This window comes from Bos taurus, unplaced genomic scaffold (genome assembly GCF_002263795.3).
Source record: "Bos taurus isolate L1 Dominette 01449 registration number 42190680 breed Hereford unplaced genomic scaffold, ARS-UCD2.0 Super-Scaffold_1723_ScbfJmS_2085, whole genome shotgun sequence".
Lineage (NCBI taxonomy): Eukaryota > Metazoa > Chordata > Mammalia > Artiodactyla > Bovidae > Bos > Bos taurus.
The window spans coordinates 5,524,059-5,596,147 of NW_020192292.1; the positions used below are offsets into that span (position 1 = coordinate 5,524,059).

Consider the following 72,089-nt stretch of genomic DNA (forward strand, 5'->3'; position numbering starts at 1 on the left):
AAGACTTGACATGCTGCAACTAAGACCTGGCACAGCCAAGTAAATAAAAATCTCTTTTTAAAATGTGGAATGACTTATCCAAGGCCATATTCACAAATATTTAGACTCAATTCTGTTCTGTGTGGATCCAGACCACTGTCCTCACCAGGACACAGCACACACTGCCTCCCATGAAAGCTGCGTGACAACAGAGCATCAAATCTCTGCTGTGTCATATGGCATTTGGATGCATTCTTTTGAGTGTCCTGCCAAATGTAGTATTTAGGAGCCCTTTCTTTGAATGATTCAACAAAAAACACTTTTTGAGGAATTGAAAACTACATTTATTGATATTTGTATTTTAAAAACTCAAGGAAAAAAGGGATTAATGAGAGTAAGTTGAAATAAATCAGCAAGTGTGAGGCCTGGATGGGGGTAACATGTGGGCAGGGGCAGCAGCAGATTGGTTGGGTCAAAGTGGTCCAAAACATGGTGTTGTCAGTAGTTTCGCATGTAATCACATGCAGGGTAAATTATTCACATCAACCAAATTAATGAAAAGCCAAGGTGTGAATCAGAACATCAATTTAATTCACAAAGGGAAATAGTCTAATAGATCAAAATATTGATGTGATTGATTGATATATTGGTTGGTCAATAACCCTCTAGAGAATATAATATAGAAGGCCTAATTATAATAATAAAAAAAAAAAGTGGTCTGGTGAGCATGGAACCAGCAAAAGGGAGTTTGCTGGCTCATGGGAACGATACATGTCTGTAAGCCTGGTGCAGCCCTCTCCACTATAGCGATATGCCAGTTGAGGAGGCATGATGCTCGTGTCTTCTGGTCTGAGCAATTTCTTCCTTAGCCATGAACAACACTGGAGACACACCAATGAGTTTTCTTGAAGACACTATTCGCTCTACTTGCAAACTGACTGTCAACTCACCTGGCTATATGTCTGTTTTATTGGTTATAATAACATGCCCGTTTGCCTTCATGGAACCATGTTTAGTCAAACCTCCATAACAACACAATTACAAGTCCATAGGAAACTACTCTGATGGGTCATTCCTTCCATTATGTATTATTTTAATAATGTGACTGTCTGAGAGGAACTTTTCCTCCAAGATCAGGCACCTTACTTTATCTCTGTGTGATGAAAAGGTTGCCCAAGACCAAACTGAGAGCAAGTCTGGGTTTGATAGGTGCACAGCAATAAAACAGTACAACGCTTCCTTTCCCTCCTTTAATGCCTATGTAGGGAAAAGGGGAGAGAAAGAGAAAAAGTGATTTGGGCATTAGGAGGTGGAAAGGATAAAGGATGCAGGAATAAGGATATTGAAAAAGAAGTAGTGTTTCCCATGACTTTTAATCTCTCAGCTGCTCCTGTGTTCTTCCTGAATGAATGTGGGGCTGGCCTTATGATGGACTAGACCAAGTATCCTGGATACAGATCCAATAAATTTTAACTTGGTGGGGGGATGTTAGAAAGATCTGGCATGTGGAATGCTGCTAAGGACAGAGAAGCAGTGAGTTGCTCCGCTGGAGAACTACAATGCCTGATGGGCAGGATGAAGAACTTAACTTCACAATTTGGTCAAGGGCTGGACCTGAAGGAATGGCCACAATTTCCCACCACAGTATGTTTCTCTAGTGATTACATTTTCTTATCTACTTATTCTAGTAAAATATGAAGTCTAGCTAGACTTCTCCCCATAAAGAGAAAAAGGAATATTCATAGAAGGTATACACTCAAATCTAAAGAGATGGGAAAGTGATTAGTTAGTAAAGGACCTTGTCCATGTTCAATTCCAAATATGTCAGCCTTGGAAATACATTTTTCTTTATGTGAGCTTTGTTTTTTCCTTAATCCAGTTGACATACCGGGACACCTTGGTATATATGCCATATTTTCCTTTCATTGCACACTCTTCACCCCAGCTAATAATTCCAGTTAAGAAACTGGTACCTTCCACTTCGGTAACATGGGGTCCCCCACTGTCTCCTTGGCATGAATCTTTACCTCCCTCATGGTAGCCAGCACAGAACATGTGACTGTAGATGCTGAACTTTGTGGATCGAAGACACGTGGCTCGGTCAACAAGTGGAACTTTCAGGTACTGGAGAATTGAGGCTGACCTCCCTCTGTTGAAGACTTTGCCCCAGCCACTCACATAACCATAACCAAATTTAAGGAAGATGTTCGTGTAGTCCCTGTCAGCAATGCAAATAGGGGTTACATAGCTATTTAGCTCTAAGGGTTCATCCAGCTCCAGGAGGGCAATGTCGTGGCTGTACTTATTAATAGATGCGTTGTAGCTGTGGTAAGGAATAGCACGGATCACATTTCGCTTTTGCTCTGTAGGTTCTGGCTTCTCGGTGTTATGCTCACCTATAGAAAATAAATGTCTTTTTGAGCCACAGTCTCTCCCACAAAGAAACACATTTTCCAAGTGTCCATCTAGCATCACTTCCTTGTGGTGGTTTAGTCACTCAGTTGTGTCTGACTCTTGGGACCCCGTGGGCTAGAGATCACCAGGCTCCTCTGTACCTGGGACTTCCCAGGCAAGAATACTGTAATGGGTTGCCATTTCCTTCTCCAGGGCATCTTCCTGACCCAGGGATCGAACCCCAGTCTCCTGCGCTACAGGCGGTCTCCTGCATTGCAGGTGGATTCTTTACTGACTGAGCCACCAGGGAAGCCCCTGTCCTTAGCTGGCAGCTTATATTCACCCACTGAAAATAAATTTCTCTTCGGTCACATATCACCTTTCACATAAAGAAGCAGATTCTTCAAGTGTCCACTTGGCAGCATTGAATTATCTGCCAATCAAGTGTCAAATACCTTATTCTTGTATTGTTACGATTTTGGTAAAACTTATTTGAGGGCCAATGCATACTTTTCAGAGCAAAAAGCCATTCAGGACCATCAGATAGATGGATCTGTTTACCCATGCTGTTTATAAGTCTCATCCTGTTCACAGGTGATAATGAATTGACTTGTTATGAATTATCTTCAGTTCAGTTCAGTCACTCAGTCATGTCTGTTTGCGACCCCATGGACTGCAGCACATCAGGCTTTCCTGTCCATCACCAACTCCTGGAGCTTGCTCAAACTCATTCCCAATTTCAAGGATTTGGACTGCTTTTTTTGAGTACAGATAATACATTCATTTAGTATTCATTCAAATGTCAATTGAGGGCAGGTTACAGCTTGTGCCAGGGGTAAGGATACAAGCACCAGTGATATGACATGGCTTTTGCAAAGGCTCAGTCTGGGGGGGAAATGGACACATCAATAGATAAGTATATTTGCACTGAGATGAGTGCTAGTAAAGGTCTGCCAAAAGAATGATGCAGAGGGATTTCCCTGATGGTCCAGTGGTCAAGAGTCCACCTTCCAATGCAGGGGGCTCGAGTTTGATCCCTGGTTGGGGAACTATCTAGGTTGGTCATAACTTCCCTTCCAATAAGTAAGTGTCTTTTAATTTCGTGGCTGCAATCACCATCTGCAGTGATTTTGGAGCCCCCAAAAATAAAGTCTGATGCTGTTTCCACTGTTTCCCCATCTATTTCCCATGAAGTGATGGTACCAGATGCCATGATCTTCGTTTTCTGAATGTTGAGCTTTAAGCCAACTTTTCTACTCTCCTCTTTCACTTTCATCAGAGGCTTTTTAGTTCCTCTTCACTTTCTGCCATAAGGCTGGTGTCATCTGCATATGTGGTGTTGGAGAAGACTCTTGAGAGTCCCTTGGACTGCAAGGAGATCCAACCAGTCCATCCTAAAGGAGATCAGTCCTGGGTGTTCACTGGAAGGACTGGTGCTGAAGCTGAAACTCCAATACTTTGGCGACCTCAGGCGAAGAGTTGACTCATTGGAAAAGACTCTGATGCTGAGAGGGATTGGGGGCAGGAGGAGAAGGGGACGACAGAAGATGAGATGGCTGGATGGCATCACCGACTCAATGGACATGAGTTTGAGTGAACTCCGGGAGTTGGTGATGGACAGGGAGGCCTGGCATGCCGTGATTCATGGGGTCGCAAAGAGTCAGACATGACTGAGTGGCTGAACTGAACTGATCTGAACTGGTGAACTAAGATCCCACATGCTGTGTGGTGTGGCCAAAAAATAATAATAAAAAGTAAGGATGGAATATGTTGGATTTTGAAAAGATGGCCTCTCTACCACTAGTTCAACTTACTTGGCAATGATCTTAATAGACTCTAGTAAAATATGATATGGGCTTCCCTGGTGGCTCAGTCGGTAAAGAATCTGCCTGCAATGCCGGAGACGGGGGTTCAATCCCTGGGTCAGGAAGATTCCCTAGAGAAGGAAATGGCAACCCACTCCAGTATTCTTGCCTGGGAAATCCTGTGGACAGAGGAGCCTGGCAGGCTACAGTCCATGGGTCACAAGAGTTGGACATGACTTACCAACTAAACCAACACCCAAATGATTTAGCAGTCATATAGAAGATCTAGGGCTGTTGCAAACAATTACCATCCCTTGTTTATTTACCTGCAACAACAGTAATTTTAACACCAGGCTTGATGCAGTGGGCTGCAGTTACAACCCATTTTTCATTAACGATGGAACCTCCACAGAATGCAGCAATTTCACCATGCAAAAGGACCTGTGGAAACAAAATGATGAATCTTACTACATAATATATTTGATCTACAACAACAACAACAAAACACGTGTGCTGTTGAGAGGAGTGAGCAAAAAGTTGGCTTCTAGGTGCTGGCTGAAGTGGAGTGTTTCTGGCAAGTGTCAGTTTTGAAGATGTCTTAGTGTTCCTGGAGCACAATCAAAAAAGCCATTTCTGAAACTGTCTTGAAGAGAATGAGTAGTGATAGCCAGTGAGCAGTGATAGCCAGGGGGAGTGCTAGAAGAGGCAACTAGGAGGAAATACTTCTTTGGATGATGTGGGGTCCTTGGATTTCTTTTCCAGGCAAGTCAGGTTCTCTGATAGCATAAATTGCTTCTTGGGGATATGGCTGGTACATTCAGAAACGCACTGACTTGACTCCTGGAGATCAAGTGATTACTGTGTTTCCTGTCCATGCACGAGGAAATCTGCTTGCCATAGAGCATTTGAAAGAAAAACTACTGACTTTTCCAGGAGATCTTTTCAAGCCCTTTCTCAACAAGAATGATATGAAATGAGACTTAATGGCTGTGCTATGCCCATTCAGGCAGGGGGCAACAGCCAAACTTGTGCACTCCTTCCGGTCTCCCCCCTACTATCTCCACCTCCCCTCACTGGATCTGTATGCTGCCCTGTCCTAAAAGATCTACTAAGCTATGTTTGATTTGGGGACAGAGATGTTTGAGCACTACCTTGAGCCTGGGTGTGATTAGATAAGAGGCCAATCCATTCTTTCATCTACACATTCATCATATAACCAGAGTGGACTACGGATATTTTCACCACCTCAATGTCTAGATCAACTTGGAGAATTTTCACTTCCTGTGTATGCAAGGGCTTTGGTCCACCTCTTCAGGAAGAAAGCTGGGAAGTGTGAACACTAGAGGGCACACTCAACATTTGGTAAACCCTTTGTGGGTACTGCTGCCCTTTTACTGAAGCACACACAGCCTCAGGCATAAGCCCATTCATAATAAACTAGGAAAAAGGGGTGGCCACTCCTTTCCAGTGTGAGTCTGAGAAGGTCCCTGGGGGCATATTCTAGTGAAGATGCTTTTTGTCCTGAATTCTGTTTATTGAACCCTGGCTAATCCTAGACACTAAAGCACTAGCCTCCCACATGGAGACCTATGGGGCTGACTCATTGCAAGCCTCTGACCCTCTTTTCTAAACACAGGTTTCCCTCTCATTCTAGCTGTCGTTTTTCATGTTGAAAAATAAAAATATAGGAAAACTCACACAACATAATAAACACCAGTTCACCCACTGTCCAGACTCAACAATGATCTTAATTTTTTTTTGAATCTGTCTTGCTCACTATGGACAAATCATTGTGCTAAGTGTTTCATGTACATTTAATACTCACAACACTTTGTGGAGTGACACATCCATACAGATGAGCAAACCGAGGTTTAGACATGCAGTTAGTTAAGATTAGTTAGTGGTGAGGCTTCTAAGCACCCAGTATTTCTCCTAGTGTGCTTGGTGGACCAATTGCATCTGGGGTGCTTATAAAATGCAGCTTTGGGAGCCCACCCAGATTTCATCAGAATATTTCCTGCGTGAGATAGGAGAAAATGCAGATCGCCAGAATATCCTTATGCATAATTAGATTCGAGAAATTCTGTTTCAGAATTTCCATGGCTTGGTGACCTTTATGTTTTAAAAGTGATTACTCCAGAAGGAGCTGGCTACATAATTTGCAGGGCTTGTTGCAAAATGAAAATGCAGGTCCCCTTGTTCAAGCTAGGAAAAATTGTCATGGAAGATACTAAAATAAAACAGTTTTGCTTTTTTTCTGTGGTCTCTCACAACCTATCATGGTGTTGTGAATTTACTATTTAAAGTTGGGCTCCCTCATGTGTGGGGTATAGCCACTGGGTGAGCACAGGCACTCACAGGTGCCCAGGGGCACTGAACAGGCATTCACAAATGCAGCTCTCAGCTGCCAGGTCCCCTCTCCCACCAGCCCTGTGCTGGTGCTCTGGTGCCATCTTCCCTTCCCACTGGTTCACTGAAGCCATCAACAGCCAATGGTGACTCCCAGGGGATTTCAACTTGCATGTCAGGATATGTTCAGTTCCTGGAATGAAGGGAGGCAAGAGGTTTGCCCCCGTTACTCCCCCTCCAAATGTGCTAGGACGGATTTCTGGCCATGTGAGATGCCATGTAGTCATGCCCCTTCCTCAAATGGCATAGAGTCTGGGCACCCAGCTTCAACTCTCTGTGTGCCTATGCTGGAGGAGGATGACAACAGTAGCTGCTGGCAGTGAGGAGGGGGCATATGGCAGTGTGCCAAAAGTTGGTGGTGCCATGGTCATTGGGCGGCTGGGGAAAGGGAAGACAGAGCTAGCCAAGGCACCAGAGGACAGAGGAGAGGGAGGTCAAGAGTCCACCCCTGCGTGGTACTGAGAGGTGAGCCTGCAATGACTTGAGGTTCCAGGTTACCAGAGCATGCATGCTCCACTGTCTCATTAAACTTGAGTTATAAAACACAAATGCAAAGCATTGAACTACAAATGCGGGACCCTTTGGAAGACAGGGCCCTGCAACTGCACTGGTCACCAGTTCTTGAAACTGGCCCAGACCTCAGGTGAGTATCCTCACCAGGCGAATTTACACAACACTGTTCTTTACTGGGCCTCATGACTACAACTGAATACATCTGCTCAAGTGACAGGAGTTAAGCATTCTTATACAATGATATAATGGTGCTTATCCTCTATATTAGAGGCGAATTGGACATCTCTCAGCTTAATGGGCTAGTTAGGCCAGAGTGAATGATAGCCACAGCCTCAAGCACAGAGACTATGTTGTAGCTAGTCTGATTCCTGCCAAAGACTTGCTGCCTGGAGCTCCTACGCTGTTCTGGTGGATGGCTGAGAAATACAGTTGTGTCCTTTCAAGCCTGAAGAGTGTTTTGGCTTTTTTTTTTTTTGCCCATTCCTGATTAGTATTAGAAACTTTGGTAAACATCTTTGCCAAGAAAAAGCCCTAAAATACATTTGCATTTAAAAATATTTCAAGTGACTTTGTTTTGGAATGTTTACTTGACTACTTCAGGATCACAGCTATCTAAATGTTAGCTGTTTGGGGATGAGCTGTCTGCATGGCCAAGGACAAGTTCTTACATGACATCACTTTGGAGAACGATCGGAAAAATGGGAAAGCATATGTTCTGAGCAAGGTGTCCGAGTGCTGATTTGTCAAACATTTTAATGTTTGTCATATCCTAACAGGAGCACATTTTCTCTTTCACACACACACAGATACACACCAAACACACCCACATACATCTGCAAAATACACATTCACATATCTATTGTGATGTTCTTCACTGACAATGCCAGCCTAAAGTAATAGCTGCTCCCCTGTTGTTCCTTTTTTAACCTTTTAACCCAAACTTGACCTTTCTCTGTCATTTCGGTAAACTCTTACTCTCCCTACCTAGCCACCTCTTAACAATTTTTCTTTGCATACTTGTTCTCTTATGTATAAAGAGCAAAACCATTTCTACATGATGTATGGTTTATTAAGCCTACAGGTGTGATTCACCCAGCCCTTGGCCCTACTTCATTTTTCTGAGCACAGAGGGGAGGATCACTTTTGGCTTTTAATGGTTAACTAGACTAGTAATGACATCTGCATTGCAGGCAGATGCTTTACCATCTGAGCCACCAGGGAAACCCAGTCACTGAAATAGACTTCATCAAACCATCCTAAAGAAGAATTCTCTAAATGTTCTGTCCAAAATAGTTTTGTGGGGCCAGATGAGATTACATATGTCATGTTTTCATTTCTGCTAATTGGAACTGTATAATCTGAGCTAAGAAAAATAGAGGATTATCTTTTCAAGTGAAGATATATATATAGTCTTAGGAAGTTCATGTTATATCTTATCTTCCTCCCAATATCCACCCCCACCCACCCACCCACCAGGAGAAAGAGAAAGTTCCGGTGTATACAGATGGTAACTACTTGTTGTCTGCCATGGGGGTGTGTTCTAATCAAATGGAAAGAATTGGGTCTGGGTAGGTACAAACCACTCCAGTATTCTTGCCTGGAGAATCCATCCCATGGACAGAGGAACCTGGCGGGTTACAGTCCACGGGGTCACAAGAGTTGGACACAACTGAGCAACTAAATAACAACAATATAAAGGATTAAAGAAAGCTTAACCACTTGTGAAGAAAGCTGAGAATTAATGCTTTTGAACTGTGGTGTTGGAGAAGACTCTTGAGAGTCCCTTGGACTGCAAGGAGATCCAACCAGTCCATCCTAAAGGAGATCAGTCCTGGATGTTCTTTGGAAGGACTGATGCAAAAGCTGAAACTCCAATACTTTGGCCACCTCATGTGAAGAGTTGACTCATTGGAAAAGACTCTGATGCTGTGAGGGATTGGGGGCAGGAGGAGAAAGGGACGACAGAGGATGAGATGGCTGGATGGCATCACCAACTCAATGGACATGAGTTTGAGTGAACTCTGGGAGTTGGTGATGGACAGGGAGGCCTGGCGTGCTGCAATTCATGGGGTCGCAAAGAGTTGGACACGACTGAGCGACTGAACTGAACTGAACTGAACCATTTGGTTTCCATTTGTATTCTGGTGTCCTCAATCTCACAGAATGATCTTCAAATGATTAAACGTACAATGAAAAGTGAAAGTGTGAGTTTCTCGGTTGTGTCCGACTCTTTGCGACCCCATGGACTGTAGCCTGTTGGGCTCCTCTGTCCATGGGATTCTCCACACAAGAATACTGGAGTGGGTAGCCATTCCCTTCTCCAGGGAATCTTGCCCACCCAGAGATCGAACACAGGTCTCCTGCATTGCAGGCACATTCTTTACCATCTGAGCCATGTAGCTCAGCTTAAACATACAATGCTGCTGCTGCTGCTAAGTTGCTTCAGTCGTGTCCGACTCTGTGTAACCCCACAGACGGCAGCCCACCAGGCTCCCCCATCCCTGGGATTCTCCAGGCAAGAACACTGGAGTGGGTTGCCATTTCCTTCTCCAATGCATGAAAGTGAAAAGTGAAAGTGAAGTCGCTCAGTCGTGTCCGACTCCTAGCGACCCCATGGACTGCAGCCCACCAGGTTCCTCCGTCCATGGGATTTTCCAGGCAAGAGTACTGGAGTGGGGTGCCATTGCCTTCTCCGATACTGATGGCTAATACGGAACCTGAGGCCCATGATAAACCGAAAGAGAAAGACCAGGCACATCCCATCCAGGACAGACAGATCGTAACTCAAAGCAGAAGAGGAGGGTGGAGCTCTTGGGGGCAGGTTCACGCATGCTCAGAATTATTGGCTGGCAGGGTCAAGTGAATAGGACCAAAAGCAAGTGAGATGTTTAGAAAGCTGAAACTCAGTGCTGCTTTCTCCAATTTCTGACTTTTAAGCTGTTGATGAAGGTAGTCTTGTAATATAGGTGTTGCGATTTCCCTGTTTTCTCTAATGTTCACATATTTCATAGCTTCCCTTTGTAGCTCTATGAAATTCGAGTTCTGTTTTAGTCGCTCACCCTACCAAGGATATACCGACTCTAGGAAATAGCCTTTCTGTTCCCATATACTGCAGTCAACCCTCTAGCTTCCTCTCTCGGCTCCTGAGTGGCTCTGCAGAGTACCCGAGTTCTCCAGGGACCCTGAACCCAGAGCTGGGCATCTGGAAGGAAAATGCAGGTAACTGGTCTCACCCCTCTGCTTCTCTCTCAGACCCTCTGTCACTGTGATGCGGGATTAGAGGTCAGAGATCGGTCAAGTCTGCCTGCGCCTTTGACCTTGGGGGTCGGAGGTCAGAGCAGCCGGAAATGCAGGGGGTTCTGGGAAGCGCCTGTGGCCAACCCGCTGCATCTGCAGCGGCTTTGCCTCCAGTGGGCAAGTTGAACCGAAAGCCCTATAATAAGGTAAACATGCACGCAGCCGCTGACAGCCGCGCAAAAGGTGAGCTCGCTTCTTAGGGTCTCAGAGCGGGGGCGGGGGGGGGGGCGGTGGCCACGGTCTCTAGCCTGCCCTGTCTCATCTCCCATCAGATGGACCCGGTCCCTCGACGGTCTGGGATGGCCTTGTCCCGCTGCTGCGGTTCTTGGGACAGAGCAGTGCCTCAAGTCAACAATTCGACGAGCATCTGCTCCACCAGATGTGCTCCCCAAGCTGCCCGGCTCCCGTGACTGACCCAAGTGGCCGGAACGGCCTTTCTTCACCGGGAACAGGGTCCACCTGCCTGCCTGGAACTTGCATCCATAAATCCTCCAAGAAAAAGTCGTCACCCCCTTGCTCTTGTGGCCCTTCAGCTCTCGCCAGCCAACAGCTCACCTAACCCTTTTCTTGAACAGGTTAGACGTTTCCAGTTCGTTCAAATTATTCGTTCAGATCAGATCAGATCAGTCGCTCAGTCGTGTCCGACTCTTTGCGACCCCATGAATCGCAGCAGGCCAGGCTTCCCTGTCCATCACCAACTCCCGGAGTTCACTCAGACTCATGTCCATTGAGTCAGTGATGCCATCCAGCCATCTCATCCTCTGTCGTCCCCTTCTCCTCCTGCCCCCAATCCCTCCCAGTATCAGAGTCTTTTCCAATGAGTCAACTCTTTGCATGAGGTGGCCAAAGTACTGGAGTTTCAGCTTTAGCATCAGTCCTTCCAAAGAAATCCCAGGGCTGATCTCCTTCAGAATGGGCCGGTTGGATCTCCCCGCAGTCCAAGGGACTCTCAAGAGTCTTCTCCAACACCATAGTTCAAAAGCATCAATTGTTTGGTGCTCAGCCTTCTTCACAGTCCAACTCTCACATCCATACATGACCACAGGAAAAACCATAGCCTTGACTAGACGAACCTTTGCTGATAGGAAACTGAACTCCATCTGGGCCTCTTTGCCAGACTACTTCACCCACGTGGTCGTGTGATTCCCCATCCCCTTTTACTGACACAGCAGCATTTTGAATCTTTTCTAGGTGGTGTTGCAACTACAGCTGTTGCTTACTTTCTCTTGATGCTTGGCCTTCAGCAGGGGTGTTGCAGTCAGGTCTGCAATCAAATCAGGTATTTCCACCTTGTAGATTAACTGTGAAATGGTGGTAGTTGGCTCATCCATAAATGGGGAGACATTCTGGTTTGTTTTTTTTTTTTTTACTGTTTTGTCTGTGTCTAAAAGTGAATTTAAACTTTTTTTTTTTTTTAATTTCCATTTGGCTGTGCTGGGTCTTAGTTGCAGAATGCAGAATCTTTAGTTAAGTCATGTGGAATTTAGTTTCCTGACCAAGGATTGAACCTGGGCCCCCTGCATTGGGACTGTGAGTTCTTAATCACTGGACCACCAGGGATGTCCCTAAAAGTGACTTGTATATTCAGTTTATCTCCTGCTTTTGAAACCCAGTCACCATTTGTGAGAAATTGGGTGCAGTGGATGTGGAGAGAGAGCTTCTCTGGTGAGGAAGGAATCAGTGTGAAAGTGTGACAGGGTCTTTCTGGAGTATCCTAGAGAGTAGGATGGCTCTTCACATTTGGAAAAGACAAGACTGAAACCTGGTGCTTGGTACCTCTGCAGTCAGTAATCTTACTTCATAAGGATGAAATAGCGAGTAAATGTGTGTGGGGATGAGTGATCTTGAACACTCCAGATGACCTTACCTAGGCTGATAGGAAGGAGACAACAGGTGCCCTCACTATTAAGTGTGCAGCAAGGAAGACATGAAAAGATTTGTAATGATGGGTCTCAAATCTAGCCCTTGGTTACCTCAAAAACATGGACAGGTGATTCTCATGTGTGTTGTCTGCAGATCACACCTGGAGAAAGCTGGGACTAGGTACCATGAGTCCACTGTTTGGTGTTTTGGACCCTAGCTGCTGGGCTTCCCTGGTGGCTCAGATGGTAAAGAATCTGCTTGAAATGCAGGAGACCTGGGTTTGATCCCTGGGTCAGGAAGATCCCCTGGAGAAGGGAATGGCTACCCACTCCAGTATTCTTGCCTGGGAAATCCCATGGACAGAGGAGCCTGGTGAGCTAATGTCCACGGGGTTGCAAAGAGTCAGACACAACTGAGCCACTAACACACACACACCCTAGCTGCTATAACAAGTTTGTTTCCTTTGGACCAGTGAGTTTCCAATTGTACAGTGTGTCAGAATAACCTGAAGGGCTTGTTTGTGCTCAGATTGCTGGGCCCTACCCCAGAGTTGCTGATTCCTGTAGGTCTGGGGCACAGCATGAAAATGTACAGTCCCAACAAGTTCCAAGGTGAATCTGATGCTACCACACCTTGAGAACTACAGCCTTGGACCAAGCCCCTACCTCTTATGCCCTGCCTGGGTCCAGTACCCCAGTTCTTGCTTTAATCCTTCCTGAGTTCTTTTAAAAATGCCTTCGAAATACTCCAGTTTCTCTGGACCTAGAGACTTTCTGACTCTGTCCAGTTCTCCCAGGGGCTGAAGCTGAAGTAGTACCCAGAGCCCCAGTACTGGTGACCTCGCTTCCAGACATCCTCGTTGCTTGTTAGAAATCCTGTTATGCCATGTCCTTGATGCCAAACTCTCCTTGGCCTTGTGTGGTAGCTGTCCCTGGATTTCTCTCTGAGCAGCTCCTCACCTATGGGAATTTCCTCATCCTACTTTGTGCTGAAACCTGCCTAAACACTTCCCTCATCCCAATAGGTCTGACTGATGTCTAGTCTCAGCCTCCCACCTGGCCCGTCCCTTTTGCACTGGGCTCCAGTTTTGACACACCATCAACACTGAGTACCTGCCAAGGGAATTGACCTCTTTCAGCATCTTCTCCACCAACCACACGACTGAACTCATCGAATGATTGGTTGCTTTGAGTGACGTTATCCCAAATTATTTCAGCCTCAGAAGAATTTTCATAGTTCGTATTGGAAAAATAGTCTCAGCACGGGTGAGCTTCTTAGAAATATGTGAGACAGAGACTCGTCCACAGGGAAATGGCACTAGACAAATGGAAAAAAAATTAGTACTCTAGTATTTCTCATTGGCTAGCAGACAAAAGTCTGGCCCATCCTTGTCATGTCTGAGAAGCAAGCCCATTGATAGTTTTTAAAAAATTGAATCAATGAATATAGTCTCAAACTAAGAGGTTAATTGCATTATTTCCATGGAAAAGTTTTCAAACGCTTCATGAAAAGGCCATTTGGCTCAGGAATCTGTCATCTTTACAGAAACAGAAGAGGTGTTCCCAAATCAAATTTCCTAAGACTTTATCTTCCCTGGTGGCTCAGACAGAAAAGTGTCTGCCTACAATGCGGGAGACCCGGGTTCAATCCCTGAGTTGGGAAGATGTCCTGGAGAAGGAAATGGCAACCCACTCCAGTATTCTTGCCTGGAAAATCCCATGGATGGAAGAGCCTGGTAGGCTACAGTCCATGGGGTCACAAAGAATCAGACACGACTGAGAGACTTCACTTTCACTTATATGAAGTCCAATGACTTCCTGTTTCTTTATGAAAAAGTTTTGTTTCCAGGTACTGTCCTTGAATGGAAGTCTGGGGATTGGTGCCATATAACCTTGATTTTAGAATTTGGTAAATGGGATGTCTACTCCTTATTGTTAACAAGATTTCATTTTTGAGGCCACACTGCATGGCTTTTGGGATTTTAGTTTCCTAACCAGGGATCAAACCCAGGCCTCTGGCAGTGAGAATGCAGAGTCCTGCGCACTGGACTGCCGGGAATTTCCAGGACTTCTTTTGTAGACCAAAATGCCTTCAAAAAATCCATTGGGGAGAGGTCATTGTGATTTAATTACCTGGCTGTTGAGTATTAACTAAATAAATTATTAATATGATTATAACCACCACATCTACCTGGGCACTGGCTACCTTTTACCTTGGGTTGGTTTATTTCCTAAAGAAAAGAAGTCATCTACTGATACACTGGGGACAAGCAGAATGGAAATTTGTAGTCAAGCAAAATCACTTCACATTTCATTTCTCACTTTCCTTTTATCCACATTCCTTATAACAGACATTTCTATAGCAACCAGCTGTGGCAAAGTATCATGAAGACAGCATGTGGTTGGGAAAACAGGAAATTAGTTCAAAATACTTATGTATAAATATAAATCATCAACATTGGCTCAAGAAAAGGGACCATTACTATTGAAAGGCAGAAAAGTTTATTTTAGGTTTGGCTTATTTATTCTGCTAAAACTAAGGCTATATTCAGAATAACACTTAATAGTTGGAGGTGGTTCTCTGTTTTTTCTCTTTCTTATAACAGAAAAGGACTTAAAACGATTTAGCTACTATGCTGTCTGTCTACACTGGAAGTTAGGTTTCAAAGGTAAAAACAGATACACACATACTTCTCCCTAGGTAGGCTAGTTTGAAGCTGTGTATGTCAAGAACAGGTAGAAGGATGGGAGACAGGCAGGTCTTTGAAGCAGTAGACTCTTTATTTTAGTGCAGTCTATATACTCTTGTCTTCTGGTTCTTTCTTTAATCTCCTCTGCCAGGTTCATTGCTAAGATAGGTATCAAACCCAGTTACAGAGGAATGGTGTGTGATTTAATGTATCAATTTAATAAGCTATCAGGCTTTGGAAATGCAAAAGAAATTATATCTAGTTTGCTTCAAAAAAGCCCTTCATTTATCAAATATAATTGATCCTGTGGAGCCTACATCAAAAAAAAAAAAAAAAAAATCCAAGTTTCTGCTGCCCTCATTTCCAGAGAAGAGCAGTGTGAAGAGTGGACATGATCTCCACACACCAGTCAGCTGTCAATATGGTGGCATGGTTGACATAACTGGGAAACATTGCTTTGTCCACTGCTGTATAGATTGACTGTGCTGATCAGCTTGACACAACTCAGAACAGATAGTTGTCAGAACTATTCTGATGCCAAGCGTGTAAACTCAGGCTGAGAATGAAGGATAGAAAATAACTTTCTCAGTGTAAACCAGCCATGCTAGGACAGATCATGCTTAAAATTCACCAGCCTTGTACTAGAAGCCTATCAGTCAAGCACATATGTATCTTCTATTTTTTTATTACAGGATTACTACATTAATTTGACTTCATGAATTATAGATATACATGCAGAAATCACACAAATCAATTGCTTCATGATATAAAGGTCAAAGAAGAAAATTGGGTGCAGAAAAGAAGATGGAAGACAATTACAGAATTTCTATTAAAAATGATGGTGCAATTTGAAAAATTAATTTGCCCATGCTACTAGTCTTTTCTGTGATTTCAAAAGGAAGTAAAAACAAGGAACGAAATTATGTAGGGTGCTAAAAGTTCAAATATGGATTTGGAAAACATATCTGCTGAACTAAAAAAACAACTTAGATTTTGACCTGCTGGTTCGCAGGACTTTTGGTCTTCTGCAAGTCGGTATCCGTCAGTACAGGAACAAACCACCTTGTTATCTGTGTCCCTTTTACAAAACTGCTTGCATCTGCCATTCTTAATGCTGCATGTTGCATCTGAAAGAAAGCAAAATCCACAGCAATAACATCAAGTAACATACAATTCTAAAAAGTACATGAAACCACTAACTCTGGTACAGATCAAATATAAGCTGGGAGCATTCGTGGAGAGAAGTTTGTGAGCCTTGAGCTAAGAGTGGGGGGGGGGGAGGATAAAATTCTTAGTATGGCATAAAAATGGTGGCAGCAATATATGTGATTTGGTATAAAACTGAAGGTGTAGATATGCTATTTTCACAAAATCATAGACTGCAGTGAAAAAAAGCTGCTTATTAGAGTATAACAGATCCCAGAAAGTACCCAGAACTTTGGTATGAGTTTTCACAAGGTGACTTCACTTGTTTAAACAGTAAACAGATCAGTACAGAGGACCTTATCAACAGCCCAGAAGCTCTCCTAATTCCCCCTTCTGGTCACTACTTCCTCCTTCCCAAAGTTACCATACTCTGACTTCTAACAAGGAATTAGTTTCACCTGTTCATGAACTTTAAGGAGATGCTCCCATTATGTACTCTTCTGTGTTCCTCAGTTAACATTTTGTTTGTGAGCTTCATCCATGTTGTTTTGTATAGTCATAGTTCATCTACATGCTGTGTAATACATTCCATTGTATGAATATTACTACCTCTGTTCACCATTTTACTGTGGATGAATATTTGAGTTTCCAGTTTTTGGCTCTTATGTTTAATGCTGTAATGAACATTCTTATACATATCTTTTGGTAACATATGTGTGCATATTTACTGGATCTGTACTCATGAGTGCAATGATTGGACCATATGTTCAGGCTTAGTAGATATTGCCAAATAGTTTTCTAAGATAATTATACAAATTTAGATTCTCACCATCAGCATATGAGAGTTCTAGTTGCTGGATATATGCATTGTTGATACCTTCTCCCACCCTGTGACTTACCTTTTCACCCTAAATAGTATATTTTGCTGAATACAAGTGCCTACTGTTAATATAGGAGAAGGAAATGACAACCCACTCCAGTATTCTTGCCTGGAGAATCCTCTGGACAGAGGAGCCTGGTGGGCTGCTGTCCATAGGGTTGCACAGAGTCGGACACGACTGAGGCGACTTAGTATGCATGCATGCATTGGAGAAGGAAATGGCAACCCACTCCAGTATTCTTGCTTGGAGAATCCCAGGGACAGAGGAGCCTGGTGGGCTGCCATCTATGGGGTCGCACAGGGTCAGACACGACTGAAGTGACTTAGCATGCATGCATGCACTGTTAATATAATCCAGTTTTTCAAAGCAAACTTGAAGCTGGCCCTGGTGGGTATGTATCAACACAGGAGAATGAAATAAGGTCCTTTAAGGGAGCTAAATGCCAAAAACACTATGTGTTGGCAATGATAAGCAGTCTAGTGGCCCATATTTTCTTTATTCTCCTATACAATCTCCCTTATTCATATAATATATCTTTCTTTGTCTCTTGTAATGCTTTTGGTCAGAATTCTATTTTATCTGAGAGTAAGATGGCTTTGCCAGTTTCTTTGTGTTAGCATTTACCTGGCAAATCTTTTTATATCCCTTTATTTTATCCTCCTGGTATAGTTTTATTTTAGGTATCTCTTTGATCAGCAGCATATAATTAGATTTTTAACTCCAGACTGAAAATTGTCATTAACTCCAATTCACATTAATTGTGATTCCTGATATATTTGGCTTGTTCCTGCCATCTTATTCTGTATTTTCAAATTCCTGTGCTTTCCCTTTGTTTCTCCAGTGCCATCTCAATAACAGGAAGTACCAGGGTTCAGGGCTTGCTAGCTGAGACCTGCTGAGTTAAGAGAAATAGGCTCTGTCTCAGGACCGATTTCTGTCTGTAGAGCAGTGCAGGAATACAGTGAATGGAAGGCACCTTCCCGTTACCTACAGGCCTAACAGCAGTAGAGCATTCAAGAGAAGTGCTTGTTTGTCAGTGCAGTTAGAATATGTGTGGCTGTGTTAGCCACCTGTTATGGGCCACCTTAGTCACCCCCAGCTTCACCCGCGTCTGTCCCAGCCCCGTTGGTGATTTGCTCTGCGTGGACTTCCCTTGGCTTCATCTAGGTACTGCCTTGAGTGGCCTGGCTCAGATCTGTATCGTGGGCCTCTGGTCTCTTTGCTTGATGCTCCCAGGTTGATGCTGAGGCCCGGGATCCCACGTGGCCTCTCAGGGCCCCAGTGCATACAACGTGATGATGCCGGGGAGTTAATGCCGCACAGGCTGAAGTGTTGACCATCGAGAGATGTATACTGGTGGACAGATTCTTTTACTTCTTCTCCTCTCTGAGACTGACTCTCCTGAGGCCAGCTCACATGGCTTCTTGGAAAACAGTCCCCAGAGACCAAGCAGTTAGTTGCAGGTGAGGAGAGATGACTCCTACTCTTGGCTCTCCTTTCCTCATTTCTCACTCCCCCATCCCTTACTCTTGCCCACCTAGAATCACACCTTAACGCATAAGCTTGTGTCATACTCTTTTTTTTTCCCTTTAGATTTCAGGCTAACAGAACGACTGTATGGTCTGTGAGTATATTACGGATTTGTGAGTGACAGATCTAAATTTGTGAATTCCATTTTATGTAGGTAGCATAGGCTAGAGTAATGATTAGTTCATGTTCCTTACTGATCTTCAGGAAATGAGGGAAGGCAAATCAACTGTTACCAGGTAGACAAAGGAACCAGCCTAAGCTTTACCCTTTGCTGCCAATAATCCACTAAGTGCAGAAGCCAAAAAGATGGCACTTGGTCTTTTTATTTATTTATTAAAGACCTTTCTCCTCACTAACGGTAGTTACATCGCTGGCTCTTCTCATGTTACTAGCAATCATTTTGTTGCTACAAAGCAATACTAGAGTGTGCAGCCAAATCAAATACCCCTGTAGGGAATGTTCAGTCAATATGAGAATGTTCGAAGTTCACAGAGGTGGGTGGCAGGTGCTGACCAGTCTGGACCTGGCCATGCACAACAGGAATGGGTAAAGTTGAGGTGCTTTTCCTGATTCTGCATCCTTGGCTAAGTAACTAGACCACTCCATCCTTTTCCCCATTTGTCACTGCTCTTTGTGGCCTAGTATGTTGCTGCTGCTGCTGTCCTGTGGCTTGGTTTGTGCACACAGTGGGAAATATTGCTGTCCGACCAGCAGTCTTTTGACCTCAAGTAAAGATCTTGAGTCTGAAAAGAAAATAACAGCACAAGGAGTTCCAGTGGAGACGTCTGTAGTCCTGCACCATGGGGACAGTCACTGTGGGACTCAGTCATCAATTGTTTCTGGAGCACTTGGACATTAGGCCCCATGTTGGGTGTAGATTCTCCCTGGTTCTTTGGTTGGTTGGTTTAGTCACTCAGTCGTGTCTGACTCTTGCGACCCCCATGGACTGGAGCCTGCCAGGCTCCTCTGTCCATGGGATTTCCCAGGCAAGAAAGTGGAGTGGGTTGCCATTTCCCTCTCCAGGGCATCTTCCCAACCCAGGGATTGAATCCAGGTCTCCTGCATTGCAGGCAGATTACCATTTGAGCCACCAGGGAAGCCCCTAGAATATCTGTGGATGGACATCTCACAGTGTCTGTTCTTCTCCCTCTATGTTAGCACAAACACCTCTAACTCCCTTCCTGCCTATAAGTTAGTGTGTTCTGCTTCATTTTACTCTGCCTTCATCTGCCATGATATATTCACAGACGGGAGAACCAAAACTGGGATGAACGATATTCTCTTTAACAAGTTTATCAACTAAACTCAAGGTATTTTCTTTTTTTTTCTACTCCATAGAAATACACAGTATATTAGTAGTGTCTGTGATTTACCAAAATGAAAAAAAAAAAGTGTTTCTGTGCTTGTTTTTCTTTCCATCTCTCTTACTGTGGGGAAATGCCTCTTGTACTCTTTAGAAGGGACAGGAATGGCCGAACTCTTACGGACTTCAATTTATCTGAAAAGGACTCAGATGGGATGTGTATCTGGGGACACTCAAGTGATCTTTATTCCAGCCAGAGGGACACAGTAGCCAGTTAATTGTTCTAACTAGAAAGCATTCCCTGAATGTTTGCACCTCTCTTCCCTGGAGAGGAGTCCAATGAACAAGAGAAGAGGAAAAAGAATAAGGTCTTAACAATGGAAATTTCCTTCCCTTTCAGACACTGGGTGAGGCCAGGGACTTGGGGCACAGATACTCCATGAACTGTGCTTTTTTTCTAGTGGCTTCTAGTTCAGTTTGAAGCAACAGCTTAAATGGGAGTTTGTATATGCTTTTGCTTTCCTCTAGTGCCTGAGGTAGAGTTTTTTGAGAGAATTCCCACTTTGTTTCTAAACTAAGCAAGCTGGGAGGATTTTACTAAACCTTGGTCAGCTGGGTTCAAGATACCCTAGAGGCTAGGGTTGTTGGTGGCTGCAGTGTCTCCACAGAGCCATGACCAAACCAAAATGTGGTGAGCCTGAGGGGCCTGAAAAGGTGCCCATTGTAGACTTAGCACTTTTGCTGTATGGACCATAGCTTCATGCACATAGCAAAACCTATCATAGCAGTTTGCTGCTTTTATAACTACATTCCTCTGGGCTCTCTGCGTCTTTTAAAGTGTCTTTATGTTAAAACTAAAGACATTTTTTTGTTCAATTGCTAAGTCATGTCTGACTTTTTGCAACCTCATGGACAGCAGCATGCCAGGCTTCCCTGTCCTTCACTATGTCCTGGAATTTGCTCACATGTTCGTCGAGTTGGTGATGCCATCCAACCATCTCATCCTCTGTCACCCCCTTTTACTTCTGCCCTCAATCTTTCCCAGCATCAGGATCTTTTCCAGTGAGTTGGCTCTTTGCATCAGGTGGTCAAAGTATTGGCGTTTCAACATCAGTCCTTCCAATGAATATTCAGGATTGATTTCCTTAAGGATTGACTGGTTTGATCTCCTTGCTGTCCAAGGAACTCTCAAGAATCTTCTCCAGCATCACAGTTTGAAAGCATCAGTTCTTTGATGCTCAGCCTTCTTTATGGTCCAACTCTCACATTTAGGAGTATTTAACATTAAACATTATTTTCAATTTTACTTTGCCACGACATGCCCTTCATTCTTAATGGAACCCAATTGAGTCTTTCATTCCATCAGCTCTAATAATTATATTATTTAAGGTGATATTCAATCAGTTTCCATAAGCTTCCAAGTAGCAGGATCAGATTTATCTAGGTCCATCTGAGTTTGAAATTGTAACCTTTCAGATGCTAGTAGCACTTCGGAGATGTTGAACCAATGAACATGCCCATAGGAAAGGGAACCCAGGCATCGGAGTGTCCCCACACTGTAAAGTCTGAGGGAGTGGGAGTCCAAGCTCAGGGTACCAGTTCACCCACCTGCATCTCCTTTTTTTCTTTCTTTTTAAATGTTTTTGCCCTGCTGCCTTTTCTTTTCCCTGTCTTCTATTCCTTTTAATCTTTTGGAACTCAAAGGAAGATGATCAATGGATTTCTCTTTAGCAATGAAAGGATTTCTGCACAGTATTAGAGACAACTTTCCCCCTTCTCTATAGGACAAGTGCAGCTGCTGCATTTCATTTTGTTTTAATGCCCTTTTCATCTGTGTCAGGTGGATTGCCATAATGCCTAAATAGAGTCCTGCTAATTTTCTACTCTTTTCCCTTAGTCATGTAGTCTGTAGTGTTGAATTCTTTCCCTAGGACTGCACCTCTATTCTTCTGGAGTTTCAGAGTAGAAAGAGAATCTGTCATTAGCACTGTATGCTTTTCACAATCACAGTACCAGTAATCCTGCATCCAGAGGTAATAAACAAATAGGTAAAGGACTTTGGGGTTTACTGTTCCAACTGCCAAAATCTCAGAAAAAAGGAAGCCTAGGCTATGCAAAGAAAAGATGCACAATGACCCTAGATTTTCTATATAACTCCAGTATATCAATTTAGTCAAATTCAGGAATGAGTTCTGAATTTTGTCAATAAATTTCACATGTGAAGTGGTTCTTATGGGTGGAGAAGAACCTATTATAAAGGAGACTTGGCCTTCCCTACCCCAATTCTGTACTTAGTTGACTTCTACTGCTTTGTTGATATTTTAGTTATGAGTTCAAATGGTTTTATTGCTCAGTTTTCTTTGCATTTTGTGGATTGCAGTTAGAAGCATGGGTTTTGGTCAGATAAATTGGAGTTCAGGTCCTGGCTGAACCGTTTACTGCTTCTGTGATTTTGAAATGTTTGAGCTGCACTTTCCTCATCTGTGTAGAATGGGGAGAATAATGGTTGTATTGAGGATGAATAAGATAGTGGAACACCATTACCAGTTCTGTGCATGCATGCGTGCTAAGTCACTTCAGTTGTGACCAACTTTTTGCCACCCTATGGACTGTGGCCCACCAGGCTCCTCTGCCCATGGGATTCTCCAGGTAAGAATACTGGATTGGACTGCCATTTCCTTCTCCAGGGGATCTTCCCAACCACAGGACTAAACCTGGGTTTCTTATGTCTCCTACATTGGCAGGCATGTTGTTTACTACTAGTGCCACCTGGGAACCTACCACTTCCTACTAGTTACCAAATACTACTGTTGCTCTTCATATGGTTTCTTGAACTCATCCTGGAAACTATGACCACAGATAAAATGAATTGATCATCTTTACAAGCTTTATAAGTATGTTTTATACAATGGAATATTATTCAACCTTCAAAAATAAGGAAATTCTGTCATATGCAACAATGTGGATGAGCCTGGAGGACATTATGGTAAATGAAACAAGGCAGTCACAGAAGGACAAATACCACATGATTCCACTTATATGATGTATCTAAAAATAGTCCAACACATAGAAGCAGAGAATACAATGGTGCTTGCTAGGAGCTGGGGGGTGGAGCAAGTGAGGAGTTGCTGTTCTCCAGGTTTCAGTTATGCAAGAGGAATAAAGTCTAGACATCTGCTATACAGAGTTAGCAATATGGTATCATAAACTTCAAAATTTGTTGAGTGTAAATCTCATGTAAAGGGTTCTTTACCATAATTTAAGAGAAAATTATGGTACATACATATTGCATTTTCCAGTTGCATCTGGTTTCAAAGGGAAATTTGGAACCACCAGTAATCCAAAGATAGTTACTTACCTAATTCACAGTTCGTTCCTTCAAATCCAGCTTGACACCAACATTCATAGGAATTAATGTCATCCTTGCACATGCCGCCATTTAAACATGGATTGGATTCACACTGATCTCCATCTTCGAGGTAGATTAAGAAGATGAATTAGCAGATGCATTGGTTAGAATACCCAATCCTTCCTTCACAGACTCATAGAGAGGGGAGCCTAATTTTAGGGTCAGAGCAGGACTTCTGACCTGGAGATCAACTGCTTATGGGATGCTCCTGTTTTCCTAAGTTTCTAAAAATTCTAATAAAGGTTTTTAGGCTAACATTGTTCTAGGAAATGGCCCTAAGGAAGGCATGTGGATTGTTTATGAAACTGAAGGGAGGAAGATGAGGGAGAAGAAAGTCTGAGTGTAGAGATATACTCAGCAGAAGGTAAGAGGAATTTTCAGTCCTTCTTTATAGAATGATGATGGAGTTACTTCTAAATAGAACCATGTTGTTTCAGCAATCATCTACGTGTTGTACCCAGCTTGTTCTATTGCATGTCTTGTAGAGCAAATTGAGCTAGGTAACAGCAACTCCACTCAGGGAACTGGCAGCCTTGGCATGGCACACATGCATCTACTTCCTCATCTCATCATTTCACTGTTAAGTAGCCAGTGATGGTTCCAAACAGCCCAAAAGGTGCTCGACTCCTGAAGGATTTTCTACTGTCTATGATTAGGTCCCAAATGGTTTGGTAAAGAGACAAACAGCTTTCAGTACAAAGAATTAAGAAAGAAAAGCTTCTGAAAATGTGCTATGTTTTTATATAGATTGGCTATGTTTCCTTCCTATCTTTCCTGAAGTTTCTACATTCGTAACATTCTGGAGAACCTTTGAAGACACTGGTCATCAGAAAACAGGAGCAAGGAATAGGTAAGAGGGGAAGGGTCAGGATGAGAAGGGAACCCTTCAGTCGGATTTCTCAGAGCTCTGCCTCAACTCGTAACTCTAAGGCAGCTTCAGGGGAAAGGGGTGAAGAGAACCAGGAGGGAGGCTGGTGTGTCCTCTGAGCAGAGGAAGAGCCCTGAAGAAAGCCAGGAGCGAGATCAGTAAGGCTTGATGTGTGAGTAACCAAAGAGTAAGAGGTAAAGATGACACAAGAATAAAACAGTGAGTGAAAGGGGGCAATTCAAGAGGAATTTCTAATGGTCAGTCATATTTTAGAGCCAAGATTACTGACTGGAGCCCTGCCTGCTGTAGGACAGCAGTAGTGTGTCTATCATGCTCACTGTCAGGAGCGTGTATCCAGGTCCCACTGGCTGAGGGCTAATAACCTTTTCTCAGAAAGAGTCCCTCTCTGGAAAATCTGCTTGTTGTAAAAATTAGACCTTGTCCCCTCTGCCCCTTGATCCAATGTGCTTTTGCACAGATACTTCAATTTGTTCCAATTCTGTGAAAACAAAATACGTTATCTCTGGTTTATTATTATTGATGTTCAGGACTGGTCTAAAAAAAACGAGCCACATTTGCACTTTATATTGCAGATGAACAGAGCTGAATTATTTAGGATGTTTCACTGAAAAGCTCTGGGCTTGCAGCCAGCTACACAGCAACTCATTTGCTGAGACATATCTTTAAAATGAGTGTCATTTTATCCTGCATTTAGTCCTCCTTTGGGTGCTTGTCTGTGTATACTTTGGGCTGAGGCAAAGCCACAGACAATAGGGGTCAAAGACAGCAAGGGAGAAGACCTTGCCAAGTGAGAGCTTCCTGTTTAAGGCTACTCAGTGGTGGTTTAATGAATGTTGCAATCTGAAGGCCGGCAAGGGCCATAGAGAAAGTGGGGGTTGGGCAGTAAAGAATTTGGCTGCTCTTCTGGGCTCCATGACTCCCCAGCTGCATGACCTTTGGCAAGTCATTTAACTTCTCTAAACCTCAGTTTCTTCTGTAAAATGAAGTTCATAATGCTTTGCTCCCAGGGATGGTGTGAGGATTAAAAGTGATAGCCAGTCTGCTGGGCAGACTCTGGCTAATGTGGTTGGGCAGTTTTTCTCCTTCAGCCAAATTCTTCCCATGGTAAAATGATGGCAGAGGGTAGGGCAGGAATGAGGGACCTGCATCCCCATTGTGTGAGAAGGCCCACACAGGAGAAAACAGCAGAGGCTATTTGGGGTGCTTGGGAATCTCAACTGCAAAGTGAAAAGAAGCATGGAATTGGGTTTTCTTTTTCTTTCTTCTTGTTTTTGTCTTGTTTTTAGTAGACAAAGCAGTACTGACAGTGTAAAAAATTAATAAACAGAAACCTCAGTTAAATAGAATTGAGAGATCAGAAGGGAGAGCTTTCACGCCCAATGATGGCAGAGCCCAACAGGAAGAAGACCGACTCCATCTCTTTCTTGGCAAGGAGTCAGCCAATGACAAGCCAGGGACTCTTTGTTTACTGTACCAGGTGGCACTAGTGGTAAAGAACCCGTTTGCCAATGCAGGACATGCAGGAGACGTGGGTTCGATCCCTGGGTTAGGAAGATCCTCTGGAGGAGGGCATGGCAACCCACTCCAGTATTCTTGCCTGAAGAATCCCACGGACAGAGGAGCCTGTGGGCTACAGTCCATGGAGTCACAAAGAGTAGGACACGACTAAAGTGACTTAACACGCACTTCCTCCCCACTTCCTTTTCCCCTCTTCAAAAGAGTTCTCTGCCCTCTGTCCTCCAGGAACTTGCACATGGCTCCCAGTGGTTGAAGACCCTGAATTATGATTCTCTGCTGATCCTGAATAAACCCATCTTTGCTGTAGTCTTTTTCTTTCAGGTCAACAGCAAAATCATGCCCTTGATGCCCTTCCAGGCATCATACCCTTCCAGGTTTCTTTACCTGAGTTACAGTAAACAACACAGCCTGTGGCCTAGAAGGCAGGGGCCCAGCTTCAAAATATGGTGTTAAAGAGGTACTGATGAAAGGCCACCTGAGGAGGGTATGGGCAATAAAGGGAATAAGAGAGTTTTTTAAATGCAGCCAGGACTATATGCAGAGGAAAAGTAGAAATTGATTTGCTTTTAAAAAAGACAAGATTCAGAGTTTTAAATAGAAATAGAGAATGAAAAGACTTGTTTGGACTAACTGTAGTGGAATACCTCAGTAGAAAATTGGCACGGTAGCATTCATTATTAAGGACAAAGGCAGATAAAGCAAATGTAACAGAGTGGACCTCTTCTTCCCTCATGATTTAAAAACAAAGTGGAGAGATAATTAGTCACAAGAATATGAATAAGTCCATTAGTGTTCACAGAATGGAATCTGGGAAAATAGAACTGATGGAATTCAGTGAATTGGCTGTCCAGGGTAGTTTCTGTTCATGCACATGGTCTTAGGTAAGTCAAGCTGGGAAACTTAACACTGCCTCAAAATCCTGCTGCTAGATTTTAAATTAGTGTTAAAACTTAGTTGTCATTAAAGTTGTGACGTTTACTCCTTTTTCAGTTCATTCAGCAAGTATTTTCTCAGTGCTTCTGTACCAGATACTGTTTGAGATACTAGGACTGTATAAATAAACACAACAGTTGAATACACCTGCCAACATGAAGCTTTCATTCTAGCAAGGTGGGAAAAAGTAATAGTATAAGTAAGACTATTATATGATACCTCAGATGGTGAAAAGTGCTATGAAAAATAATAGAACAGGATACAGTGTCTAAAGTGATGGGGTTGTGGGGGGAGGCAGGTTGACATATTAATAGACGATCAAGGCAGGCGTCATTGAGAGAGAGATATTTGGGTAAAGACCTGAGAGGAGGTGAGGGAGTGAGCCTACAGGAACCTGGTAGAAGAATCTTCAACATGCAAGGAACAGTCAGTCTAAGACTCTAAAGTAGAAGCAGTTGTAGCACGTGCAAGGAATAGCTGCAGGGCCAGGATGGTTGGTGACCTGAGTGTGAGGGGAGAGCAGGAGGAGTGGAGGTCACAGCGTGGGGCAATCGGGAGGGCCTTGTAGGCCACCAGAAGGAGAAAGGCTTTTAAGCAGTAAACATTTAAGTCAATCAGCATTTTCTGATTCTTTACTGAGGATTGTAAACTCTCATTCAGTCCCAGATACAATTCTCTTTGGTTTCTTCCTTCTGGATTCCTGAGGTGGAACCATGTTCCTTTTGAAGCCCTAGGGAGGAGTAAGGTTTTCTGCCAGCAGATATCTCCATTATCTCGGATAGTTACCATTCAATGTTGAGTAAAAACAATTTAACTTATTTTTCTGAGCCCTTTTGACACAGAGGAAAGCAATACGTAAATCTCGAATGTTTAATATACCCGGGAGAGGATAAAATGAATTGCTTACCAACATATTGCTTCCAAAATTCAGTCTATAAAGAAAAAGAGGACAAATTAATGGTACTATTTACAGTGTTTTTGATTCCTTCTCTATTATAGTATTTATAATATATATACATGTATAGATTTTTAAAATTCTAAAGGGAAATATGGTTTTTTTCCCTATTTTTCAAAAAGGTTTTTCTATTCTTTGTTCTGCATCTGAAGGGTATTATATGGAAATACTCACAGTTTTCTCAGTGTTTTCAAAAACTTCTCGTGCTTCTTCAAAACTACATTTTTCTTCTTTACATTCTCTCTCAAGGTTCCCTCGAACAAACTCTTCCAATTTACCTGAATTGTACCTCTTTGGCCGATGGAGAATTTTGGTGGCATTTTCACGGTCAAGAAAAACTGAAATTTAAAAGAACTGTTTAGCTTTAGAGGAAAGAAAATATCATGAAAATTAAATACATCTCTTAAGAAAGGCTTTGTTTTTTAATCCAAGTAATCCCCAAACCAGTTTATCTTTGGGGCATGGAGCCAAAATCTATGATGTTCTCATGAAACTGTATACATATTGAGATTTAGGAATTAAAATTCAGTTTTACTTTTAGTCAAGAGAGCTCCAGTAATAAAAGGTCAGATTTTCAATCGTATTTGAATTTACTCTGGATGAAAAAGAAAGTTCTCAAGTAAGCAGTTAACTTCACACTTCGTCATCATTTGAAAATAGCTAATTGCAGATCCTTGCAAGGTGATCCATCACCCTGGCCGGGCTGTGTTTACAGGACGCAGTTGCCCAGATGACTCGGCAGCACGTTTCTTTTGGAGGAGCGGAGGCCTAAAGACAATCCCGGTGTCTCACTAAATATTAAAGAGAAACCCCTGCATTCATGTTTTTTATTTTTTCAAACTTCAGACTCACAACCCCTTAAGTTTGCATGTGTTCTAGGAATTCCAGTGACATATGTCATTCTCTCGGATTCAGGATGTGATTTATTTTAGCTTTGACTGCCTAGCCTGTAGGAACACTCCTGAACACTGGAGGATTAAGGTCTCTAACCTAATTCTCCACCCCTTCCCCCACCACCACTCTCCAATCTCAGTCTCTTCTTTCTGTTTCACTCTCTGTCTCTGTGCATGTGTCTTTTTCTAGATAGAGAGATATAGATATAGTATCTATATTTATAATTAATGACAGGAACTCAAGAAGCTGCCTAGAGTTATTCCTTTCCTTAGGAGAACATCTGATAGCATCTCAACAGGACAAGGCGTTTATAACATGAACTTTCCAGGGCATTTTGGGACTGTTTTCTTGTTAGTGCCAAAGAGGGAAAAAAAGAAAGGAGAAGAAACAACTAAAGTCCTTTATTTCCATTGCAGCTGTTTGCTTTATGGAGCCTGCTGATCCCTTGATAGTCTCTCCCTTTTCTCTCACTCCTCAAGTCCCCTTGGGCTTTACTTTCCCCCCGAATTTAGCTTAGACTTTTTCTCTTCAACTCTTCCTTTGTCAACTTTCTCTATTTCCTTCACCTCTTCTTCAGTACTTAACGCCCCACAGTCCCAACTGCTACGTCAGACAGCCAGGTGCCCTGGGAGAAAGCCACAAGCTGCCAATGGGTGCCATGGCATATTGATGCCTCCCAGACTCCACCATGCCCTCCTCTCTGCTCCTTAGTTCTGTGCTTGGCCCTGGGCACTCCTACAGTAGCATCTGTGTCTGTATCCATTTACAGTGCGATCTAGTGGAAAAATAGGGGTTTGGAGGCAGAGCAGACACACCTGGATTTGAATCACATGTCTTACCAGTTATTGGCTATGAGACCTCAGGCAAGTCACATAATCTTTGCAGCTTAACTTTGTCAAGTGTAAACAGTAGTATCATCAGACTGTCTGCCTCCCAGCATTGCTGACAGGATCAGTGAGATCCTGTGCAGGCTGGTGTGTGGTGGTTATCTCTCTTCCTTTCTACTCCTGTGTCTGGTCTGCCTTCTTCCTTTTCTCAATTTCCTTTTTACTTAATGCACTTTTCTGTGGCTCTTTCTCTTCTTTACTCCATCTGTATAATTAAATGACTCCTGTCAAGATCAGCACTGACTTCCTAAAGGATAATTTTGAACTTCTCTATTTGCTGCCTGCTCTGAAACACTCCTAATTGTTGATCTCTCCCTTCTCAGGGTGCTCTTTCCATGAAATCACTCTCTCCTGGTTCTCCTCTTTGCACTGGCTCTTGCTTTTTTTAATTAATTATAATGAGAGGCTAATTATTTTACAATACTGTGGTGGTTTTTGCTATACATTGACATGAATCAGCCACAGGTGCACATGTGTCCCCTCATCCTGAACCCCCCCCCCACATCCCTCCCCACCCCATCAATCTGGGTTGTCCCAGAGCACCAGCTTTGACTGCCCTGCTTCATGCATCCAACTTGCACTGGTCATCTATTTTACATATGGCAATGTACATGTTTCAATGCTATTCTCTCATATCATTCCACCCTTGCCTTTTCCCACATAGTCCAAAAGTCTGTTCTTCACGTTTGTGTCTCCTTTTCTGCCCTGCATACAGGATCGTCATTACAGTCTTTCTAAATCCCATATATATGCATTAATATACAGTATTTGTCTTTCTCTTTCTGACTTTCTTCACTTTGTATAATAGGCTACAGGTTCATTCACCTCATTAGAACTCACTCAAATGCATTCCATTTTATAACTGAGTAATATTACCATTGTGTATATGAACCACAACTTCCTAATCCATTCATCTGCTGATGGATATCTAGGTTGGTTCCATGTTCTAACTATTGTAAATAGTGTTGTAATAAACGTTGTGGTACATGTGCCTCTTTCAATTCTGGTTTCCTTGGGATGTGTGCCCAGCAGCAGGACTGCTGGGTCAGATAGCAGTTCTATTCCCAGTTTTTTATGGAATCTCTACATTGTTCTCCATAATGGCTGTACCAGTTTGCATTCCCACCAACAGTGTAAGAGGGTTCCCTTTTCTCCACATGCTCTCCAGCATTTATTCTTTGTAGACCTTTTGATGATGGCCATTATGACCAGTGTGAGATGATACCTCACTGTAGTTTTGATTTGCATTTCTCTAATAATGAATGATGTTGAGCATCTTTTCATGTTTATTAGCCATCTGTAAATCTTTTTGGAGAAATGTCTGTTTAGTTCTTTTGCCCACTTTTTGATTGGGTTGTTCTGGTATTGAGTTTGATTGGGTTTTCTGGTATTGAGCTGCATGAGCTGCTTGTATATTTTGGAGATTAATTCTTTGTCAGTTGTTTCATTTGCTATTATTTTCTCCCATTCTGAAGACTGTCTTTCCACCTTGCTTATAGTTTCCTTCATTGTACACTGACTCTTGTTATTCACCCACCACTTGAATCTATTCATTCCCCTTCTTCTGCCTGCCCCATGAGGTTCAGTGTTCTCCCAGGCTCCAGCCACCAGTTTCAGCCTTGTTCTTCTTCAATCCATACATCTTTGTCAGGGCCAGGACTGGGTGAGGTGAACAAGGCCCCTAGGACCAGAATTCAAGGAGGCATGCTTGCTCAGGGTATGCAAGTATTTTATGCCCTTCGTGCCCTTCTTGCCTCACCCTATTCCAGCCCTAAAGTGTTAGTCACTCAGTTGTGTCCGCCTCTTTGTGACCCTATGGACTGTGTAGCCTGTCAGACTCCTCTGTCCATGGGATTCTCCAGGCAAGAATACTGGAGTGGGTTGCCATTCCCTTTTCCAGGAAATCATCCTGACTCAGGGATCGAACCTTGGTCTCCTGCATTACAGGCAGATTCTTTACCGTCTGAGGCCCCATCTGAGTCCTTTCTTGATTCAACACAATTTTCTGTTGCACTTACTCCTGCCAGGCACTGTACTAGGTGCCACAAGATTCATGCTCACTCCCTGGATCCTTACACACACACGTTGTTGTAACTGCCGTGTATATGACAGTGAGTTCCAAATATCTACCTCAAGTCAGATAGATCTTTGGAATTCCAGATCATCTTTCCAACTTGAAACTGTACATCACCATGTGGCTGGTAAGACCTGATGTTTCCTTAATATTTCTGTCATGCTGGATGGACAATGTGCTCAGTGTTTGCATCCATTATTTCATTCCCTCCTCACAGCTGTTTCATGAGATAGGTGCTGTCATCTCAGGTTTATAAATCAGAAAAACAGAGGTTCAGAGAGATTAAGTGACTTGCCCCAAGTAACTCATTAAAGTGTCACTGTCAGAATTTAGTCGTGGGCAGTCAGACTGCCCACAGTCCATGCTCTTAGGCACTGGGCCATATCCTAGATGCTCAAGGACGTGTTCTTTCCACTTCCTCTAAACCCTTTCCCTATCCATACCCAGATGGTTAAGTCATGTCATTTCTAGTCAATACTTCCATAGTGTCACTTGAATTCCCTTCCCTCTTCTTGTGCCTTCCCTGGATGATTGCAGTGGCCTCAAGACTGGTCTCCCTGTGTCTGGCCGTCCGTTCCTCACACAGTTCATGAGAATGTTGCCACGCCAAGCAGCCTAAGTCAGCCGTCAGTGGTATTCATGTTTACACTTCTGATAACTCCAAATTGCATTCTTTTGTCCAAACTCCTTAGTTTAGGGCCTTCCTTACCTGATGCCCTGACCCTGCCTCACCTGTCATATTCAATATTGAAAGAATACTGAGTTCCTGAAAGATATCACATTTGTTGTGAATCTAGACCTCTGCACATGAGTGCTCCTCTCTGCATAGAATGCCCTTAATCAGGCATTTTAGTAGAATGAACCTACTCATTTTTTAAGACCCGCCTCAAAATATTGTCCCTCTGTCAGTGTCCCACCATTAATATGTTCCTTTCTCTATGCCCCTTTAGTGCCTGGTATGCATCTTATCACGTATTGAAATCTCTCACCTGGCCTCAGGGTACTTTATATCAGAGAGGGAATCTGATTTATCCCCAAGCCCCTCGTACCTTGTGATGGTACCTGGCACCGTAGTAGCCACTGTGTTATGGACTGAAGCTGTCTTTCATTTTATTTCATTCATTCATTCTGAATGAAAGGCAGCTTGTAAAGTCCATACACTTTACAAAACTGAATTGGTGGCACGAAGTAGTTTTGATTGCAAAATTCTAAATTGATGCAGTAATACCTAAGGGCAGCAGCCATGAAAATGCAACATCTCTGTGAAAATCATTCATAGAACCTGCTTTTAGAAGCCAGTGACAGTTTAACAGCAGAGGAGAGCACTGCACCGACACTGTCCATCCTTAGGGAAAGCCCCCTGGTGCTCTGCTCAGGGACCTAATATCTCTGATTATGAGGACTCCACTGCCTTTCTCCTTACCATTGTCAGAGGGTCATATATTTAACCCTTCAAGCTTATTTATTCTTTTCATTATTTACCAAGTTTCTGAAATCCTAGCCCTTTTTTTTCTCTGAATCTGTCCTTTTTTCCTACATCTGAGATCTTCAAGTGTGCAGCAGCCTTCTTAAAACCTCCATCACCTCACCACTTATGTCGAAGGAAGTTTGGATCCTTTGTCCTCCTAGATCTCACACTGATGAGATGTGTATAAAGACTTAGCTTTATGTTCTACTTTGTGAATGTTACCAGCTAAATTTCTTTATCGCTTGACACTGCCCAGTTTGCTGGTTTAATTTAACCTCTGCATTCATGTGTCATTATTTCTGCATTTCAGTGTGACATCATGTCTGGAGTGGGAACCACAGGGCCAGTCTGCTTTCTGGGGATGCTTCGGGTTGGCACCCCTGATCTTGGCACTGTAGATTTGAGTATAATAGGTTGACAAGTAAGTGTGATAAATGCTTCCTGTGAGAACATGCTGTTTGTCTAAATGGGGTAGTTTCTTCTCTGTGTGCCTGCCTTTGGGGAATACATAAAGTCACTGAAGTTGTGGAAGAAAACCAAGTGATGTAAATTGCATTGACTAAATTTGTACTCTTGATGTCAATTCTTGGATTTGCTTTGATGTCCTAAGAGCTCAAGTGAGCATTGAATTTCCCCCTGTGTCAACTCCGAGATGTTTGGAATCAGACAAAATAATTTCTTTCTAACCCATGGAAAACTTCAGTGATAAATAACAACTTATTACTAGAGAGTTTGTTTGTATTCTAAGACTATCAGTTGAAGGTGTATGATTTTATAGACTTTAAAAATTAGAGGTCTGACTCATTAAACAGTTCTAAAATTTTGAACCATGTTATATGTCTTAAAATCAAACTTTTTGTGTAAGTAAAACCATTGTTTTTGCTCTGTTTCCCATTTTGCTTTCAAAGTAATGAGTAAAGAACCCACAAAATGACAATTAATTTTTCTCCAAATTCTGCTGTTTCCTTGTTAAAGCATTTTCCCCCTTTTAATTTTTTTTTAAACCAAGGAGACAACTATTGTCTAAGGAATTACATTGTCAAATCATAAGCCCAACAGTGTCCATTTAAAAAACATACCATAAATATTGTAAATCTATTTAATTTTTAAAATGAGGAAGACATAGCTACCAGAGAACCAGTACTTACTAACCCATAAGCTAACTACTAGGATCATAAATATTGTGGTCAAATCCTGTAATCATTATATAATGAAGAAGACAGCCCCAGACGTTTCTGTATCTAAAATACAAGCACATTCAATGTAACTTTATAAAGGAAACAAACCTGTACATTCAGCACTGAGTAGATATCCTAAAAGGCAGATGGTGACGAGGCCCGGTGATTCTGCCATGATCATGTTCAGGCACCACATAACCTTTGTTAGTAGATTGTGCAAGTAGCAAGGTTGACCAATTGTTCCAAAGTACAAGCTGAGCTGTATTTACTTCTGGGAAACAGCGTCTATCTCCCTCAGTGGGCTGTTTCCAACGACCTCTTGGATTAAATGAAAAGAGGAGGCAGTGGCCATCGTTAAACTTCACCTCTGATTCCATGGGCTTCTGTCACTGTGGCTGACCTGGGACTGAAGCTTGAACTGACCCATTGTTAGAATAGGGGAAGGTACAATGGCTGCTGTTGCTGTGGCAGCAGAACTCATCTTAGGATCCATTTTGTCCTTGTCAGGGAACACTAATGTCATATAGTTGAAAGCTAAAGAGATTGAAAGAATGAAGTCATTTTGTCACCCACCTTAAAAACGTTTCCACTGCTTATATCTGTTGAGTCACCTGGTGGATCTTTTATCTTCCTTCTCATAATGAGGAATTTATAAACTTCACTGTGCTGTGTACGCATATGGTGAAGCAGATGGGCTCTGTCTCAGAACATATGTATATATGTTTGAGTGTATATATGTATGCATGTATACTTATGTATAGAAAATAAATGTATAATATTATTATATAATAGTTCATATTTATATACCACTTCACATGTAATATAAAAAATTCATAATAGTATGGCAACATTTACCTGCCATTCTTTGTGCTGCTGTTGTGATACATTTTATTTCCAAATGTTATAAACCCTATATTATTATTCTGCTTTAAGCAGTCAACAGTCTTTCAAAGAAATTTTAAAATGAGGAAAAATATATTTAGTCACATGTTTACCATTATGATATTCTTAATTTTTTTGGGTAGACCCAAATTTCAATCTGCTACAATTTTTCATCATTATGAAAAATTTTCATTAATAATTTTGATAATATAGGCTATTTTATGACAAATTTTCTCAACTTTATTTGAAAATGTCTCCATTTTACCTTCATGTTTCAAATTTGGCTGCATATACAATTCTAGGTTGAAATTTTTTTTCAGCACATTAAAGAAGTTATCCTATTGCCTTCTGGCATGCATTGTTTCTGATGATAATGCAGTGAATATTCTTCTCATTTATTTTTAGCAATTTGACTACAGTGAGCCAAGGTATTCTTGGGGTTCATTGAGGTTCTTGAATCTGTGGCATTAAAATTAGGAAAATTCTTGTACCTTATTTTTTTCAAAATTTTGTTTTAAAATAAAAACAGTTATAGGAAATTGCAAAATCAATACAGAGAGGTCCCATATACCTTTCCTGTGTTTATATCTTATATAAATATAGTAGTATAATATCAAAACCAGCTAGTGGACATTGAGTGGCTTATTTTATGTATATAATTCTAAGTGATTTTATCACAGGTATAGAAGAAAAATTCTGTCATCACAAACATCTCCTTTGTGCTACCTTTTTTATGATCACACCCCTCCCCCTCCTTCCAATTATTTCTAACCCCTGGCACAACTGATCAGTTTTCAGTCTCTATAGTGAGAATGTTGTATAAATGGAATCATAGGGTATGTGACCTTCTGAGATTCGCCCTTTTCACCCAGCACAATGTCTTTGAAATCCATCTAGATTGCTGCATGTTTTAGTAGTTGTTTTTTATTGCTGAGGAGTATGGATATGTGAACCACGAACTTCCTGATGTTCAAGCTGGTTTTAGAAAAGGCAGAGGAACCAGAGATCAAATTGCCAACATCCACTGGATCATGGAAAAAGCAAGAGAGTTCCAGAAAAACATCTATTTCTGCTTTATTGACTATGCCAAAGCCTTTGACTGGGTGGATCACAGTAAACTGTGGGAAATTCTGACAGAGATGGGAATACCAGACCACCTGATCTGCCTCTTGAGAAATTTGTATGCAGGTCAGGAAGCAACAGTTAGAACTGGACATGGAACAACAGAGTGGTTCCAAATAGGAAAGGGAGTACGTTAAGGTTGTATATTGTCACCCTTTTTATTTAACTTATATGCAGAGTACATCATGAGAAACACTGGGCTGGAAGAAACACAAGCTGGAATCAAGATTGCCGGGAGAAATATCAATAACCTCAGACATGCAGATGACACCACCCTTATGGCAGAAAGTGAAGAGGAACTCAAAAGCCTCTTGATGAAAGTGAAAGTGGAGAGTGAAAAAGTTGGCTTAAAGCTCAACATTCAGAAAAACGAAGATCATGGCATCTGGTCCCATCACTTCATGGGAAATAGATGGAGAACAGTGGAAACAGTGTCAGACTTTATTTTTTGGGGCTCCAAAATCACTGCAGATGGTGACTGCAGCCATGAAATTAAAAGACGCTTACTCCTTGGAAGGAAAGTTATGACCAACCTAGATAGCATATTGAAAAGCAGAGACATTACTTTGCCAACAAAGGTTCATCTAGTCAAGGCTATGGTTTTCCTGTGATCATGTATGGATGTGAGAGTTGGACTGTGAACAAGGCTGAGCACCAAAGAATTGATGCTTTTGAAGTGTGGTGTTGGAGAAGACTCTTGAGAGTCCTTGGACTGCAAGGAGATCCAACCAGTCCATTCTGAAGGAATCAGCCCTGGGATTTCTTTGGAGGGAATGATGCTAAAGCTGAAACTCCAGTACTTTGGCCACCTCATGCAAAGAGTTGACTCATTGGAAAAGACTCTGATGCTGGGAGGGATTGGGGGCAAGAGGAGAAGGGATGACAGAGGATGAGATGGCTGGATGGCATCGCTGACTCGATGGACATAAGTCTGAGAGAACTCCAGGAGTTTGTGATGGACAGGGAGGCCTGGCATGCTGCAATTCATGGGGTCGCAAAGAGTCGACACAACTGAGTGACTGATCTGATCTGATCTGATGGATATGCCAATTTGCTTGACTCTTCACTTACTAGGGACATTTTATTGTTCCAATGTTTGCTATTGCAATAATGTGTTTTCAACATTCATGTACAGGTTTCTATGTGGACATAACTTTTAAATTTCTCTGGGATAAAAGTGTAGGAATGCAGTTTCTGGGTCATGTGAGAGTTGAATGTTTGGTTTTTTAAACAAACTGCCAAGCTGTATTCCAACATGGCAGTACCACTTTACATTCCAACCAGCAATGGATGAGTGATCCATTTTCTCTACATACTTGCAAGCATTGGTATTATAACTTTTTATTTTATACATTCTGATAGGTGTGTATTTAGACATTTATATTGAAGATATTATTAATATGTTAGTACTTAAGTCTGCCATTTTATTGTTTGCTTTTTCCCCCTTCTTGTTCTCTTTCCTCTATTCTCTTTACATGCCTTTTTGTGGGTTACTTGAAAAAAAAAATTAAGAATTCCATCTTGATTTATTTATAGAGGTTTTTAAAAGTGTATCTTATTGTATATTATTGTAGCTTTTGCTCTGAGTTTTACAATATACACATGTGACTTATCAGAGTCTACTGGTATCAGTATTTTAACACTAAGTATGAAGCCCTACTTTCATCCATTAATCTTCTCTACTTTTAAATATCACTGTCCATGATAACCAGATAATGCTATTTTTGTTTTAATTATCAAATATCATTTATAAAACTCATGAAAGCTTCCCTGGTGGCTCAGATCATAAAGAATCCGCTGCAGTGTGAGAGACCTGGGTTCGATCCCTGGGTCGGGAAGATCCCCTGGAGGAGGGCATGGCAACCATTCCAGTATTCTGCCTGGAGAATCCCTGTGGACAGCAGAGCCTGGCAGGCTACAGTCCATGGGGGTTGCAAAGAGTTGGACATGACTGAGCAACTAGCACAGCACAGCACATGAGGAGAGGGGTAGTCTACCAAATATATTCATATCTCTGCTCTTTCTGTTGCTAGATCTTCCTATCAATTCTTTTATCATTTGCTTCTCATTGAAGAATGTCCCTTAGCCATTCTTTTAAGATAAGTCTGAAAATGCTTCTATTTCCCCTTGATGGTTGAAGGATAGTTTTACTGGATATCAGATTTGTGGTGGACAGATTTTTTCCCTGTAGTACTTGAAATGTACCATTTCCTTCTGGCTTCCATGTTTCAAATGAGAAATCTACTGTCATTCAAACTGGTCCTCCTCTACAGGTATTGTGTCAGAGTTCTCTAGCAGCAATCAAGCTTTTTGTTTTCTTTGTCTTTAGTTTTCACAGGTTTAGTTATGATGTGCTTTGGTATGGATTCTTTTGGCATTATACTGTTTGGGGTTCACTCAGCTTCTTGAATCTATAAATTTGTCTTTTTTCCAAAATTTGGAAATTTCAGCTATTATATCTTTGATTCACTTTCTTTTTCCTCTCCATATGGGATTCTAATGACACAAGTGTTGCATGTATTTTATTGGTCCACAGGACTCTCAGGCTCTACTAGTCTGTATTTTCTCTCTCATTAAGTACATTCTGTGAATTCACTTTCTGGTAAGCCCTCTTTTAAGTTTACTGAGTCGATCTGTCATATCCACTCTGATTTTGAGCCTCTCCAGAGAGATTTTTTTTAAGTTATTCTTTTCAGCTTTATATTTTCCATTTTCTTTTTTTTTTAATAAGCTTTTCCACTTTGCCGAGATTTTCTATTTTAAAATTCTTTCTGAGATAATCTGTAGTAGATTGTTGAAACATTTTTATGATGCCAGCTTTAATATTCTTTTCAGAAAAATTCCAACATTGATTCATTTCAGTATTAGTGTCACTTCATCATCTTTTCTCATTCAGATTGTGATTTTCCTGTTTCTTAGCATGATGAGTGGTTTTCAATAGTATTCTGGACATTTTGCCTATTACGTTAATAGACACTGGGTCCTATTTAGCAGGCAGTCACTCTGACCTATGACCCAGGTCATGGGGACATTTTTCTGGGCTTTGATTCCAATTCAACTTTTAGATCCTTTTGGGATTATTTTGGTAAATAAAATTCCAAGTCAGTTAATATTATGATATGGAGGCTATCCACATGTGCCTGACCCAGTTAGCCATATACTTTCAAAACAGAGAGCTTTCTCCGATTGATAGCAAACGGAGAAGCCAGAGATGTTCAAGTATGTGACAGATTTGATGAAGCATTGGTGGCTTTGAAAGTTGCCTGGGAGGTGATGGGACGTGTGGAAAGACCAAAGAGTGGTCTCTAGAAGCTGAGAGCCAGCAAGAATCAGGGATTTCAGACCTATGTGAAGTGTGTTAGTTGCTTAGTCATCTCTGACTCTTTGTGAGCCTGTGGACTGTAGCCCACCAGGCTCCCCTGTCTATGGAGTTCTCCAGGCAAGAATACTGGAGTGGGTTGCCATTTCCTTGTCTCAGACCTGTAGCAAAATGGAATTCAGTTTCTGTCAACACCCTTAACAAGTCTGAAAATGGGTTATTCCCCAGAACCTCCAGATATGAGCCTAGTTGTCTGACACCTTGACTTAGGCCTTAGGAGATCCTAAGCTGAGATCTTACTTGAAATCCCTTGCTCTTTTGTTTACTAAACTGTGACATAATAAATGGGTATTGTTTTAAGCCAATATGTTTGTAGCAATATGTTATGTGACAATAGAAAACTAACACTCTATCATTAGTATTTTCATTTGTGCTAAACTTTGCTTTCTTCCTGAAGTTCTTTTTGAACTGTTGGTACCTCTGGGAGGATAAACAGATACCATCTTGAGAACATTAATTTGAGATTATAAAAGCTTTATAGTTTTAGCTTTATATTTTACTCTGTGATATATCTTGAATAAATCTTGTATATGAAGTGAGGTTAATATTTGAGGTTAATTTTTTCTTCTTTATGAATATGGATTGCTCCAGCACTATTGATTGATAAGACTATTCTTTCCCCCTCATTTTAGCTTGCTGCCTTGGTCAGAAAACAATTAGTTCTGTTCATGTGAGTTTATTGCTGAACTCTCTGTTCTGTTCATTTTGCATACATTTAAATTTATATGAATGAGGGTATAGTAAAAGTTTTAAATTCAAATCCATCATTTTAAGATCCATTTTGGGACTTCCCTGGTGGTCCAGTGGTTAAGACTCCATGCTTCCATTGCAGTGGCCATGGTTCAATCCCTGGTTGGGGAGCTAAGATCCTGCATGCCACAGCCAAAAAAAAAAAAAAAAGTTAAAAAAAGACCCATTTTTATTGCTCTGCACACATCTAGTCTGATGCTTCTAAGTGCTGCCTGGTGTATATACATCATTTTTTCCTAGCTTTCCCCCCAGTGATTGGCATTTCAGTTCAGTTCAGTTCAGTTGCTCAGTCATGTCTGACTCTTTGTGACCCCATGGACTGCAGCACACCAGGCTTCTCTGTCCATCACCAACTCCCAGAGTTTACTCAAACTCATGTCCACTGAGTCAGTGATGCATACAAACATCTCATCCTCCGTCATCCCCTTCTCCTCCCACCTCCAATCTTTCCCAGCATCAGGGTCTTTTCAAATGAGCCAGTTCTTTGCAACAGGTGGCCAAAGTATTGGAGCTTCAGCTTCAGCATCAGTCCTTCCAATGAATATTCAGGACTGATTTCCTTTAGGATGGACTGGTTGGATCTCCTTGCAGTCCAAGGGACTCTCAAGAGTGTTCTCCAACACCACAGTTCGAAAGCATCAATTCTTCAGTGCTCAGTTTTCTTTATAGTCCAACTCTCACATCCATACATGACTACTGGAAAAACCATAGCCTCGACTAAACGGATCTTTGTTGACAAAATAATGTCTCTGCTTTTCAATATGCTGTCTATGTTGGTCATAACTTTCCTCCCAAGGAGTAAGTGTCTTTTAATTTCATGGCTGCAATCACCATCAGCAATGATTTTGGAGCCCAGAAAAATAAAGTCAGCCACTGTTTCCACTGTTTCCCCATCTCTTTGCCATGAAGTGATGGGACAAGATGCCATGATCTTAGTTTTCTGAATGTTGAGTTTTAAGCCAACTTTTCATTCTCTTTCACTTTGATCAAGAGGCTCTTTAGTTCTTCTTCACTTTCTGCCATAAGTGTGGTGTCTTCTGCATAACTGAGGTTATTGATATTTCTGCTGGCAATCTTGATTCCAGCTTGTGCTTCATCCAGCCCAGTGTTCTCATGATGTACTCTGCATATACGTTAAATGAGCAGTGTGACATATACAGCCTTGGTGTACTCCTTTTCCTATTTGGAACCAGTCTGTTGTTCCATGTCCAGTTCTAACTGTTGCTTCTTGACCTGCATACAGATGTCTCAGGAGGCAGGTCAGGTGGTCTGATGTTCCCATCTCTTTCAGAATTTTCCACAGTTTATTGTGATCCACACAGTCAAAGTCTTTGGCATAGTCAGTAAGGCAGTAGTTTGGCATCTAGATTGCTTAAAGCATCCTGTTTCCACAAATATTGCCACATTTGGACACCTTCTTTTGAGTACTCATATGGAAAATGTGGTCATTTACTTAGGATATGTATTTAGGAGCAGAATGTCTGGTCTTGGGATATTCCTGTTCCTGATTTGTCTAAGAACTGCCAGATTGTTCTCCAGATTGGCTGCACCAACCTACACCCCCAGAAGCAGTGCTTATAGATTTCTATATTGCACATTCATACCAATTCTTGGGATTAGCCTTGTAAAATTTGGATAATTGAAATTGGCTAAAGTACCATCTTGTTTTATTTTTATTTATTTATTTTTTTTTGCCACTAAATCTTTCTTTTTTATTAACATACTAAGCTTAGTTCAGTTCAGTTCAGTTCAGTTCAGTCACTCAGTCGTGTCCGACTCTTTGCAATCCCCTGAACTGCAGTATGCAGGCCTCCCTGTCCATCACCAACTCCTGGAGCCTACCCAAAACCCATATCCATTGAGTCAGTGATGCCATCCAACTATCTCATCCTCTGTCATCCCCTTCTCTTCCTACCCTCAATCCTTCCCAGCATCATGGTGTTTTCAAATGAGTCAACTCTTCACATCAGGTGGCCAATGTATTGGAGTTTCAGCTTCAACATCAGTCCTTCCAATGAACACACAGGACTGATCTCCTTTAGGATGGACTGGTTGGATCTCCTTGCAGTCCAAGGGACTCTCAAGAATCTTCTCCAACATCACAGTTCAAAAGCATTAATTGTTCTGCACTCAGCTTTCTTATAGTCCAACTCTCACATCCATACACGACTACTGGAAAAACCATAGCCTTGACTAGACTGACTTTGTTGGAAAAGTAATGTCTCTACTTTTTAATATGTTGTCTAGGTTGGTCATAACTTTCCTTCCAAGAGCAGGGTATCTTTTAATTTCATAGCTGCAGTCACCATCTGCAGTGATTTTGGAGCCCAGAAAAATAAAGTCAGCCACTGTTTCCACTGTTTCTTCATCTATTTGCCATGAAGTGTTGGGATCAGATGCCATGAAGTGTTGGGATCAGATGCCATGATCTTAGTTTTCTGAATGTTGAGCATTAAGCCAACTTTTTCACTCTCCTCTTTCACTTTCATCAAGAGGCTCTTTAGTTCTTCACTTTCTGCCATAAGGGTGGTGGCATCTGCATATCAGAGTTATTGATATTTCTTCCGGCAATCTTGATTCCAGCTTGTGCTTCATTCAGCCCAGCATTTCTCATAATTGTACTCTGCATATAAGTTAAATAAGCAGGGTGACAATATACAGCCTTGACGTACTCCTTTTCCTACTTGGAACCAGTCTGTTGTTCCATGTCCAGTTCTAACTGTTGCTTCCTGACCTGCATACAGGTTTCTCAAGAGGCAGGTCAGATGGTCTGGTATTCCCATCTCTTGAAGAATTTCCACAGTTTATTGTGATCCACACAGTCAAAGGCTTTGGCATAGTCAATAAAGCAGAAATAGATGTTCTCTGGAACTCTCTTGCTTTTTCCATGATCCCAGCAGATGTTGGCAATTTGATCTCTGGTTCCTCTGCCTTTTCTAAAACCAGATTGAATATCTGGAAGTTCACGGTTCATGTATTACTGAAGCCTGGCTTGGAGAATTTTGAGCATTACTAGTGTGTGAAATGAGTGCAATTGTTGCAGTAGTTTGGAGAAGGAAATAGCAACCCACTCCAGTGTTCTTGCCTGGAGAATCCCAGGATAGAGGAGCCTGGTGGGCTGCCGTCTATGGGGTTGCACAGAGTCAGACATGACTGAAGGCAACTTAGCAGCAGCAATGCAATAGTTTGAGCATTTGAACATAGATGCAAAAATCCTTAAACAAAATTCTAGCAATCAGAATCCAACAACACATTAAAAAGATTCATACACCATGATCAAGTGGGCTTCTATCCCAGGGATGCAAGGATTCTTCAATATCCACAAATCAATCAATGTAATACACCACAGTAACAAATTGAAAAATAAAACCATATGATTATCTCAGTAGATGCAGAGAAGCCTTTGACAAAATTCAACATCCATTTATGATAAAAACTCTTCAGAAAGCAGGAATAAAAGGAACATACCTCAACATTAATAAAAGCTATATATGACAAACCCACAGCAAACATTATCCTCAATGGTGAAAAACTGAAAGCATTTCCTCTAAAGTCAGGAACAAGACAAGGGTGCCCACTTTCACCATTACTATTCAACATAGTTTTGGAAGTCTTGGCCACAGCAATCAGAGCAGAAAAAGAAATAAAAGGAATCCAAATTGGAAAAGAAGAAGTAAACTCTCACTATTTGCAGATGACATGATCCTCTACATAGAAAACCCTAAAGATTCCACCAGAAAATTACTAGAAATAATCAATGACTATAGTAAAGTTGCAGGATATAAAATCAACACACAGAAATCCCTTGCATTCCTATACACTAATAATGAGAAAACAGAAAGAGAAATTAAGGAAACAATTCCATTCACCATTGCAATGGAAAGAATAAAATACTTAGGAATATATCTACCTAAAGAAACTAAAGACCTATATATAGAAAACTATAAAACACTGGTGAAAGAAATCAAAGAGGACACTAATAGATGGAGAAATATACCATGTTCATGGATTGGAAGAATCAATATAGTGAAAATGAGTATACTACCCAAAGCAATTTATAGATTCAACGCAATCCCTATCAAGCTACCAACAGTATTCTTCACAGAGCTAGAACAAATAATTTCACAATTTGTATGGAAATACAAAAAACCTCAAATAGCCAAAGCGATCTTGAGAAAGAAGAATGGAACTGGAGGAATCAACCTACCTGACTTCAGGCTCTACTACAAAGCCACAGTTATCAAGACAGTATGGTACTGGCACAAAGACAGAAATATGATCAATGGAATAAAATAGAAAGCCCAGAGATAAATCCACGCACATATGGACACCTTATCTTTGACAAAGGAGGCAAGAATATACAATGGATTAAAGACAATCTCTTAACAAGTGGTGCTGGGAAATCTGGTCAACCACTTGTAAAAGAATGAAACTAGAACCACTTTCTAACACCATACACAAAAATAAACTCAAAATGGATTAAAGATCTAAACGTAAGACCAGAAACTATAAAACTCCTAGAGGAGAACATAGGCAAAACACTCTCTGACATACATCACAGCAGGATCCTCTATGACCCACCTCCCAGAATATTGGAAATAAAAGCAAAAATAAACAAATGGACCTAATTAACCTTAAAAGCTTTCTGCACATCAAGGAAACTATTAGCAAGGTGAAAAGACAGCCTTCAGAATGGGAGAAAATAATAGCAAATGAAGCAACCGACAAACAACTAATCTCAAAAATATACAAGCAACTCCTACAGCTCAACTCCAGAAAAAATAAACGACCCAATCAAAAAATGGGCCAAAGAACTAAATAGACATTTCTCCAAAGAAGACATACAGATGGCTGACAAACACATGAAAAGATGCTCAACATCACTCATATCAGAGAAATGCAAATCAAAACCACTATGAGGTACCATTTCACGCCAGTCAGAATGGCTGTGATCAAAAGTCTACAAATAATAAAATGCTGGAGAGGGTGTGGAGAAAAGGGAACCCTTTACCACTGTTGGTGGGAATGCAAACTAGTACAGCCACTATGGAGAACAGTGTGGAGATTCCTTAAAAAACTGGAAATAGAACTGCCTTATGATCCAGCAATCCACTGCTGGGCATACACACTGAGGAAACCAGAAGGGAAGAGACACGTGTACCCCAATGTTCATTGCAGCACTGTTTATAATAGCCAGGACATGGAAGCAACCTAGATGTCCATCAGCAGATGAATGGATAAGAAAGCAGTGGTACATATACACAATGGAGTATTACTCAGCCATTAAAAAGAATACATTTGAATCAGTTCCATTGAGGTGGATGAAACTGGAGCCTATTATACAGAGTGAAGTAAGCCAGAAGGAAAAACATAATACGTATACTATGCATATATATGGGAATTTAAGAAAATGTAACAATAACCCGGCGTACGAGACAGCAAAAGAGACACTGATGTATAGAACAGTCTTATGGAGTCTGTGGGAGAGGGAGAGGGTGGAAGATTTGGATACATTGAAACATGTAAAATATCATGTAAGAAACGAGTTGCCAGTCCAGGTTCGATGCACGATACTGGATGCTTGGGCTAGTGCACTGGGACGACCCAGAGGGATGATATGGGGAGGGAGAAGGGAGGAGGGTTCAGGATGGGGAACACATGTATACTGTGGTGGATTCATTTTGATATTTGGCAAAACTAATACAATTATGTAAAGTTTAAAAATAAAATAAAATTAGAAAAAAAAAAAGAAAAAGAAAAGAAAAAAAAAAGATGATGCTGTGAAAGTGCTGCACTCAATATGGCAGCACATTTGGAAAACTCAGCAGTAGCCACAGGACTGGAAAGGTCAGTTTTCATTCCAATCCCAAAGCAAGGCAATAGCAAAGAATGCTCAAACCATCTTGTTTTAATTGATGTTTGCCTTACTATTATGAGTTGAACATGTTTCTGTATACTTTTCAGACTTCTAAATTTCCCCTTTTGTAAATTGCCTGCTAATGACGGTTGCCATTTTTCTTCTGGGGTTAATTTGAAGACTTTCCTTGAATATTCTAGAAAATTAAGATAATCCATTATTGGTTTTAGACATTATTTATAATGTTTTATAATTATATAAATTATATATAATTTTAATGTTATATAATTATATCAGAGAAGACAATGGCACCCCACTCCAGTACTCTTGCCTGGAAAATCCCGTGGATGGAGGATGCTGGTAGGCTGCAGTCCATGGGGTCGCTAAGAGTCAGACACGACTGAGTGACTTCACTTTTACTTTTTATTTTCATGCATTGGAGAAGGAAATGGCAACCCACTCCAGTGTTCTTGCATGGAGAATCCCAGGGATGGGGGAGCCTGGTGGGCTGCCATCTAGGGTGTTGCACAGAGTCGGGACACAAACTGGAGTGACTTAGCAGCATGTAATTATATAATGTTATATAATTTTAATTTTTCCCGTTCTGTCATGTGTCAAGTAACTCTGATTTTCTTATACTTTTTTGAATAGATGTTCTCAGTTTGAATTTATTAAATGCATCAGTTTTTGCTTTTATAATCTGTGATTTTAAAGTTTTGAGTATTGTTTCTCTGTCTCTTGGTCAAAAAGATATTCTCTTATATTTTTATTACTAACTTTATAGTTTTATTTTCACAATCTAGGTTTATAGTCTAATCTGTAAGTCTAAAATTTGATAACAAAGTTGATGAGGGTGTGGAGAAAGTATTTGCATTTGCTGTTGGGGGTATACAGAGTCTTGGAGGTCATTTAATCTTATCAAAACTTACAAATTCATTCTTTTGATATAGAAATGCAGCTGATTATAAATGAACAAAAAATTTACCTCCAAATTATATTTTTAAAGTTATTATAATAGTGAAATGCTGAAAATAAGCCAAATATTCAATAATAAGAATTGTATAATTAATAATGGTATATTGAACTCTGACATGACACAGCTCGCCAGAAAAGCAAAAACAGTGGGCAATTGTTGTTCAATGGGTATAAAGCTTCAGTTATACATGAAAAATAAGTTTCTAGAATTCTGCTGTAGATCATTATGCCTATAATAATAAATAATAAATAAATTGCTACAAAGCTACAGTAATTAAGAAAATGTAGTAGTAGCACATGGGATAGACAGATTAGTTTCCTATTACTGCTGTAACAAGTTGCTACAAATTTGGTGGCTTAATGCTTCTGAAGGGGGTCAGAAATTCAAAATCGGTCTCAGTGAGCTGAAGTCAAGGTGTTGTCAGGGCTGGTTATTTCTGGAAGTTCAGAGAGAATAGTCCCTTTTCTCTGTCTTTTTTAGCTTCCAGATGCCACCTAAATTTCTGGCTTATATCATTTCCTTATATTGTTCCAACCTCTTGCTTCCATCATTGTTGTCCTACTGATTCTGATCCTACTGCCTCTCTCTTATAAGAATTCTTGTAATTACATTGAGCTCACTGAATAATCCTGGAAAATCTCTCCATCTTGAGATTCTTATTAGTAATCACATCTGCAGTCTCTATTTTTACCAGAAGTAAAAGTTCTGTCATAGTTTCTGGGGATTAGGACCTGGGGTTATTTGGGGGCCAATATTAAGCCTACCATACATATCAACGAATTAGGAGAGTCCTTAGGTAAATCCTCAATTTTATGGTCATTGATTTTGACAAGGGTATTGAGACAATTTGATGGGTGCAAGTAACAGTCTTTTCAACAAATGGTTTTGGGACAACTGGTACCCATGTGAAAAAGAATGAAGTTGAAAAAAAAAAGAGTGAAGTTGGAAAAAAAGAATGAAGTTTAATCCCTACCTCATATTATATGCAAAAATTAACTCAGAAATTGACAATAGAACTAAAACTATAAAATCTTAGAAGAAAACATATGTAAATCTTCATGATCTTGGTTTAGGCAATAGTTTCTTAGCTATGACACCTGGAAGCACAAACAACCAAAGGAAAAAATGGATAATTGAATCTCATCAAAATTAAAAATGTCTGTGCATCAAAGACACTACTAAAAGAGTAAAAGTATTTATATAACCCACAGAATAGGAGAAAAAAATTTGTGATCATATATCTGATAAGAAACTTTTTAGTAGGACATATAAAGAACTCTTACAACTCAGCATTAAAAAATGCAAATAACCCAATTAAAAATTGGCAGAAGACCCCCCCACCCCCAATTGGCAGAAGATCCAGGTAGATGTTTCTCTGAAGATACACAAATGACCAATAAGGACTTGAAAAGATGCTCAGCTTCATTAGTCATTAGGAAAATACAAATTAAATTTCACAATTAGAGACAACTTCAAACCCAATAAGATGGCTATAATAAGCAAAACAAAATAAGTTTGGTGAAGGTGTGGAGAAGCTGGAACCCTCATACATTTGCTCTCTACATAATGTAAATGGTACAGCCTCCATGGAAGACAATTTTTTGGTTCCCAAAAAGTTAACACAGAATTACCATGCGACCCAAGAATTCTACTCCTAGGTAGAATTTCATTTAGTCAGGAGAAATGAAAATTTATGTCCACACAAAAATTTGTAGATGAATATTAATAACATTAATTTATAATAGCTAAAATGTGCCATTAGCAGATGAATGTTTAAGCGAAATGTTGTAAGTTCATACAACTGAATATTATTCAGCCATAAAATGGAAAGAATCCATACATGCTACAGTATGGGTAAACCTTGGAAACATTATGCTAACTGATAGAAGCCAGTTATAAAAGGCAACATATTAAGACTTCCCTGTTGGTTCAGTGGTTAAGACTGCAGGGGGCATGGGTTCAGTCCCTGGTCAGGGGAAGTAAGATACCACATGCTGCATAGCCAAAGATAAACAGAAAAACAATAATGGGGAAGTGTGTTTGACATGGACAGTTGCTTTCAGTTGTCAGTTGAGGGGAAAGCAGCATGTTAGTGTGATAGCATTCACATATGTGTGTTCTTATGTGTGTAAATGATGTTAACACACACATGCACACTTACAGTCACAGTGGATTACTCCAAAATTTTCAGTGTTTTTTTTTTTTTTTTCCTGGTTTTTGATTACAGGTTTTTATTTTCCTTTTTTCCTTGTTTATAATTTTTTGGAATGAGCATGTCATTTTTTAAAAAAGTTTTTGACTGCACCATGCAGCATGTGAGATCTTAGTTCCTTGGAGTCTTAACCACTGAACCTTCAGGGAAGTTCCTAAATTTATTTTTTATTTTTAATTGAAGGGTAATTACAATTTTGTGTTGGTTTCTGACATTCATCAACATGGATCAGCCATAGGGATATATATGTCTCCTCCCTCTTGAGCCTCCCTCCCACCTTCCACCCCATCCCATCCCTGTAGGTTGTCACAGAGCCCCTGTTTGAGTTCCCTGAGTCATATAGCAAATTCTTACTGGCTATCTATTGTACATGTATTAGTGTATATATTTTCATTCTACTCTCTCCATTCGTCCCACCCTCTTCTTCCTACTGCCCCCCACGTCCATAAGTCTTTTCTTTGTCTGCATCTCCATTGCTGCCCTGCAAAGAAGTTCATCAGTACTATCTTTTTAGAATCCAATATATGCATTCATATAAAATATTCATTTTTTTCTTTCTGACTTACTTCACTCTGTGTAATAGGCTCTAGGTTCGTTCACCTCACTAGCACTGACTCAAATGTGTTCCTTTTTATGGCTGTGTAATATTCCATTGTATATGTACCACAGCTTCTTTATCCATTCATCTGTTGATGGACATCTAGGTTCCTTCCATGTCCTAGCTATTGTAAATAGTGCTGCAATGAACACTGGGGTACATGTGTCTTTTTCAGTTATGGTTTTCTCACGGTATATGCCCACTAGTAGGATTGTTGGGTCATATGGTAGTTTTATTTCTAGTTTTTAAAGAAATCTCCATGCTGTCTTCCATAGTGGCTGTATTAACTTACCTTCCCACCAACAGTGCAAGAGGGTACCCTTTTCTCCACACCCTCTTGAACATTTATTGTTTGCAGATTTTTTGATGATGGCCATTCTGACTGGTGTGAGGTGATATCTCATTGTGGTTTTGATTGCATTTCTCTAATAATGAGTGATATTGAGCATCTTTTCATGTGTTGATTAGCCATCTGTATGTCTTCTTTGGGGAAATGTCTGTTTAGGTCTTTTTCCCACTTTTTGATTGGGCTGTTTGTTTTTGTTATTGAGTTGCATATGCTATTTGTATATTTTGGAAATTAATCCTTTTTCAGTTGTTTCATCTGCTATTATTTTCTCTCGTTCTGCCTAATTTTATTAAATAAGAAAAAAAAAAAAGAAAACTGCTAGCACTTATGGACTCAGATACAGTGGCACTGAGGAAGGAGAAAAGTCCATTAAACTTCAGTTTTTCCCCTGAATATCTCCTCTGTTCCAGGACAAGTGGAAGGAAGGCAGAGCTTGCATCATTGATCAGAATGAATGAGCCTGTTCTTTATCCAGAGTGCAGGGGAAGAAGTGGGGGGGGGGTAATGGGCACAGTGTGGTGGCACCCCTGCTTTGTATTTTAGGTGAACTCTCAGAACAGCAGGCATATCCACAATCAAAGGTAAGCGCCCAAACACCCTAAGCTGAGTGGAAATGCGTTTAACAATGCTTATTATTTGTCTGATTGAGTTCTCTACATCTTTAATTTGCATTAGTACAAGTGACCTGTTGTTTTGCATTTGCTTGAAAGTAATTTCCCTTGTATATGTTTGGTGTCCTGGAGTGGCTTGTGAGCTTTCCTGGGCATGGGATCTTGGATTTTCTTCCTGTTCTTGCTCTCCCAGAGTCTGGTAACAGTGCTTGCACACAGCAAGGACATAGCCAGTGTGGATAAAATGGTTGTATTTGCAGAAACCAGGAGAAACTTTAATCATTAAGTAACTCTGCTATCTATTTGCAGCCGGAAAGATATTCTGTTTTATTCTAAAGCCAAAGATTTTTCTCTTTGGTAGGTGGCTCCTACCGTTAAACTGTTTTATAATTAAGAAATGAACTCCAAAAGACTGTTCTATACATCAGTGTCTCTTTTGCTGTCTCGTATACAGGGTTATTGTTACCATCTTTCTAAATTCCATATATATGCATTAGTATACTGTATTGGTGTTTTTCTTTCTGGCTTACTTCACTCTGTATAATCATGTTGATATATGGCAAAACCAATACAATGTTGTAAAGTTAAAAAATAAAATAAAAAGAAATGAACTGCTGTTTTGGCACACATTTTCAAACAAGTTTGTCTTTTTATATTGAGTACCTTTTTCTGCACCACAAATTACCACAAATTTAATGGCTTAAAAATAACACATTTATTATCTCACAGCTTTTGTGGGTCAGAAGTGTGAACATACCTTAGCCGAATCCTCTGCTTAGGGTCTTAGCCGGTTACAGTCAAGGTCTCAGCCAGACTGTGTAATTATTTAACTGGGGAAGAATCTGCTTTCAGGCTCACTTGGGTGGTTGTCAGAGTTCATTCCCTTGGTGGTGTGAGGACAGAGGGTCCCCTGGCGCTATGTTGGCTGCCCTCACTGCTAGGGGTTGCTCACAGTTTTTTGCTTTATGGGTTTCCCCAATATGGCTACTTAGTTCTTTAAGCTTGTACTGTGCCCTGGTCCTGCCTGCACTCAGGGTAAAGGGATTATATAAGAAGGTGGCCCCTAGGAGGAGGGTATCATGGGAAACCTTATGATTTACTTATCAGCCACACTTGTGATTTATTTTAAACTGTATATCAGAAATTGATGCTGTCCTAGACTAGACATTTCATGATTATTTTATGTTTTTAAAATAACTAACATGAGTATTTGACTTACTATAGCTGGACTCACTGCTAAAACACGTGCTTAGCTGGTTGTCTAAAGGAGCTCCGTTTCCGTGACTTGTCAGGGAACATTTGCTAGGAATTGCTGATGCCAAAAACCAAAACTCAGTTGTTGGTATCATATTTATGGAGAATGGCCCATAAGTTACGTCAACTACCCATTCCTAAAGAAATTCTAAAGCCTCTGTAAGCCAGACCTTTGCAGAGCTGGTCCCATTTCTCTGGCTCCCTTAGAAGTGCTTTGACCTGAAGTCATCAGCCTACAGCAAGTGATCCTATAGGAAACAGTACTAGGAAGCATGTTGCTCATGGATTGTGTAATGTAATGTCTAGTCTTAGTACCAGAAATACCTGTCCTTCTCTTGTTTGGCTTATTTCCTGGAGGCACTGTAAATCTTGTTGCTGCTTTTCTTCCTTCACACTGGCTGATTTTATGACTGGCATGCTGTTGGCAGGTGTTCTGGACTTTCAATAGGTGTTTTGTGTATTAACTTGACTCCTGACCCTGTTTTTACCTTCTACCATTTTTTTTCCCACCTTGCTCTGATTTCCTGACCTTTTACCTTCTTTTTACCTACAATTTTATCATGAAATAAAATGAATAAAAATCAGTCATATCATATAAATCCTGTTGGTAATAAGGAAGAGTATAAATATCAATAATTGGTTTGAATGCTACGGGAGTCTCAGAGTGAGCCTTGTAGTTGTGCCTATAGAAGCCAAGAGCCATTTTTCTTAAATGGAAGGGTAGGTGTTGTGCTGAAGCATTTGAATGCACTGGTGCGTTCAGTAATGACTCAGAGATAGTTCTTCTGTGACTGCCACTTGTGTTGGCTGATGGGAATACCAATCCACATGGCTAGGTGCTGGCAAGAGTTAAAAGAGGAGGCATGAGGTTTAGGTGGTGGGGATTGCTCTTACAGAGGAACTAGAATGGGTACAGTGCAGGAGGAAGGGTGAAGCAGAGATGGAGAGGCCCTAGGAGGAAAATTTATTTCATGAGAATCCTACTTGTCCTCAAGTTCAGACTTTTTGCAGGGATGGTTCTTGGGTTGCTAGGAATCATTCTTGGGTTCCCTCTCTTAATCATGCCTATCAGGCCAGGGCTCTACACCAGCTGCGACAGAACAGGTTTGGGAAGCTGTGTACAGGGGCAGTGCGTGGACAGAGTATTTCTATGGAGACAGATTGGTCCACAAAGGGCACTACCCTGTAAGTTGTCAGCTTGAGCCAGAAGGGGAGATGATAGAAACATTTGGCCAGGAGGGAAGCTGGGGCTGAACGTTTGAATGGACTAGATTATCTGTCCTGTTGAAGGGATGACTTGAAATGGTTGGGGCCTAGTGGGTAAAAGAAGTCAGAGTGGGAAAAAAGGTATGGAGTGGAGGAGGGGCAGGTAGCGTGTTGAAGAAATAAGTTTGTATCCACTGGGCCCTTGCAGATTGTTGCAGGGGCCACTTGTTAAAGTTCTATACAGGCCTACACCTTGTATCTTCCTGGAAAAGGCCAGTTAGAAACTTTCTGGGAACTGGCAGTTGTGGCTTGTTGTCATTAAGATGGAGTTAGCCACTGGATTGATTTCTGACTCTGCCTGACACCTACATTGTCTCTACTTGGCCAAAAAGGAGCAGCTAAAAATGGTTTATTCAAATGTCACAATATACTTTCTTCCAGTAACCACGACCTCCATGAAGAACTATTGAATCAGTTGTCAAGTGAGTAAAATTGAGAAATAACACATCATTCAAGTAAAAATAGCTCTATTTTCAGGACTAGTATTGGAAAAAGCTAAGATAAAAATCTCCTTTTAGCTTTCTTTCCATTCCCCGCCACACTCCACACTTCTTCCAAGATGGTTTGGTTTTTATTTTTTTTTCCTCTACTAAACTGCTTCCTACAAATCTTGGCTTCATTTTTAGATTTAAGGAGTGATAAGGTAATGTACAGACTCATTCATTTGCCCTTTTCTTAATCCATGGGGTCGCAAAGAGTCGGACACGACTGAACTCCTTCTGTGTGTGTCTCTGTGTGTGTTAAATTTAAGTGAAGAAAGTCTAACATTACACACCTGCATGTGCCAGGAACTTCATACATGTGATCCCCCCTAAATCCTTGCAATCCATGAAGTAGGAATGATATGTTTTACATATGGGGAAATTGACACTCCATGACAGACAGGTTCTATAGGCTTGTTCAAGCTTATGCAGGTATTAAGTGGAGGAGCCACAATTCAGATCCAGCACTTTCTGATCTCAAAACCCTTTTGGTTGGCTTCTATGTTGATGCCTACTTCTTAAAGTTGTGGTCAGGATTAAATAAGATAATACATGTAAGGTACCTACTTAGCAGAGCAGTATACATAAATAGATCAATAAAGGGCAGCTATTACCAGCATTACAACCACCACTATTCTGCCTTCCATATAGTTGAGGTTCCCTGGAATACAGGGTGTGTGAACAACTCCCTGCAGGGTCTGTACATAAGTGAGACAGTTTTAACTGTATAGTGATGCTCATTTACTGAATGTGAACCATATATTAGAGCCTTTTTCAAGTTTTCTCCTTTATTATCTTTTCATCTGACAACATTGTTAAGTTGGTATTTAAAAAACTTTAAAAAAATATAGTTAATTTACAATACTGTGTCAGTTTCAGATGTACAATTATACAAGTGATTCAATTATACATATATAAACATATATATTCTTTTTTATATTCTCTTATATTTTTGCAATAGCTTCCTATGCTATACAGTAGATACTTGTTTATCTGTTTTATATATAGTAATGTGTATCTTTTAATCCCAATCTCCTAATTTATCCATCCCCTTCTGTTCCTTTTGGTAACTACAAGTTTGTTTTCTATGTCTATTCAGAGTATATTTATATTTTGTAAATAAGTTCATTTCTATCATTTCTTCAGATTCTACATATAAGTGATATCATATGATCTTTGTTTTAGTTCACTTAGTATGATAATCTCTAAGTCCATCCATGTTGCTGCAAATGGCATTATTTTTTCTTTTTTTATGGCTGAGTAATAGCCATGAAATTAAAAGACGCTTACTCCTTGGAAGAAAAGTTATGACCAACCAAGATAGCATATTGAAAAGCAGAGACATTACTTTGCCAACAAAGGTCCGTTTAGTCAAGGCTATGGTTTTTCCAGTGGTCATGTATGGATGTGAGAGTTGGACTGTGAAGAAAGCTGAGCACCGAAGAGTTGATGCTTTTGAACTGTGGTGTTGGAGAAGACTCTTGAGAGTCCCTTGGACTGCAGGGAGATCCAACCAGTCCATTCTAAAGGAGTTCCACCCTGGGATTCCTTTGGAAGCAATGATGCTAAAGCTGAAACTCCAGTACTTTGGCCACCTCATGTGAAGAGTTGACTCATTGGAAAAGACTCTGATGCTGGAATGGATTGGGGGCAGGAGGAGAAGGGGACGACAGAGGATGAGATGGCTGGATGGCATCACCCACTCGATGGATGTGAGTCTGAGTGAACTCCGGGAGTTGGTGGTGGACAGGGAGGCCTGGTGTGCTGTGATTCATGGGGTCGCAAAGAGTCGGACATGACTGAGCGACTGAACTGAACTGAACTGAATATTCCATTGTGTGTGTGTGATATGTGTATATATATACATATACCACATCTTTTTTATCCATTCCTCTGTTGACGCACATTTAGGTTGCTTCTACGTTTTGGCTATTGTAAATAGTGCTGCTATGAACATTTGGGTGCCTCTAAGTGTGTCCTTGAGGTCACAAAGAGTTGGACACAACTGGGCAACTGAACAACACAAGTGTGTGAAAGAGTGTCACTAAGTCATGTCCAACTCTTTTGTGACCCCATGGACTGGTCAGGCTCCTCTGTGCATGGAATTCTCCAGGCAAGATTACTAGAGTGGGTTGCCATTTCCTTCTCCAGAGTGTCTTCCTGACCCAAGGATTGAACCCGGGTCTCCTGCATTGCAGGTGGATTATTTACCATCTGAACTACCAAGGATATAATTATTGCTGTCAAATGGCCTCCTGGTTAGCCAGACAAACCAGTATACTTGGAAGATGAAAGCCCAAAGAGTGAGTCTGTGCAGCTGGGCAAGAGAATCTCATGCCAAGGATGCTCTCCAGAGACTTTGCTGGCAGAATTTCATCGTTTTTACTTCTCTTGGTGTCTTGCCTCACTCATAGACAAAGCTTCCAGAATTCTCTCCAAGTTTGTATCTGCTAGAACACTCTCCTGCATTTCTCGAAGAGAAGCAGCCACAAGAAACGATGGAGGGATGTCTAAAAAGTCATCGCACTGGTTTTTAGAGATGAGTTTGTGTTACAGGGGCACACAAGAAGGTCACAGAATTGTTCCAACCCCATATATCAAACCCTGCAGAGAAACAATATTAGTTTCTTCTATTCAATAGACTGCTGAGCATTCTTTCTGCCCAAAGACAGCTCTGATTGTCAGCCTCTGCCTTCTTCAGTCTCCAGCCCATGGACTCAGCCCTAATCCACCATGAGGCAGAAAGGATATTAATCATTCCATCCCTATCATCAGGTGGGGTCTGGACCTACTTTTGTTGCCAGGCTTATATCCACTTTGCTTGAGAGGAACCCATGCAACCAGGCCAGGTGACTGGGTTGTTGCCTTGTTTTTATCCACCTGGCCCACCAGTTCTCCACGTTCCTCTAAACCATCTTCTACCAGTCTATAATCCTTGACCCACTCTTTCTCTGGAGCCTGGACCTGGCCCTTACAATCTCAGCTGCTCAGTTTCCACTTCTCAGGTGCTGATGTGTGCTGCTAGCTGCCTTGGCCTATGGAAGCTGGCCACACTTGAGAATCATAGCTCCCCACATGAGCTTTTGGGCTAAGTGTAGTGGACTGTCCACCACTCTGTTCAGAGACTAGACCTTTGCCTGTTCACAGCTTTCTTCTCCCCTCGACTAGCTCACTGCAGTGGTCCTTTTGGCTCCTGTCTGAACTTGTACTGCTTATACATCATGATGCATAGACGAGTACTCAACCATCTTTGTGATGTGATGAATGTGTTGTGTTATCATGGAGAGAACTGGAAAAGTGATTTTTTTAACCACAGCTAGCAACTGCCTTTTTCTTTACACCTTTTGTGTGAGTTGGAACAGCTTCTCTTTCACATGCCATGTAGTGACAGCTCTCATAACTTTTGGTGTATTAGTGAACTCAAGGTATACTGTTGGGACAGAAGACATGGGTTTGAGTTTGTAGATCTGTTATTGTGTGGGACCTTGGGTATGATGCCCCACCTTGCTGGATCCTAGTTTCCTCATCTATAAAAAGTGGGGGTGATAATGGTTATATATCTCATGATATATAGTGATGAGAAGATGAAAGAATGAATGTGAAAATGTTTCATGACATACTCTTTATCCTGTAGAGGAGAACCTTGCAAGTTATGAAATTTTATGACCAGAATTTTATGTGTTGTTTCTCACATGTGAAGATGTGCATGTGGGTATCAGGACATCTAGTGGCCAAAAAGTCTGACCACCAACTGATGGATGCTTATAAGACATCCAGTGGGCTTTCATATCTTAGATTTAGCTGTGGCTCTGTGACTTAGTGCATAGAAAATCAAACATTACACATTTGATTACAGCCAAATCCATATATGAGGAGGCAGCAGGTAGTAGTGAAAAGAACATGGACTTGAGACAACCTGAATTCAGATTTTAGCTTAGCTGCTTAATGGTTGGGTGAACTTGGGCATATTAATCGATCTCTTTACATCTCAGTTTCATCACAATAATACCACCCACAAATGATTGAGTTTTTTAAAGATCCAATCCAACCATTTTGGTCTATTGATTGGAACATTCAGCTCACTTATACTTAATGTATTTACAAATATATTTGGGATTAAACTTACTATTTTATAGTATTGTTCTTTGTTTTCTTCTGTGCCTTTCTTTCAGTTAATTATTTTTAATCATGCTATTATTTTCCCTTTGCCACTTAGAAAGTTATATACTCTATTTATTTAGATGTTAGCCTGTAAATTAAAACATGCCTAAATAACATCGAATTCTAAAGTGAGTCTAAGCCTTTATCCTACTCCCAGATACTGTAAGAATTTTGGAACTCATTTATATTTTGTCCTCTCCTCCTCACCTCAAGCTTATATACGTTTTGGTATTAAAATCTATTGCATTTCATTTTTGTTTTTAATACCTCTAGACATTATTATTATTGCTTTTATAGTTAATGTTCATTTATATTTGCCCACATTTTTATTACTTTATTTTTCAGTCTTTTTTACACCTCAGATATTCCATCTGGTATATTTTCTTTTGACTTTAAATAAATCTTTATTAGTAAATACTTTTTGGTAAAAGTATACACTAATGCTAGATCTGACAGACTGCCTGATGAACTATGGACAGAGTTCCATGACATTGTACAGGAGACAGGAATGAAGACCATCCCCAAGAAAAAGAAATGCAAAAAAGCAAAATGGCTGTCTGAGGAGGCCTTATAAATAGCTGTGTAAAGAAGGGAAGTGAAAAGCAAAGGAGAAAAGGAAAGATATACCCATTTGAATGCACAGTTCCAAAGAACAGCAAGGAGAGATAAAAAAGCCTTCCTCAGTGATCAATGCAAAGAAATAGAGGAAAACAATAGAATGGGAAAGACTAGAGATCTCTTAAAGAAAATTAGAGATACCAAGGGAACATTTCATGCAAAGATGGGCTCAATAAAGGACAAAAATGGTAGGGAACTAACAGAAGCAGAAGATATTAAGAAGAGGTGGCAAGAATACAAAGAAGAACTGTACAATAAAGATCTTCACAACCAAGATAATCACGATGGTGTGATCACTCACCTAGAGCCAGACATCCTGGAATGTGAAGTCAAGTGGGGCTTAAGAAGCATCACTACGAACAAAGCTAGTGGAGGTGATGGAATTCCAGTTGAGCTATTTCAAATCCTAAAAGATGATGCTGTGAAAGTGCTGCACTCAATATGCCAGCAAATTTGGAAAACTCAGCAGTGGCCACAGGACTGGAAAAGGTCAGTTTCATTCCAGTCCCAAAAAAGGCAATGCCAAAGAATGATCAAACTACCACACAATTGCACTCATCTCACACGCTAGTAAAGTAATGCTCAAAATTCTCCAAGCCAGGCTTCAGCAATACGTGAACTGTGAACTTCCAGATGTTCAAACTGGTTTTAGAAAAGGCAGAGGAACCAGAGATCAAATTGCCAACATCCACTGGATCATCAAGAAAGCAAAAGAGTTCCAGAAAAACACCTATTTCTGCTTTATTGACTATGCCAAAGCCTTTGACTGTGTGGATCACAATAAACTGTGGAAAATTCTGAAAGAGATGGGAATACCAGACCACCTGACCTGCCTCTTGAGAAACCTGTATGCAGGTCAGGAAGCAACAGTTAGAACTGGACATGGAACAACAGACTGGTTCCAAATAGGAAAAGGACTACATCAAGGCTCAATATTGTCACCCTGCTTATTTAACTTATATGCAGAGTGCATCATGAGAAACGCTGGGCGGGAGGAAGCACAAGCTGGAATCAAGATTTCCGGGAGAAATATCAATAACCTCAGATATGCAGATAACACCACCCTTATGGCAGAAAGTGAAGGAGAACTAATGAGCCTCTTGATGAAAGTGAAAGAGGAGAGTGAAAAAGTTGGCTTAAAACTCAACATTCAGAAAACTAAGATCATGGCATCTGGTCCCATCACTTCATGGCAAATAGATGGGGAAGCAGTGGAAACAGTGGCTGACTTTATTTTTCTGGGCTCCAAAATCATTGCAGATGGTGATTGCAGCCATGAAATTAAAATACACTTACTCCTTGGGAGGAAAGTTATGACCAACATAGATAGCATATTGAAAAGCAGAGACATTATTTTGTCAACAAAGATCCGTTTAGTCGAGGCTATGGTTTTTCCAGTAGTCATGTATGGATGTGAGAGTTGGACTATAAAGAAAACTGAGCACCTAAGTATTGATGCTTTTGAACTGTGGTGTTGGAGAAGACTCTTGAGAGTCCCTTGGACTGCAAAGAGATCCAACCAGTCCATCCTAAAGGAGATAAGTCCTGGGTGTTCTTTGGAAGGACTGATGTTGAAGCTGAAACTTAAATACTTTGGCCACCTGATGCGAAGAGCTGACTCATTTGAAGAGGCCCTGATGCTGGGAAAGATTGAAGGTGGGAGGAGAAGGGGACGACAGAGGATGAGATGGTTGGATGGCATCACCGACTCAATGGACATGGGTTTGGGTGGACTCTGGGAGTTGGTGATGGACAGGGAGGCCTGGCGTGCTGCGGTTCATGGTGTTGCAAAGAGTTGGACTCGAATGAGCAACTGAACTGAACTGAACTGAATGCTTATTATTATTAATATTATTATTATAATTGCCTATAGTTGTCTGTGTTTTGCATTGATTCAAAAAAATATTTCTGTAGCCTGTAGAACTCTAGGTGGATAGTTATTTGGGGATACTCCCTGGTGGTTCAGTGGTTAGGACCTTTCACTGCTGGGGCCAGGTGTGATCCCTGGCCCAAGAACTAACACCTTCAAGCCATGTGGTATGGACAGAAAGGAAAAAAAATTTTTGTTCAACATATTGAAATAGCCTATTGTCTTTTGTTGCTGGTTTTGAGAGGTCAGCTATCTATTTGGTTATTCCTCTGAAGTTGACTTGTCTTTTTTATCCTACTTTTAAATTCATCCTCCCACACCACACATACCTCAAATCTGTCTCTGTATAGTTTCATTACTATGTGTCTAGGCATGAATTTCTTTTCCTGTAGCCTGCTTGGAATTCACTGGACCTTTTGAATCTTAGAATTTTGTCATTATTCTGCCTACGGTGACCATGTGATATCTTCTCACAGCCAGGACTCTTCCTAGAGTGAAAGGAGGTGATATTAATTATTAAACTGGCATAACAGGCCTAAGGTACGACTATCCCAAGCAAACAGAATACATATGGTCACTATACCCCTCTCTCCCTCCAGCCATCTTATGCTTAATACAGTTTGCATGGTATTTTTTTCCCCAGTCATTTACTTTTGACCTGTCACAGTTTTATTCTTAGTTTGTATCTTGTTGGCAGTGTATAGTTCAGTTTTGCTTTTTTATCCATTCTGAGAATCGGATTTAGGCTTACCATTTTGTTGTTTCCTGTTTGTCTCGTTTCTTTTTGGCTGTTGTTTGTATCCTATTTTCCGCTTTCATGTTGATTATTTGAACATATTTTAGTATTCTATTTTATCAATTGCCTTTTTAGCTGTAATAATTTATATTAGTTTTTAGTGATTGTCTTAGCAATTAAAATATACATTCCTGAGCTTTACCAATCTATTTAGAATTAATACGATGCCATTTAATGTAAAATGTAGAAACTTTTTAACCATATAGATCCCTTTAATCCCCATTTCATCCTTTATGTTATAATTGCCGTATACCACATCTACCTACATTGAAAATCAGAAAAGAAAGTGTTATACTTTTTTAAAATAATCATGTATGATTTAAAGAATTTAAGAAGTAGACCACTTCTAATGCTTTTCATTTGTTCTTGAAGATCCAGGTTTTCCCCCAGTACTGTTTCCCTTTAGTGTAAAGAACACTGCAATGTGTCCTCTTAGTTCTCCTTTTTCTACAAATTTATTTATTTTGCCTTCATTCCTAAGGGATATTTTCACTTGATATAGAATTCTGGGTGACTTTCTTCCCTCCCATCACTTTAAGCATGCTCCACCATCTTATATTCTTCATATTTTCTGATGAGAAATCTATGGTCATCCTGCTTCACTGTCATCAGATAAATGAAAATTAAAATCACAGTATGGGACCAGTAACTTCTGAAAGGGGTAACTGTTTACTTGACAAAATACAAAAGCTACCTGAGGATTCTGATGTAAAAATATAAGTAGAAAAACTGTGGAGGAGACCTGCAATTCAAAGAAGCAACATGCCTGGGCATGAGTTTTGTGCTATTTGTTTCTGTCTTCATAGCTTTGCCCCAAGGGCAGGCACTCAGTTTGTTTCCTGAGCAGGGCAACAAAGCAGCTTCCATTCTGATAGAAATGGTTCTGATTTCTGCCCAAGAGAACCAGGGAAAGAAATCCAGACAGTCATGACTAGAGTGTGAGGTGTAATTCCCAGAGGGGAGAGTTGGAGAAAGGGATCTCCTATTTCTGTGTATGAACACAGGGACGTCTCAGGCTGACTCCTGAACCAGTAGTATAGAGCAGACTTAAAGAAGCAGAGTGAAGACTTAAAGACTTAATAGTTAACCACCACCATGCATGGGCCATGGTTATTTTGTTTGTATATGTAATCTCCACTCGGTTTTTTCCTGTTTTTGATTTTATTATTAATTTATTTCTGTTATTAATTTCTGTTTATATTTCTGTTATTAATTTCTATTCTATTTAGTTAAAAAGCATGCTGAATGGTTTTAATATTTTATATATGTAGAGGTTTTTTCATGCTTAGCATGTCAGTTCAGTTCAGTTCAGTCACTCAGTCATTTCTGACTCTTTGCAACCCCATGGACTGCAGCATGCCAGGCCTCCCGTTCATCACAATCCTGGAGTTCATTCAAACTCATGTCCATTGAGTCGGTGATGCCATCCAACCATCTCATCCTCAGTCGTCCCCTTCTCCTCTGCCTTCAATCTTTCTCATTTCAGTCTTTCAAATGAGACGCTCTTTGCATCAGGTGGCCAAAGTATTGGAGTTTCAGCTTCACATCAGTCCTTCCAATGAACATTCAGGACTGATTTCCTTTAGGATGGACTGGTTGGATCTCCTTGCAGTCCAAGAGACTCTCAAAAGTCTTCTCCAACACCACAGTTCAAAGCATCATTCTTCAGCGCTCAGCTTCTTTATAGTCCAACTCTCACATCCATACATGACTAGGCTCAGCGTATAGTAGATTTTAATAACTCCGGGTGCCCTTAAAAGAATGTGAATTCTGGCTCTTTTGGGATGCAGGGATCTGTAAATGAATATTGCATCGCCTTGTTAATTGTTCTCTTCGGAACTTTTATGTGTATACTGATATTTTGTCTGCTGGGTCTAACTATTAAGATTGATGGAGATGGCAATAAGATCCACGTATAGCACAGGGAACTATATTCAATATCCTATGATAAGCCATAATGGGAAAAGAATATAAAAAAGAATATATATATATATATAACTGAGTTACCTTGCTTTACAGCAGAAATTAACACAGCATTGTATATGAACTATACCTCAATTAAAAATATTGATGGGTAGTATTCCTTTATTATTGTGAGTTGTCTATTCTCATTTAGTTTTCTCAGGATTTTGCTATGTGTAATAAACTTAAAAGCTATATTACTATGTATATACCATTTAGGATAGTGATATCTATTGATTATATTGAAATCTTTGTCATCATAGAGATATTGAGGGAGGTATTGACTCTTTTTAACATTTAAAAAAGTCTTACTTATTTTTTAACATTAAAAATTTAATACAGTTTTAAGGTTCCTTTCCATTTACAGTTATTACAATATATTGCTATATTCCCCCATGTTGTATGTACATCTTTGAGCGCGTCTTACACCCAGTAGTTTGTGCCTTCCACTCCCCCACTCCTACACTGCTCCCCACTGGTAAACATAGTTTGTTCTCTGTATCCAGCATCTGCTTGTTTTCTGTTATGTTCACTAGTTTGTTGTTTTTTAATTTCACATATAGGTGATATAGTATTTGTCTTTCTCTGTCTGGCTATTCACTTAGCCCTAAGTCCATCCATGTTAGTTCATTCTTGGGTTCTTCATTCTTTCCTGCATTTCCACATTCTGTCTGGGGTCCCTTTCTTCTGCCTCATGGACTCCCCTTATTCTTGTTGTAGTGCAGGGCTTGGAATGTTTGTATACTCCCTAGAATATTAGAGCATCTAGTCCTAGTTGTTACTGAAGCTCTCTCAGGCAGTTAAACTAGGATTTTTATAATGTATCCATATTTAATTAGTTATTGCAACAGGAGTATTTATTGCCCATGATTTATTTACATTTACCTCAGGTTGAAGTTGTGTGATTATTTTAATGTCTCTTTCTTGAACTCAGTTGTAAGCTATGTAAGTAGGAACATTGTCTGCTTTGCTGATTTGGGGTTGTCTGACATTTTATAGGTTATTTGGAATAAGTGAATGCATGATAAGGAGATGATCTATACAAATAGCTGTTCATTGTAGGTTCTGATAAAATTAATGGTACTTTACTTCTTAACTCTCTGATTTCTGTCCAACTGTAATCATACTAGAGTGGAGGCTAAAATCTGTACCTATTATCAGATATTTTGCCGTGCCTTTAATAGAGGGAGTAAGAGAAGTGTCAGGGGAGGCTACAGAAGCTGGGATGTTGAGATACAACTGGCTGACTTACTTATTATAGGTTTACTGGAGCTAAGTCTTGTAGCTGACAGTATGAGGATTGACTCATTTCATTCTATGTTTTGAGATTTGGGGTTACACAGTGGATGATTGTGAAAGTAACCACTCTCATACTTCAGCAGCAGAAGCATCTTAAGCTGTACTTAATCTATTTATGAATTCAACTGGAGAATGTCATGATAATTACTTAGCATCCTCTGTGTGTAAGAATCTGCAAATGAGCAGAGGCACCCAGGGAAAATGAGGTGCAATTGTATAGCATAATGTGACCCCATGGATACAGGAAGCAGGGAGACTACTATTCTACTCGTTAGATTAATAAGGTTTTTGATATATACGAAAATAGTGTTATAGAAGTATCTGGCTTTCAATATGTGTCTTAGGGCCTTGTAAAAGTGTTGCTGCTCCCCTGCATTCTAGAATCAAGAGCCATATTAGTAGGATATAGCCAATTATAAGTGAGACAGCCACTCTGGTTATCAATTGTTATGACACAAATTGAGAGTAGAGGATTTATACTTGGTCATTTTTCAAAAAGGAGGTTCTAAGAGAAATTCATTGGCTTGTCTGAAATTCTTAAATTATTATCCTCAGAGCTGTGACATTTTTAGAAGAGGAGCATCATATTGCCTCCAAAGATAATACATCATAGCAGATGAAACATAAAAGGAATTTTTGAGTGATTCAATACAACGATGTTCTTTTGCTTTTTAAAGCATTTCATTTTCTTTAAAAGCCAAAAGTTTCTACATTTAAATCTCTTTCTCTCCCCATCTGGGAATTAAGGTAGAAGCCAGTTCTTCCAATTCTCTGAGTCATTTGGCTTATACGTGGATATGCATTTTACAATTGAAGACCCATCCCATTTATTTTCATATTTGGGTCTCATGGTATCTTTAACTAGGCAGGGGAAAGAGTTGATATCTGTCTTTAGATATTGAGAACCAAGACTCTGAGTCCTGGCCAGTGTTCTTGCCTTTATTCACTCTGCCATCCCAGAGCTGAGTTTATGTGGATCTAACTTCATTATTATTTGTTCAACCATCAGTTGAAAGTGAGTGTTAGTCACTCAGTCATGTCTGACTCTTTGCGACCCCATGGACTGTAGCCCACCAGGCTCCTCTGTGAATGGAATTTCCAGGCAAGAATACTGGCATGGGTAAGCTATTCCCTCTCCAGGGGACTTGTTTCCCCAACGCCAGGGGATTGAACCCTGTCTTACCACATTACAAGGCAGATTCTTTACAATCTGAGCCATCACTCAAACCCTTACATTCAGCTTGTGTATATGAGAAAGGAAACCACAGATAATTTTTGAATTCTTGCTGGATCAAAGACCTATTTTTCTCAAAATATTTAATTAGATTTGTGTATAGTAACCTAACCATTGAACTCTGCTCATTGAGAAAATACTGTCCACAGTAAAATATGTCCTGGGAAGAAAAATATCCAAAAGGTTAAAAAACATGCAGGTTGAGATGAAATGCCTGACTTAAAAAAAAAAAATTCTTTGCAAGAATAGCTTTCCCATTCAAATGACAGGAAATGAGTGGTGAGACAGGGAAAAGTCTACAGCAGAGAGGACAAACATGATTATTAATTCATTAGTAAACTGCCTTTTCCTCCTGTAGCATCTGTCATTTTCCTTCTATCAAGTCTAGTCTGTTTTTTCTATTGAGATTGAACTCTCAGATAAAAAAATAATCAGACTTGGTAATTCTGTTTATAACTGAGTATAGCCATTTTATGTTGCCACAATAAAGTTTTCAGCCAGGGGTTAGATGAATCTGCCTTTTCTGTGTGGCTAATTGATATTGTCAATAGTAACTTCGTCATAAGCTTTGCAAGGTTATTTTTATAAAGCATTAGCCTACAGAATTGGCCTTGGCGGATACCCCCAGGGCCTGGGAGTACCTCTGCTCTGCCATCCCACCCCAGTCCTGTTCCCTATTGCCTTTATTACCAACTAATGTTAGGTTCTCTTCTCTCTGTCTCTGCTGTATTACACCACACACACACACACACACACCACCAACACAAGAGTTCCCAATAATTGGCCTGGAGTGAACATTTATTTAGTGTTTAGTTCAGTTCAGTCACTCAGTCGTGTACAACTCCTTTGCAACCCCATGGAATCGCAGCACGCCAGGCCTCCCTGTTCCATCACCAATCCCAGACGTTCACACAGACTCACGTCCATCGAGTCAGTGATGCCATCCAGCCATTCATCCTCTGTAGTTCCCTTGCTCTCCTACCCCCAATCCCTCCCAGCATCAGTCTTTTCCAGTGAGTCAACTCTTCGCATTAGGTGTATAGCTACTTTAATACATTTACCTTATTTTTATTCTGAGTTGACTAGTTGATTTGGGATTTAAATCATTATTCAAAGAATATTTATTGAATACCCACTGTGTGCTAGGTACTGTTTTGTGTCCTATGGATAAACCAGAGAACAAGATAGGAAGAAATCTTGATCTCATAGACTCTGCAATTCAGTGTCAGAGGAGACAAATTAAACAGTAAAGAAAATGTAGAGTAACTCGGTGATGAATGCTGTGAGTAGAATCAGGGAGCACAGGCGACAGGAACACACCTGTGGTGTGTGGGGAGAGGGTGCCATTTGGAATTGGGTGGCAAGAGAGGTCTCACTGGACAAGGTGCCATTTGAATTAAGATTTGAAGGAGCTGAGAGAATAATGCAGCAGACATCTGAGGAAAACATTCTAGGCAAAGGGAGAGCATCCAAGTGCAAAGACCCTCAGATGGACCTGTGCGTAGCTAGGTCTGTGAAATGCCAGGTGACTGGAATTGAGTAAGGGAGGTAGAACCTGGCTGGAGGCCTTAAGAGTCATGGAGGACTGTTGGGAGCCAGTAGGGAAGTGATATGATCTGACATGTGTTTAATGGATCACCATGCCCACTGTTGAAACCAATGTTAAGCAGCAGGGCAGAAGTGGGCCAGTGAGGAGGTTGCTGCAGACCCTAAGGCAGAGATGCTAGGGGCTGGAACAGTGGCAACAGGGGCAGAGGTGAGAGATGATGGGGTTCTAAGTGTAGTCAGAAGCTATTGCCGATAGGATTTCTTACAGAAGGCTGAGCGTGAGAATTGATGCTTTTGAACTGTGGTGTTGGAGAAGACTCTTGAGAGTCCCTTGGTCTGCATGGAGATCAAACCAGTCCATCCTAAAGGAATTCCACCCCTGAATATATTGGAAGGACGAATGCTGAAGCTGAAGCTCCATGCTTTGGCCACCTGATGCAAAGAGCGGAAAAGGCCTCAATGGAAAAGGCCTTGATGCTGGGAAAGACTGAAGGCAGGAGGAGGAGGAGATGACAGAGGACGAGATGGTTGGATGGCATCACTGACTCGTGGACATGAGTTTGAGCAAGCTCCGGGAGTTTGGTGATGGACAGGGGAGGCCTGGTGTGCTGCAACCCATGGGGTCGCAAAGTGTTGGACACGACTGAATGACTGAACAACAACAGATTGTGTGTAGATATGAAAGAATGAGAGGATCAGAGGACTTGAAGGGATTTGACCTGAACAACTAGAAGGGTGGGTTGTTATTAACTTCAATGGGGAATATTGAGGAGGAGCAGGTTTCAGGGGAAGTCTGGGCTTTGGTTTTGGACATGTTAAACTTGAGATACCTGTTAGATATTCAGGGGGAGTTATTGAGAAGGCAGCTGGACACATCTGGGCTTCAGAAGATACATATATGTGCATTGGAGAGTTGTCTGCATAGAGATGGAATTTAAAGACAGAGGACATGATGAGATCATGAAGGGAGTAAGTTGTAGAGAAAATGTCCCAAATACTGGGCCTGAAGTCTTTTGACATTTAAAGGTGAGATAGATGTGAAAGAGCTAGTAAAAGTGACTGAAATAGAGATGCAGGTAGGTGGTCTGAGAGACCCCAAGTGTGTGCCTGACAGTGCATGCAAATGCAGCAGTCACTTCATCATTAGGCCTTGCTTCCTCCTCAGCTGGAGGGCTTCACAGAGTCAACTGTATGTAAGGGGTCTCCTCACTTATTTTTTAAAGTTTAGTCAGATATAATTCCCTTGCAAGGGATTGGTACAAGACGGCAAAGATATTGGGCAGTGACAGATGTCAAAGCAAATATTGTAATGGAACCACTCTTGTCCAGTGAATGCAGCGTGTGACAGTGAAGACACTGTCGTCATTCTGTCATCATGACGGATTAATTTATGCTTTGCCCATTCTTTTTCATTTGGGGATAGGGGTGTGGTAAGAGAGAAATGGAAGGTCAGCATGAGGCAAGAGAGACTAACATTTGAACATTTGACATGTTTATTCTGACATACAAGTAGGTCACACAAAAGAGGACCCAGGAGCTGTTTTTCCCCTCTGTGACCATTAAATGTCATGTCACCAGTGACAGCATGGTGGCTGATTCCATATTCCTGTTTGTTTGAAGAGCCATTCTTGAACATAGATTTCTTCTGAGCAGAAGGTTAAGGCCACATGAATTGTGAATTGAATACTCAGCTCAACTTTTGGTTCTTTGCTCTTTGGCTTTTACCTTCCCTGAACTTGCCTGCCAGCATCTGTCATTTGTAAGAATCAATTTAGAAAATCGGTGAGCAGGTGTGCATTCTGAGCATCCCTTCAAGTCCCAGGTGAGCCCTCCTAAGCACAGTGGCACTGCAGCATTCTTGCTGGTACCTAGGAATAGGACTAATTAATTTTCAGTGCCTTTCCCATCTGAGAATTTTGGTCAGAAAGACTCATTTCTAAAAGATGGCCTGGAGCAGATTTAAGCACAGAGCTCTTTAATTGGCGGAGCGAGCAACAGTTGGACTTGTGAATTAGCTCTTCCACAGTAAGCCAGAGTGCATAGAGACAGCTCTAATTGCCTCTCAGCTCCCCAGAGGAGGAGACAAAAGAGAAAAAAGAAAGCAGAGCAGTGAATGGCCTGACCAGATTAGCCCATGGGCATTGTTTTCTGCAGCCTGTTTCTGCAGGTGAACCCTACTTTGAAAATAAAACGTTAGAATTATAAACAGGCACCTGTAGCAGCTGGACTACGTCATGTTTTTTTAAATTTTGATGTAAAGTTTCAAAAATCTGTTTCTGTGAATCATACCTCAAAGGGAGCAGGCTTAATTTTGGACCTGTCAGATTTTCTGAAACCTTCATTTCTTTTTGGGATAGGGCTTATTCAAATTTAGGCCCTGTAGCTTTAAATACTAAAATATTCTCTTGGTTATTACACACACACAACAACGACACACACACCACACCACGAGTGTGCTGGTTTATGAGAGTTTTATTTCAAAGGAGAACTGTAAATTAGTGAAAGAATAAAGAGTATAGGAGTATGCACTCAATGATAAGATGTCACATTTTAACGGAAGGAATCATGCTTTTAGACAGGTAGGCTATTAATAAACTCTTTCCATAATATATACTATGTGTATGAGTCCAAGAAAAATTGTGAAGGAGAAATACTGATAGTGCTGCCATACTTGTCTTCTATGTTGTAGTCTCTTCTTAAGGCATTGTAGTTCATGGTTAGGAGACTGCTGGGCACCCTGGGGGGCTCTCCATCACCACTCTACACCCTTGCACTGATTTGCTGGAAGATTTTGGGGAACACATTTCAGCATTCTCTAATGGGCTTCTTCATTTACTAAGAGGAATGTGTGAGATGACGAAAGCCATGCTTTGCCACATGCGAGTCAGCAGCACCAGGGCTGAGTCCATGAAGCACTGCTGAAACCCCTGGAGCTCTAGGGGCTGGTGGTCAGCAGTTTTCAAAAATGCCTGTTGTGCACTGAGTTTTAGGACTTATGCCTTCTCAGGGTAGCTTCAGATTCTGACAACTGGGTTGAAATACTGAGGTTTAGGTGATAAGGCATCCTTTTGTTCAAGCTGCCTGTTACATGATAAGATCCTTGGGCACCCTTCACTGCTCCTCACCCTGGCAGACCTGAGAGGTTTTGGAATTGTGTTCTCTGAGGGCCCCATGTCTTGGTGCCACTGTGGGCCTCATCCACACCTTGGCTGGACACCTGCTTCTGTCTGGGCCACAGACCTCAGCCTCTTTATTTACCTCAGCCCTGCTGAGTCCAGGTGGAGTGCAGGTTAAGTAGTGTCAAGATTCGATTGTTCCTCACCAGACTGTCTTCTCATATCTATGTGTTTATTTATTTACTTAATCATTCAAACATTTTCTAGAAATAACTGTGAGATAGATCCTGTGATACTTTATATCAAGTGCGAAGCAGTAGTGGAGAATTATAGCACTACAAATAAAGCTGATCTAAGTTACAAAGCTATAATTGCAAGTTACTGAAGAAATATGAAGCAGGGTTCTGGAGACTTTGGGCTGAGGTTTAGGCTGAGATGCTAAAGGTGTCTCCAAAACTGCACACCAGTATCAGTTATTTAAATCTTTTCTCCCTTTCTCCTTTGTTTCAAAAGTGACTGGCTCCCATCTATCTGACGGTTTATGTCCCCTCCCATTTCCTGCCTGACTCTGCCCGTTGGTTATCTTCTGTTCATAGTTCTTGAAAACTTCCTTTTCTCCTGGGGTCTCTCTCTCACATGGAGGACATTCTCAGGCCTCTTCTAGCTCCCAGCCAATTCTCGTGACCTTATCAAGTCCCAGCCCTTATGCCCTTTCTGTCCACCTTCTGTAGTTACTGCTGAGCTGAAATTGTGCTTTCCATGGGTGCTGTGGGTTTAAGGGTCTCCTCCCCAAAATAGGTATGTTAAAGTCTTAACCTCAGCACCTCAGAATATGACTTGTTTTTGAAAGCTTTCTTTTTTCTTCCAGTTTTATTGAGCTATAATAGACATTCAGTACTGTATAAGTTTAAGGTATACAGCATAAAGATTTGACTCACATATGTCATGAAATGATATGACAGTAAGTTTAGAGACCATCTATCATCTCATATAGATACAAAACTAAGTAAATAGAAAAAATATTTTTCCTTGTGATGAGAACCCTTAGTATTGACTGTTAACAACTTTTGTATATAACACACAACAGTGTCAATCATCCTTATCATGTTGAGCATTATATTCATAGTATAATACTTTTTTATCTTACAACTGATAGTTACCTTTTCACTGCCTTCATCCAGTTCCCCTCTCTCTACTCCCTGTCTCTGGTCACCACAAATCTGATCTCTTTTTTCTATGATTTCTCTGTTTTTGAGGCATAAGGGCTTCCCTGGTGGCTCAAGCAGTGAAGACTCTGCCTGCAGTTCAGAAGACCTGGGTTTGATCCCTGGGTCAGGAAGATCTCCTGGAGAAGGGAATTTGCAACCCACTCCAGTATTCTTGCCTGGAGAATCCCATGGACAGAGGAGCCTGGTGGGCTATACAGTCTGTGGAGTCGCAAAGAGTTGAACACGACCAAATGACTAACACTTTCATTTTCACTTTTGACCTACAACTCTGTTAGTTCCTGTTACACAACATAGTGACTTAATATTTCTCTAGATTTCAAAATGTGAAATAGAGTACAGGGGTGATCAAGTTAAAATGACATCATTAAGGTGGGTCCTAATCCCATATGACTGGTATCCTTATAAACAGAGGAAATTTGGCCACAGAGACAGACATGTACAGAGGAAAGACTACATGAAGATCCAGAGGAATACCATCTATAAGCCAAGGAACCCTGGAAGCTA

The 72,089-nt window shown here is 40.9% G+C and overlaps 1 protein-coding gene across 1 annotated transcript; it reads right to left on the reverse strand.

The window, feature by feature from the left end:
* Positions 1-299: 299 nt before the first annotated feature.
* Positions 300-34,223, reverse strand: F9 (coagulation factor IX). Its single transcript, NM_001103220.1, is given in 9 exon segments — positions 300-2,375; positions 4,505-4,619; positions 13,373-13,506; positions 13,508-13,577; positions 15,948-16,076; positions 23,168-23,281; positions 27,466-27,490; positions 27,688-27,851; positions 34,123-34,223. Coding segments are annotated over 5 exon segments (975 nt in total). The 5' UTR covers positions 16,056-16,076; positions 23,168-23,281; positions 27,466-27,490; positions 27,688-27,851; positions 34,123-34,223; the 3' UTR covers positions 300-1,827.
* Positions 34,224-72,089: the final 37,866 nt, after the last annotated feature.